This window comes from Gasterosteus aculeatus, chromosome 16, assembly GCF_964276395.1.
Source record: "Gasterosteus aculeatus chromosome 16, fGasAcu3.hap1.1, whole genome shotgun sequence".
In the NCBI taxonomy this organism is placed as follows: Eukaryota; Metazoa; Chordata; class Actinopteri; order Perciformes; family Gasterosteidae; genus Gasterosteus; species Gasterosteus aculeatus.
In genome coordinates this window covers 12,653,697-12,725,148 of record NC_135704.1, presented here as the reverse complement: position 1 = coordinate 12,725,148, position 71,452 = coordinate 12,653,697, and the positions used below count along the sequence as shown (strand labels likewise).

The 71,452-nt window shown below is 41.5% G+C and overlaps 3 protein-coding genes and 2 long non-coding RNA genes across 10 annotated transcripts; 4 read left to right on the top strand and 1 right to left on the bottom strand.

The window, feature by feature from the left end:
* Positions 1–5,425: 5,425 nt before the first annotated feature.
* Positions 5,426–7,461, bottom strand: LOC144388851 (uncharacterized). Its single transcript, XR_013453114.1, has 2 exons — positions 6,842–7,461; positions 5,426–6,653 (listed from the first exon to the last, which is right to left on the bottom strand). It is a non-coding gene; the product is annotated as an uncharacterized LOC144388851 (long non-coding RNA).
* A 7,975-nt stretch (positions 7,462–15,436) lies between these two features.
* LOC144388850 (uncharacterized) lies at positions 15,437–17,392 on the top strand. The gene is made up of 4 exons (XR_013453113.1): positions 15,437–15,578; positions 16,464–16,540; positions 16,623–16,781; positions 16,856–17,392. It is a non-coding gene; the product is annotated as an uncharacterized LOC144388850 (long non-coding RNA).
* Positions 17,393–18,263: 871 nt separating this feature from the next.
* Positions 18,264–26,315, top strand: LOC120833535 (sorting nexin-4). 2 transcript variants are annotated; one of them, XM_040200676.2, is made up of 14 exons: positions 18,264–18,428; positions 19,044–19,168; positions 20,851–20,992; positions 21,188–21,337; positions 21,565–21,612; positions 21,755–21,810; positions 22,071–22,143; positions 22,404–22,465; positions 22,815–22,880; positions 23,062–23,151; positions 23,792–23,891; positions 24,060–24,205; positions 24,660–24,774; positions 24,936–26,315. In XM_040200676.2, exons 1-14 carry the CDS (start codon positions 18,339–18,341, stop codon positions 24,981–24,983), a joined length of 1,311 nt encoding a protein of 436 aa, XP_040056610.1. In that variant the 5' UTR covers positions 18,264–18,338; the 3' UTR covers positions 24,984–26,315. The 2 variants fall into 2 exon arrangements, with proteins under 2 accessions (XP_040056610.1, XP_040056611.1); XM_040200677.2 differs by having other exon boundaries at positions 18,273–18,378.
* A 1,303-nt stretch (positions 26,316–27,618) lies between these two features.
* On the top strand, positions 27,619–43,010 carry LOC120833536 (uncharacterized). 3 transcript variants are annotated; one of them, XM_078091318.1, is made up of 15 exons: positions 27,619–28,004; positions 32,453–32,547; positions 33,129–33,273; positions 33,383–33,439; positions 33,585–33,641; positions 33,787–33,837; positions 33,999–34,039; positions 34,236–34,344; positions 34,656–34,682; positions 37,249–37,293; positions 38,307–38,333; positions 38,694–38,711; positions 39,727–39,843; positions 40,243–40,302; positions 40,403–43,010. In XM_078091318.1, the coding sequence occupies exons 1-15, from the start codon at positions 27,944–27,946 to the stop codon at positions 40,429–40,431; spliced, it is 939 nt and encodes a 312-aa protein (XP_077947444.1). In that variant the 5' UTR covers positions 27,619–27,943; the 3' UTR covers positions 40,432–43,010. The 3 variants fall into 3 exon arrangements, with proteins under 3 accessions (XP_077947444.1, XP_077947445.1, XP_077947446.1); XM_078091319.1 differs by lacking the exon at positions 33,383–33,439; XM_078091320.1 differs by lacking the exon at positions 33,585–33,641.
* On the top strand, positions 42,998–50,448 carry arsh (arylsulfatase H). Of its 3 annotated transcripts, XM_078091317.1 has the most exons (12): positions 43,165–43,294; positions 45,551–45,697; positions 45,995–46,254; positions 46,373–46,494; positions 46,611–46,733; positions 47,030–47,232; positions 48,019–48,239; positions 48,461–48,597; positions 48,878–49,015; positions 49,118–49,277; positions 49,441–49,562; positions 49,894–50,448. In XM_078091317.1, the coding sequence occupies exons 4-12, from the start codon at positions 46,467–46,469 to the stop codon at positions 50,295–50,297; spliced, it is 1,536 nt and encodes a 511-aa protein (XP_077947443.1). In that variant the 5' UTR covers positions 43,165–43,294; positions 45,551–45,697; positions 45,995–46,254; positions 46,373–46,466; the 3' UTR covers positions 50,298–50,448. The 3 variants fall into 3 exon arrangements, with proteins under 3 accessions (XP_040056608.2, XP_077947443.1, XP_040056609.2); XM_040200674.2 differs by lacking the exon at positions 45,995–46,254 and having other exon boundaries at positions 42,998–43,294; XM_040200675.2 differs by having other exon boundaries at positions 43,255–43,294; positions 45,551–46,254.
* Positions 50,449–71,452: the final 21,004 nt, after the last annotated feature.

Sequence of the window (71,452 nt, the reverse complement as noted above, 5' to 3'; positions counted from 1 at the left end):
CAAGCAGCGCAGTGTTACATCGTCAAAGAACAAAATATCTACTTTGGAATATATTGACACATTTATATCATATTGTGCTGCCGCCTGGAAATTATAGACTTACTTTTGTTTCAATGTCACTTTACATGGAAAACAAAACTGATATTATTAGAGGCATAACTATATTTATAGTTGTAAAGCTTTAGGAACTCTACTCATGGTTGAATTTTTCTCTGATCAGAGAAATACTGATGTGATCAAGTGAGAAAGAAATTAGCATAGCTGCTGCAGCCACATGAACTTTTAGCATTTCCCAGTTTTATTTCAACAGTAAACATCCTTCAAACAACAATTTAAATGTGTTCACTTCACTTACGGTTTGTGAATGCGTCGGCTCAGGTCGGCACACTGACCTGCATGAGAGAGCAGCCGTTTTTAAATGTGTGACAGAGAACAGAGTGAGACGATGTGAGAGTGAGGGAGGTTAAAACAGAGACAGAAACCGGGGAGACAGAGACGGACAGACCGAGAAATTAGGGGCTACTGACCAGAAACTGCTCTGACTCAGACAAAGTCAACATCTTTGCTGACATCACTGACCATCAGCTCCATCATTTCAACTTAAAATGCTTTGATGGCCCGAACAACCTTCATTTGTCTGAGCCCACAAGGGTTTCACCGCTGCCAGTGAGACAGGGGTAGCCCTGTAGCCCTGTAGCCCGGTAAAAAAAAACCAGCAGGGTTATGCTACATCCAGAGAAGATTGAGTTCTTTAGATGAAATCATTTCACTGAGTTTCACTGTGCAGGAGGAGGTCGGTATCTGTAAAGGACGAGAGGTAAATGAATCCACCGACTTGGAAAGTTGTGTTCTGAATAAGAGGGCTGTAGTGTGAGATGAGAGAGGTAGACAACTGACCACAGGCGTCTTGCAGGCACCAGTCAAATATACACTAAGTTAATTAACACTTGTGAAAACCCCTTAACTTCGCTAACAATGATTCATGATAGGCTTCGAAAATATTCTGTAACGCTACATGTGGACGAATGCACGGGTCCAGATACATCTCACCTCTGTAAGTTGGTAGAAAGGCTCCTATAGCACCTTTACTAGGTATCGATCTATCTGTACGTTTAATTCTGCATTTATTGGAATAGAATGATATCCCCTCTTCCATCACAACTCTTGTTACCAGGAGGATGAGGAAGGGTTTACGGCTGTGGTTGTGTGAGGAGCGGGGAAGAAGGGCGAGGGGGGAAAAGGGGGTCCAGGTCTCAAATCAGCAGCTTCTAATCCTGACACGCTGCCGCTGCCAATTATAAGGCCTTTAAACACAACCGGTGGGAGGAAAAAACATGACCAGGGAGACCAGACTAGCGCCGGGGCGTATTTAGCAACATACAGGCAGACTGTAATTACATATATGGCCAACAGAGAGATTTAATGACTTTTTCCTCCTTCTACTGATTGACAAGGCAGAAGGGTGGAGGGGTGCAGAGGGGGAGAAAGGTGGAGAGGGGGAGGGGGGGGGGGGGTGGATAAGGCAATAACAGAGAACAGGAATGAGCCTTAGTTTTTCATTTACATGTGGAAGGAAACATTTTGGGAGTTTTTCTGAACAAGGTTTATTGAATCTGACAAAAATGCATTTAGTGTATACGATAAATCCATCTGTCAGAGACGACTGAAAATAAGTAGTAGGCAATTGTTCAAATTTGTCAAATTTCAAAGTGTGGTAATACAAGTTTAGTGAGGTTTGCAGGTGTTCAGAGACACATCTTTGTATTTTTTTTTTGTTTTGGCTTTGTTTTTAAGTATTATACTATACTTAAAATTTGAAAAATGATAAATGATTTGATAGTTTGTGCATGACAGATGAGCTTTCCTCACTGCTTCCCCAAGTCTGAGCAAGGTACTCTGGTATTTGGACAAATTCATATTTTTACCAGATGATAAATTCTAGATGCTTGCTGTAATTCATCTTGAAGATAATATGAATATTTGTGGCACATCGCATGGAAATTCATCCTTTGTGCTTGAGACCTTTCCCTCAAAACTAAAAATGTCAAAACTCATACTACACCATACAGGAAAAGTCAAGATGTCCAAAGACATTGGGATACATCGTTTGTAAAAGCATAACAATGATTGTTAACTCTGTTTGTCAACCAGCTTCCATTTTTGCTTGGAAATCAGGAATCAGGAAAGCGAGTCGCAACTTGTAAACTGGTCAGAAATTGCATTTATTGTACAGCAAATTGTCCTAGAAGCGTTCAGTCAAACTGAACGGCCCGTCAACAGTGGGGTTTCTCAGACCAACACAAACAACTATCTCAATACCTAAAATCCTTATAGTAAATTGAGGATGAGCCTATTTCTTCTGGTATTACTGTAATGGGGTTTGAAGTCTTCATATTGTCATCATCTATTTGAGACCTGCAGGAACATGATATTTTCATATGTTGTTTGTAGATGGCGTGCTGCTCTTGTTTACGCCCTTGCGAGCATCTTACATCATTACAACCGCAGCAACATAATAATAGCGTGTACTGCAGGCACACACACACACAAACAGACACACACACACACACATCATCCCATCCTTTCATCACAAACCACATTCACACTTCCCGTAAAAACCTGGCTTCTTAAACGATGGGACGGAAACCAAGATGGATCACAGCTTTACTTCCGGTGGGTTGCCACATGATAAAGAGCCCTCATATTGTTTAATTGGACTGCATTCGAGGCTATATATTTCTCTTTTTGGTTTTTAAAGGATGTGAACGAAACATCTATAAACAGATTTCCCGGTGATAGATCTCTACAACCCTTCATCTTTCCTCCAAACATCTAAAAAAGTTCACGTCTCCTGCTTTAATTTCTAGCTTCAAATCTGTGTAAATGGCCTCTCACAAAATATGATCACATTGCATAACAATAGAGATGACTGCATCATTGTATGTAACATGTGGTGGGGTGTTATTCTACAATAAAAATAAGTATTACTGTACACGGCACACTACAACTTCTCAGTTTAGTTTGTTATAGTTCGTCAACATTTTTTGGTACCACCATTTTCCAGGACAGGTTTGTGCAATGTAGCTATTGCTAGCCAAATAAGCTAGCTCTAATATTTGTTTATGCCACATCCACAAAGTTAGCCTACGACATAAGCACATCTTTTAACATTTAATACAAATTTGAACGGCTTCCCTTTACTCCTAATTCTAATACTAATACTATAACAAGTCAGCTGTATACAGTTGGAATAGGAAATCTGAACAAAAGGCCCACTGACTTTAGCTTTTAACGCTAACTCAAACAAATGGGCTATCTCATCTAAATAGTGTATTAATTAGATATTAACCCCTGATATAGAATTTTATAATGTCGGGTAGATAATCTAACTGCTTTACGGCCATCCTGGATTTACAGGAAATGTAGATGAGAACACATTTTAGTTCACTCAAGAGATTTTTGTTTTAAGTCTGCAAGCGTTGCCGCTGTACATTACATTCCTACACCTTGATCTATACAGCTTTTAAACGATCCAAACTTTCACAATTGGGTTTCAAATATGTAAACAACGCTCGTAATGAAGATTTTTCACACCAACGCCTACTATTTTGCTTTGACTCAAACAGATCTTAGACATGGATGCCAGGACAGTGTCCCTCTATGCACACACTCACACAAACACACACACTTACATACATCTTGCTCCCAGCAGATGTTTTGTCCACCGCTGCCTTCCCAGAAACCCACAAGTGAGCGTATTTTCCGCCGCAGGGTCGGGGAGCAAAACCACTGAAGAAGACCGCTGCACCCCAACATAAAACAAAACACCAGAGGAAAAAAAAAATTGTGCAGAAAACCTTTCAAAAAGGAAAGGAAAGGAAAAAAGCGAAGGATTTTCTAATCCATCCTTTATTGAGGTGGATGGTTTTCGGCAACGCAACCTTTTTTATGTGTGAGAAGCCTTGCCTGTAATTTGGGTAGCCACGGCGACTAGAGGGACTTGTAATAAAACGAGTCTCTATTCTGGGATGCTCTGTAATAATGGACGCCACCATCCACTCCTCTTGTTAGAGGTGGATGGATGGATGGATGGACAGATGGACGCGTATCATACAGAAAGACAGATGGACAGTGGTTGGTCGAGAGCACTTTGTCAGGGTTGAAGTTGGACCAATTAGGAAGGGGTCAAACCAAGGCAAGAACCTAAATATGTAGTAGATTAAGTCTTCTTAGACAAACTATTGAATGGATAAACAGGTGACATCCGTCCGAAGCTCACACTAACGTTTGACTTTCCTCAAAAACTTGCCAACCATTTTGTGATTAATACTTTGCAGGACTTCTGAGTGACCATTCCACTCTTACAAGTTCTTGTGGTTGCATTTCTGGAATCAGACACCTCTCTATAATCTCCACGCCATGTTAACAGTTGCCCATTATGCCAAGGCCATGGTTAGGAAATCACATTGGCATTTACATCCTGTCATTAGAAGTGTCTATTGCTATTGCATTGTAATTACATTTTAGTAGGTTGTTATTACACCATTTAGAAGCTGTCCGTCTTACCTCAATCTCCTCCTTAATTGGTCATGTTGGTCTGTCCCTCCCCCCTCTCCCCCCCGGGCCCGCCCACCTCTTTGACGGGACATTCCAGCGGTGTAAGCGTTTAAAGCTGGAGAGTATTACAACTGAGTCTAATATGCCACAGAATGAAAGAAATGAAGGAGGAAAAAAAGGGAGTCGAGTCAGATAATCTGGTGAAAGACAGAACTTGGGAAGAGCGGTAAAGAGAAAAAGCCTGATGGAGAAGAAATGAGAGAGGTAAAAAAGGGTGAAAAACAGTTTTCTTGTTGCATGACAGATTCCCTCCCAGCCAACCAAGGCTTTTCCTTTAATACCCAGAAGCCTTCATGTGGCTTCTCAACGATTGCACATGGGGCAAAGCTGACCACATCTTCGCCACGCTGCTTATTATACAGCATTGCTCACACTCTGCATGTGTGTTTGCATGTGTGCGTGTGTGTGTGACTAACTGCCGATATACAATAAACGTGTACACTTTTAAGTGTGCACATGTAAGCTTGTTGGGAAGCAGCATCCGTCATGCAGGGAAGCATTCAGTGAGACTTTCACATCTTAATGTGTCAACAGTCTGGCGATGGATGGGAGAGAAAACAGGAGGTAATATTTTTTCATTTGTATGGAAAAGGGCAAAAGAGGAGACACAAGCGAGGAAGATGATTTTCAACGGCACATTTATTGGTGCAAGTATTATAATTCATAAAAAAAAGGTAAATCTTGGTGATTTGCCCTCTGATGTCTCAGTTTCAATGGGTAGCTATAAGCTGTTGGCTTTGCATATTCACAATTTACATATCACAAATGTGCCATTCTGCTATAAAAGTAGACACAAGACAAGTTGTAATAATTTAAAATGTATATATTTAATGTTGGAATGAGGCATGCTAGTGTGAGGATAAATTAAGATTGTTCAAGGTCACTTATAAAATAAGTCACAATAATTTGAAGGTAACCTTTTGTGCAGAAGGTCCACCACAAGCTTGAGCAAAAGATGATTAGTACAACATCTTACTGTACCAACCCTCCTTCACTATGCACGCGCAGACAGGCTCACCCACATAAACTAAGGCCCGCTAAACACGCTGCATGGGTTTTCCACCACGGTCAAAGGCAAGAATAGATGGATGAAGGAGAGGAAATTGAAGGATGCGGACTATGACATCAAGCAAAACATGCGCTCCTTCTTACTGACCGCAGGGACTTCCTCTTTATGACCTTCGTGACCAGCCTTGTATGGAGAACACGCACACATACACACGCAAGGAAAGTGCAACTAAAACGTCCTTCAAGCCACACAGAAATATACATGAATGTATTTAAGCAATGATGTGTGCATTTCGCATGCAACAAAACATTCAAATATTAAAAGAAACTCAAAATAAAAACAACACATATAACTTTCAGGAGGAGGATAAAAGTTAGAACACCCTAAAAACAGTATAGTTACTCGTAAATGGTAGTTAAACACTCACTGCAATACTGTCCACCACTCTGTAACAGCATATGAACACTTTATTCATGTTCTTACACAGTAATGTTATTGTACGCAGCAATTCAAATTAAACATGAATTTAAATGGTGTCATTCTTCGATAACCTATTACAAAGACTTGTTGTTGAATTAAGTCAAGCACATTACAATACATTGTAACAAATATTATGACATGTCACATTAGGAAAAGCACAGGTGTAGATAATAGGATTAATGTTGCCTGAAATGCATTGATCTGCTTCCTTTCAGGGGCCCCGGTGCTGTAAATGCTCTCTTAGCGTCTCACTGTCATGGCTTACTGGGACGACAGAGCGGATCCACTGCTGATTCTGTTCGTTAAACCTGTGTGTATTCTGTCGGGACAAATCAAAGTATCGGCTGTGAAAGAGACGTGTGGTATTTATTCAAACTCATACTACAGTATTCACAACTTCGTTGTGTAATACGGGGCCCACTGATTCGGATGGTCATTCTGATGCACTGTGGGTTTCATCAGCATTCTTGGGTTTTACTGCCCTCTGCTGTTCAACGGTAAGTCAAACTTTATGAGATGTGTGGATTCTTCTTTGTATCCTTTAAATCTGCAAAGCAAAGAAGTGATGCATCAGAGCAACAGAGAATGATCAAATAAACCCGTAAACTGAGAGAGTAATCTTTTCAACAAAAGCAAGGATAGCACAGTCATATGTTTGAAAATAATTTGTAGCACAAACTATTTGCTATCTTTAGAATTGACATTTGACATGTTGATCAATATTATCAACAATACCTTGTAGTTCTTTTTGTCTTCAGGCAGTTTGACATGAATATCATGACTCAGTATAGGACACACATACCCAATTGTAGTCAGTCAGCAGCTGTAGGACAGACCTACAAAATATAGACAAGACAGTAAGAAACTCTCTCACAGACACACACACACACACACACACACACACACACTTATTGTAGCTTAGTATTCCAAAACGTGGTCATAGGGATCTTAAAGTTGACAAATGGTCTATGATAGTCCGCCAGGAAGTTGGAGGTGTGTGTGCGTGTGTGTGTTTGTGCCTGTGTGTGCAGGCCCGTGTGTGCGGACAGGAAGTGGTGGTGGCTGGTTTGAGGTCAGTGGCAGGAAAGAATGGTAAGCATGCTGTTGCTGTGACTCCGGCTGGTCATAGAAAAGACCTCTGTGTTTCCTGACATGCAGCAGCCTGAAACCACATCCAACCATTCCTCCACCATCCGGCCACGCCTCCGCCATGCGTGTCATTCACGAGAATCATTATGTTATTAAATAATCTCACCTTCATAGCTTTTTTCTTCTTGTTGGCATTTGGTTGCTTGTCCCTCTATGTATCTAGTTTTCATCCACTTACGACAACACTCTGATCAATGGCCAGTGGCATTTTTATAAAATGCTTTCTTACAAATGCTGCTCCACCCTTCTTTTTAAACGTTACACGCTGCACAACAATGTGGCCACAAGAACTAAAAGGCCGTGTTTCTGTGCTGTTGCCTAGTGTTCACATCTGGGCCCCACAGCCACGTGTCAATAGGAGAGAGACACCCAAATTATATCACTTGAATTTCATCCCTTATGACACACTCCCAAAATTGTGTTTTCAGAGAGCTATCACAAAAAGTTTAATATAATAATAGTTTGATTTGTTGAATCTAAGGTTTGATATTCAACAGTTGTTGATCAAACAAAACATTCAGTCAGACAGCGTGTTAAAGAATCATTTCCGCACACAACATACTTGATAATGCTTCAGTAGGGAAAGCAGTGTTACACATATTCTGAAAATTGAATCAATGGATCAGACATGTAGTCATTACTTTTCCAGAGTTTACGTTACAAATCCCAAATCAAAGTCCTACCAGTAGATGGCAGCCTTGTCATAGAAATTAATTAAAGAATGAAAGGCCAAAGAAGGGTGTTGGGCAGCTCCTTCCTCAACACACTGATCGGGTGTTTCCCCAACAAACTAGGTTCATAGGTGCATCTCAATATATATATATTCATTCAAATACTGAATTCTGTATTATGTTAAACTGTTGGAATAGATGTTAAATATTTAACTGTAATGATGGGTGTTTGATACCCTTTTTTGCATTGAATCATACTGGGATGTTTACTGAAACTGACTGGCTGGCCCTACCGAAAAAAAGATCCACCAGCTGCCATTGATGTGATATATTACCAAAAGGAGCTTTTTACCACACTGGGATTTTCATGATTTGCTGTTTTGATTGGAAAGAGTCACAAACATCCCCAACATATAAAATCCAACACATCAAAATGTGCTTCTGTTTGAGGATGGAGTAAATTCGACACCACCCAAAAGATGGACTCAATTTATCTGCAGCTCAAGTAAAGTGTAAAACAGTTCAAATATTTGAAGTGCTGGTTAATTTTCTTTTACCACTGACCTGCAGATTCAATGTCAATGACAATGCAGTTTATGACCTTTTTTTAACATTACCTGTCGGATTTGAAGAAACAGGCAAAATTAAGAAACGTTTTTAGAATCAAAACCTTGTGCCAAGGTTGTTTCCAGATTTTCCAGATGGGCTTGGTGCTGCTAGCTGTTACGTGCACACCCCTGCTACGTGCACACACCCGCTATGAGCACACATCTGCTACGCGCACATATCTGCTACGTACACACAGCCGCTATAAGCACATATCTGCTACTAGCACACATCAGCTACGTGCACACATCTGCTACGAGCACACATCAGCTGCTTGCTTGTGCTCAGATCATGTCCCTTCTGCACAAACACAGGAGTCACAATGGGCTCTGTAAAAACAGTAGACACATGATACAATAAACATCACACACAATATATGATGAATCATTCATTGCTGAATGTTACTTCATCCATATACTTTATTTCTTACACATTGAACCACATCATGACCTCTCAATGGTTGCAAGAGGTCTCTTTAAATGTCTCACCCAGGACAGAGGACTCTGACTAAGGAGGTGGATGTCAATAATTTGTGTCAATACTCTATGTTGTATTGTACTAGTAGTATTAGTTGACAGGTTCCTTAACTTTAACACCCAAATGCATCTTTAACACAATGGACTTAGACAGACGCAAAGACGAACACTTTCTTTTTATTTTCCACTTCCTATTTTTCAAAAACGTTCCCACTGAAAATAGAGAATCAGTTGTTGTTTTGCCGAAAAATTGACGCAACTGCTGAGCGCTGCAGATTTGGCTGCAGCCTCAGATCAGCCAAGTGAGATCATGTTGCACAACATTTATTTCATCAGACTTCACCGCTCTAGGTCTTGGTCTTATTGGAAGACTTGAGAAGCATTTACAAAAAGATCTGCCAACAGTTTCCACTGATCAGCCTGGGATTTTTAGACCACGAGTCAGGTGAACCATCTTCAAATAGACGAAGAGGATGAAATTTGGATCATTTGCATTATAAGTTGTTGATTCAAATGTGCATGTAAGCATTTACTCATTACTCCATGTTATACACTTCTTTCATTAATGTCAGTCACTTTTTTGTATCTTTATATTGTAGATTAATATTTTATTTATGTTCAAATATGTTTCTGCCATTAGACACTGCTCATAAGAATCATTTACGTAATGTGCAGGATAATTTCTGAGAAAAGTTGCTTTTGTAGATTCCTCGTTCTTTGACACATTCTCTATTTTCAGTGGGAAGGTTTAAAAAAAGAGGAAGTGGTCGTCTGTGCAAGTGCAGTGATTTAAAGACGCATTTGTGTGTTACAGTTTTTTTCAAACAAGCACTTACCCATACTTCAGAATTTTTTTCTAAACTCTTAACACAGACTCACACCTACAAGACACAATTGGCCAAATTGATAATTTTCTTCTCAAAAACACATTTTGTTAAATATATACTAACTCTTAATTTCAAAACAGAACACATCTTTCTCTGCAAACACTAACTTTACCAAAACACTGGAAATCTGACTCAAAATTAAATTATTCTGTCAAAGAATAACATTTCTTTTCACTTCACAAGATACATGTAGTCAAACGAAGTACACCAGGTTTCAAAATTCTGGCTATTGTTGACATTATAAACATTGCATAGACTTTTATGTTTCAGGTAACATGCAATCCACCATTTACGCCAAATTTATTGGTTTGGAACTGTATGCGCACATGTACAGTAATGTTCACATTCAAACGCATTCCAGTAAAAAATCAGTTATTTTTTCTTAACTGTTTACCAAAGAAGGTACAGTAGAAACAGTATAATAGAACAGAAAAGGTTTATTTTATTTTAACAAAATATCCATGAAACACACGAGCATTCTGAAAAAAACAACAACAACCAAAAGCCCAGATGAAAAGGGGGGAACTAAAAATGGCAAACAATGTATGCATCTAATTCCTGCGATCTTCAGGGTTCGGCCACATGTTTTCGTCAACATCACATCTGACATCATCTAAGGCGATGCACCTGGAATCAAACCGCTTGGCATGTCGGATCCACCCTTGGCAATCTTGAACTGTGATGTCCCTGCAGCCAGCATCCATGGCTTCAAGGAGGGACATGGTCATGTGGCTGATGGTCATAAACCTTCCACCTCCATGCAGAAAAGAACTCCTCTTCCTGCACCTGCACCTCTCTGTTACATCCCCTGTTCTGTGTATAAGTATGTGTTCTGTTTTGTGTGTGTGTGTGTGTGTGTGTGCACCTCCTTCTACATCTGCACCTCTTACTCTTCCTCTCACTGCACCTCCTGCTGCACCTCTCACTGCTCCTCTTCCTGCACCTGCACCTCCTTCTGCACCTGCATCTCCTTCTTCACCTGCACCTCTCACTGGACCTGGTCTTCTCCCTGGGCCCCTTGCTCTTCCTCGTCCAGACATTACATTTTTCTGTTTCTGTTTCCAAAAACATCACTCCTCAAAGTCCTCCTTAAATAAGCCAGACTGGAATCAGCTGTTGCTGGCCCAATTTACCCAACATAAATCAGCTGTCAATTACAGTTTTTGCCCGTTGCTTGAACACTATAGACACAGGCTTAAACAAAAGTAACATAACTTGAAGTTGTTGTAACTATACCTTAAACAAAGTGTAACCATACCTTAAACAAAAGCGCTGCTTTGCACTTTAGTTGCAATTCTGTAACACACTTGCTCCTTTTTGTAACACACGTGCTCCTAGACACTACAAACTATTTCATATATAAGACACTTAGTTCAAAAATTAAATCTCAGGGTACCATTGGGAAAACACATCTATTCAAAATACAACACACATTGGTTAATTGAAAAGACTTCGACACACAACTGAAAACACTTACTTAGCACTAAACAGCCAGCTACAAAAAGGCCCCAGTTGCAGTAATACGTTTTGAGAACTTTGCAAGCATGGAGGCAGGGAGCTAGAGGCAGAGGACGAGGAAGACAGAGACAGAGGGGAGGACGTGGTCGAAGAGGCCACACAAGGACCATTATTTTGGATGACATAAGAGCAACTTTGGTGGACCATGTCATAAACCGTGGCCTGACTATGTGGGAAGCTGGGCAGAGAGTCCATCCTACAGTAATCTAAGCCGTTTCACAGTTGCATCCATAATAAGGACATTCCGACTGGAAAACAGGTATGTCTTCAACTCTATACTCTACTCAGACTGTGGATGGCTTTTGAGTAAAGCCATCCACAATATGTATGTTTTTGTTAGAGAATCCTGGACATGGATGGAGCTGTCCAGCCACATGAATGTATTTACATCGACGAGGCTGGATTCAACCGTAGCAAAAGCAGACGACGAGGACGTAATATAATTGGCCAAAGGGCAATTTTTCACGTCCCCGGGCAGCGCGGGGGAAATATAACATTGTGTGCTGCCATAAGTCTTCGAGGGCTACTGCACCATCATGCCAAACTGGGTCCCTATAATGCGCAACACATAATCACATTTCTAGATGCACTTCATAATGCAATTGTACAAGATGGACCAGATCAGCCCAGGTTTGTTGTCGTCTGGGAGAATGTTAGTTTCCATCAGGCTGCTCTGGTCCAGAACTGGTCCACCAACCATGATCAATTTGAAGTTGTGTACTTGCCCCCTTACTCGCCATTTCTAAATCCTATAGAGGAATTTTTTTCCGCTTGGAGATGGCGCGTATATGACCGCCAACCACATGGCCGTATGCCTCTTCTGCAGGCAATGGAACAGGCCTGCGGAGACATTGAGGGGAGGTCAATCCAGGGATGCTTAGCAAGAGAAGACATCGCTTGTGATGTTGATGAGATCCTGTGGCCAGACCCCAACAGACGGCAGGATCCATAAGCCCGCTTGCGCACAATTGTGTTTTTCTGTGTTTACAGTAGTGTATTGTTTTTATTTTTGATTGAACTGAATTTACTGTACTGTAAAATATACTAATGTAATGATTTTGAATTCAGTATTTCATTTTTTGGTTGTTGTGAAAACATGCCCTCTGTGGAATTGAATAAAAACATTGAAAACAAAAGACTGCAGTTTTTTATATAAAGTAGACTAGTGTGTTGCTGCTGATCTCCAAGTGTATTCAAATGATGCATGTATGTGTCATTTTGTCATCAGAGTTACATTTTGACAAAGGAATGTTAGGTGTTGATAGTAGAGTTTCAATTTGACACAGATGTGAACGGTATATTTCCCAGTGTTGTGTCATGTTTACTTGTGTGTAGAGTTTTGGCACAATGAGCGAAATTTTACAAAATGTGTTCAAGCAACGGGCAAAAACTGTATTCAATAGTTTGTTCATTATCAGCTGAGATATATTGTTTTTGAACTGATATCATTGCAGAAACAGAGGTTTTTATACTGTATCTACGGTTTGGAATATTGTTTTTGCTATTGTGGGATGGTGTGTGTTAACATTTGTGAATACTACTAAAACAATCCATCGTTTTGTTGGGAGGTATGGCTTGTCTGTTAAGATAAATGTAAGCATTGTGGACATGTGTTCACTGACTGCATATTGTGTGAAAACGACATGAAATGTGTGAATGGTATGGCCACAGAACACCGATGCTGTGCTAATTGTGTTTAGAGTTTTGAAAATGTGACAACTGTTTGGACAAACGCTTGTTAGAGATTGGAAAAAACTGTAAACTGAAGCAAAACGTCAACTTATACTCACAGTACAAACAACCTTTCATATTCATCTAGTGTATTGACACAAATTATTGACATAATAATGTTTGGTCCTTTTTATTCAAATAATGGTTTTGTCCCAGGGACCAAAGATGAAAAGCATCCTCTACAACATACTCTCAAAATGCGTGCTATTGACGCAACTGCTGAGCGCTGCAGATTTGGCTGCAGTCTCAGATCAGCCAAGTGAGACCATGTTGCACAACATTTATTTCATCAGACTTCACCGCTCTTCCTCTCCTTTGTCCTCCACACACGCTTCCTCATATCACTTCTCTTTCCCCACCAAGGTCTTCTGTGACCCTTATTTCCAAACAAAATCAGCTTTTTACTGAAACATGGTAACGAGAGTAAATCAGGCTCGGCTTTGAGCTGAAATTGCAATTAGCTTGGATTGATAATTTTTGGATTTTCTGCTAAGATTTTCTATATTTCAAAATAATCGCTACAGAAATGTGTCATCTTTTTTATTTGAATGTGCTTTTAGCTGCTTGGAAAGCAGTGTGTTAGCATATGAAAAATATCCTGCAAATATACCGTTTTTTTGCAGTTTGTGGAGTATGAATGATAAAAGTGTGTGTGGATTTGAAAAAATGTGGTGATTGAATGCATTTCTTCTGAAAGCAATGAAAGATTATTCACAATTAGGTGCGTATACACTTGTGTGCCGCTGAATGTTTGAAGAGTTTTGAGTATTAAACAATGTTTGTTAGCAATTGAAAAGAAATGTAAGCTTTTCTCATTTCTGTATTTTCAGCAAATCTATGGAAATTATTTTCAGCTTCTACCATTTCTGTATTTTCAGCAATTTTTGAAATTGATGTCAGCTTTTCTTATGTCTATATTTTCAGCAATGTTTAGATGTTATTTCATTTCTGTATGTTGAGCAATTTTTGGAAGTTCATTTCAGCTTTTAGCATTCCAACGCATTTTCAGAAAGAAAATGCATTTTCTAGTAACGAAATTATATCTGTATGTGAAAAAGTTCAGAATTGATGTATTGTTCCCTGTTGGTAGTGTTTTTTAGGTGCGTGTGTTTTGAGTGACATGCATGTATTCCGAATGAGAATCTGTTGCAAGTGATGGTGGAACAAGCTTATTTTGACACATGTATGAAGAGTTTTGTTGGTCTGAGTGAGTTTCATAGGTTAGAGAAACTATTTGGTCAAAATCAATCTTGGTAGTGCCGACTGTGTCAAGAGTTTTGAAAGTGTGGTTTAAGTATTGAGCAATGCTTGCAATTGAAAAAATCTGTAATCCATCTTCAAAAAGAGGAAGAGGATGAAACTTGGATTATACATTTGCTAAATGTACTCTTTACTTCCTGTTATCCACTTCTTTCCTTCATGTCAATTACTTATTTTCTATCTTTATATTGTAGTTTCATATTTTATTTATGTTCAAACATTTATCACCGTTAATTTAATATTTAATATACAGGATTATTTCTGAATAAAGTTGCTTTTGCAGGTTCCTCTTTCTTTGGACACATCCGCTATTTTCAGTGGGAATGTTTTAAAAAATGTGTGTTGTATGTTGACTGGAATGGCAATAAATCACTTAGTAAGATTTGGAACCTAGTGGAGAAGTGTCTGTTCTCTGTGATATTGAAGAATCTAAAAGAGGCCAACAGTGGAGTTTGCACTGGACTACTAGTGTAGCAACGCTTCAAGGACAAACCACTGTTTGAATACAAGGTCACAGTTCATGGTGAGTCTAATAATAATACAGTTTAGTCCTTTTTATTCGCCCAAATAATGGTTTTGTCCCAGGGACCAAAGATGAAAAGCATCCATTACAACATACTCACATGAATATAAATAAGTACTTTAAAGAGGTGCACGTCCTCTGGCTCACATCCACTTGTGGTGTCCAGAGTTTGTAGATCTCACGATACCGGCATGCGCAGCCACCAGGTTCTATTTAGCACCTGCAGGACCATTATGGAGCAACATGCAGTAGCTGAAGTAACTCATCTTAAAGGGATTAATCATTTAAAGAATATAGTGGTAATACCAATTAGACAGTCTTTTAAAGAAGCTTGCAGAATAAGTTTAAATGAATAATTGTACTTTGTTACTTAGATGAACTTTTATGTGTAAATGAGCCTCCTTGACAAAGGGCAGAACTCAATCTCTCTTTACAGGTTCAGATCTCAAGCAGTCAGACAGCTCAGAGAGGAAGTTCAAAAGGAGTCTGATGACGAGCAGCTGTGTGCAAACGCCTCCGAGCTTCTTTAAATAAGAGGCCAGCTGTTAGTTTATTGTGGAGCAGAACGCAGGTTGTTGCAGCGTCTGGTCGAAGACTCCGTCATGTCTCTCTTTGTGATTCTCGCCCTGCTCGTCTGCATTGAGGCTCAAGGTAAGAAACCCACACAGCAGAGAGGTCTTTATTCTATATATTATATAGTATTAGTAATAATAGATACATAATATTTATATATGCATGTATACATGTCACACATCCAAGGAGAAGGAGTGACTCTGAAAACCTTGAGGGGAACTTAATACAAAACCTAAACTTCTTTTATATCTTTTTTAAATGACCGACATGTTTTAGACTTTTTAAAGTTTAAAAGTAAAAAAATTCTGCTTATTAATAAAACTCAACAATTATTTTTGCAAAGAATATATTTTTTCTTTTCAACACTGAGAATTAAAGACAAATCAGTACAACAATTTAAGAGATTTAAAAAAAAATGTGCCAAAATCTTATTAGTATGCTAAAATAAATGTAGCTTTATGAAGCCTTTACAATACATACACAACATGTTTGTCCAAAACAACTCACATTTTCTTATATGAACACATAAAGAAGCAGAAGAGAAAAGGATCAAAGCTAGTGAACATTCACACAAGCTTTACTCGTGTTACTCCTTCAGTCTGCAGTCTGGGGAAACAAATACTTTTTGTCTGATTTTATAAATACATTCACGACACCGGAATGATAAATTGCGTGTGTACAAGATGAAAGAAAGTCCCCAGGTTTTCTTTTGAAATGGAAATTAAACAAATAAAAACGTAAAAACAATTGTTCCACCTCCTTAGTCAGAGTCCTCTGTCCTGGGTGAGACATTTAAAGAGACTTCTTGCACCCATTGAGAGGTCATGATGAGCTGAAGGTGTGTGAACCGGTGGTTCAATGTGTATGAAATAAAGTCTATGGATGGAGTAACATTCAGCAATGAATGATTCATCATATATTGTGTGTAATGTTTATTGTATCATGTGTCTACTGTTTTTACAGAGCCCATTGTGACGCCTTTGTTTGTGCAGAAGGGACATGATCTGCTCCTGAAGTTTGATGCTGATCTTCCTGAGCAGGTTTTATTTGTTGACTGGAAATTCAATAGAACAGTCACTTTAGTAAGACTTGCTGCTAGTGGAAAAGCATTTGTCTTAACAGGGTCTGTAGACGCTCCGCAGGGAAGGTTTGAGTTTCCTGAGAAAAGATTCTTTTTGATATTGATGAATCTACAAGAGGCCGACAGTGGGGTTTATTCTGCTGTAGCAGCAACGCTTCAAGGGGACAAAGCACTAGTTGAATACCAGGTCAAAGTCCAAGGTGAGTCTGTAAACATTTCACTGATAAAGACTTTCTGCCGCCATGTTTCATAAAAACTGCACCCCCCCTCCCAGGACCAGTATCTCCAGTTGAACTGACTGACGTGGACCGAGTGGACTCCAACAGCTCAGTCACCTTTTAAACCCTTGATGATGTTCCACTGACTCCCAGCTGGTGGCAGCAACACACCAGGAGAAGAAAAGAGGCAGACGACCACAACGCAGCAAAACATGGACGCAAACAATTTAGAATTTAAAGTATTAACAAATTCAGCTTTGCAGATATTTCCTGGTGAAGTTGATTATACACAATATATCATACACACAAGACCATTTAAATATATGTTTTAATTTTTCTCATTTTGGTGGATGTCATCTTGAAGAAAATGACAAATAAATCTGTTTATGTATAATCAAGACTAACTATATCTAAGTAATTAACCTTAAGTACAATCATAAAAAAATATACTTTGCATCCTTGTCTGCTTGCATGTATGGTATTTACTTGTACACAATTCTGTTCAGCAGGTTTTGTTTTGTGTGGAAACTTAGAACTTGTTAAAGCTTCATACTTATCTTGCGTTTCAGTGATTAAAAGGTCACGTGTTCCTCTCTGGTGTACTGTCAGTTTTTACCAAAGAATCAATATGTGCTGTTATTATAGTAAAGACACTTGATATAAAATACAAAATATATACTGGAAAATATATTTTTTAAATTCTCTATTACAGTTGAAAAATATTTTATTCATTTTTTTGTCTAAAAAATAAAATGATATAACAGAAGCAGCCTGCATCATGCAGCTTAAATCTCACCAATGAGGTGAGGCCTCATAAGTCTAAAGTGTAACTGATCAAAATGAAAAGTGACATAAAGGCTCAAACGAGGTACCACAGCTGAGGCTTCCGGCAGAGACAACAACATATTTCTCACTTTTTCTACATTGATCTTAAATGTAAAAGACACAGCGGACAATGACAGAGATGACAGGACAAGGCAGGAAGTGAAGCTAACCCAGGAACACAAGAGGTAGGAAACTACAAAATAAAACAGGAAATGAACCCAAACCGTGACAGAAAGCACGTCACACTGCAGCATGAGCCATGAATAAAGCCTCTATATATTTAACATCATGTAGATACAGATCTCCATGGATTAATATGAATATGGACATAATAGAGATTCATTTGAGGATGGTTAAGTGTATTTACAAAACAATGTTTTGTAATATCACAGTGGGTTCACGAATCCAGCATGGAAACTTCCAAAACCATCATTTGATTTATGCACATTTCTGAACAATAATCTTAATCCCAAGCATTTTAAAATAATGGTTGTTGTGCTGAATTGAAAATATACCATAAATGTACCATTGTTACATTTAACCGTATTGTTGCAATTTTACATTTAATCATACAGTCAAATATTATAAGACCACCATTCGTTTAGTGAACCTTAAGCACAACGTCTGAACTGCGCATGCGTGAAGTGAACGCTCGGCTCAGCTGACAACAGCAGCCCCCCCCCTCCCCTCCTCCCCCCCGGCAGCCAGACGGCGATGGCAGACTCCGGACGTATCGATGAAGTCGCAGTGATCGGTAACACCGACGTAACTTCAACCGAATCCGAGAACAACATTATAAACACGGTCGTACTTTTTAAAATGTTCTGGGTCAAACTTATTTTTTATTATTTTTTTTAGCTTAAAAGCCAGATGTGACGCTGAGCGACAGGCCGAGCGCGCTGTTAGCTCAGCTGACGTTACGTGGAGTGCAAGTTAAGCTGTTGGTGGTTCGCAGCTAGCTAACGTTACTCTCTTTGAAACGCTGCTGTTAACGGGGCCTCAAAGCCGAATTCAGCTCACTTTATAGCCCCACAAAGTGGCAAAGCGAGCTGCTAGCAGCAACGCTAGGTCATTTGAAGCTAACTTTATAAACTTCTTGCTCTTAGCTTATAAAGCTAAGCCTCAAATTAGCTCTTAAGTTAACCAGGGAACAATTTGTCATGCAAATCCATAATTAGTTATTGTGGTTTCTAGTGAGAAGCGATAATTCCCGGAAACATAAGCAACCTTTTTTAGTATTTAGTGGTGGTTGTATCGCCTTATGACACCGCGTCATATGTTTTTTAAAGAATGGTGATAACCGTAAATCATCCCGCATCAGTTCATCTGTTTCCATAGTTGTCAGCGTGTTTGGAACATAATATAAAATATTATTTCCATTCCAGCTTTGCTTACGCAGTATTTGTTTCTTCTGTGTAGATGGTGGAAAGAGGTACGAGTCTGTTGAAAAAAATGGAGATAAATGTGGCGGAGGCCGAGAAGAGAACCGGGAAGAACACGGTGAACATGCAGGAAACGTACACGGTTTACCTCATAGAAATACGGTGGGTCACGAACTGCTGTGTGTCTTGATGCGAACAAGCAGAGTAGCCGACACTTCAGTAATAACAGCACAAAAGAAAAAGGTGTTTTTATCTTGGACGGTGTTATTTTGTTGTGTAAAAGGGGACTTTGTGTATAGAGTGGGATTTATAAGTCAGCAGGAAAACTCTTTGCCATCTTGGGAACACATCTGTGCATCTTTGGATATCCTAATATTTGACTTGCTTTAAGAGACACACACCTATTATGCTTTTAATCTCGTTAAGGGAGTCCAGGGGGCTATTGCACGAAACTAGGATAAGGGATTAAGATTCATCTTTTATTAACCTGCATTACTTGCATCACTATTGCTGTCACCAGTTTGATTGCAGTTGTTTAGATCAGTGGTCCCCAACCTGTTTTGCCTCACGGACCGTTTTCATGTCAGACAATATTTCGCGGACCGGTCAAGAAGGTCCGGCAGATAACAAACACGTGAAACTAACTGGGGGGTGTTAGTAGTCGTTGCAGGCGGGCGGACCGACCGGCCGACGTTGGGGGGTGTCCTCTGGTCTGCACCATGATGCCCATTTCTAAACCACGTTTTGGATGAGAAAGCACTGATATTGAGACGTGCTTTAAGACGTGAGAGGATGTTTCGGGACAGATCAGACCAGGGCGAAGCCGTCTCACCATCACACAGTGTGTTTGATGTGCAGTACAGAATGTAGCATGTATGAAGAAGGCAGTTTCTGCAGGTGGAACACAGTCAGTCAGTAGCTGCCCCACCCTCAATCCTTTCCATCGCAAGCCTTCCTTGGTTTAAAACAAGGGCCAATTCCTCTGCTGGTCTGAAAACTGGTGCTGGTGGCCCCTTCTTCTTAGATAAAGCCTGCAAAATGTTGCAGGCTGGTTTTTATTTTATCTTGACCTGTTGCCAGGATCTTTTTTGTCCAGTCTGGTTTGTTCTGTATGAACATTAATTGTATATTTGACACGGCTTATTGAGAACTTTCCTAGTAGGTAGATTTTTTAAAATCCTTCCGCATTCAGTCAGTCTACGATTGTCTGCCAGGCTTTTCTCTGTTTAATTACAGCTGCTGTTTTCCCTTTATTTGCATAGTAAATGCTTCACTTCCTCATACGTTTCCATAATTTGTTGCTGCTCAGCGAGTTACAAATATGCCGCGCGCGTCTTCTCCATTTCTGCATCAGTAAATCTGTGATGGATACCGTGGTCTACTTAAGAAAGCCGTGAACGTGCACTTATCCCAGCTATGTACACCTGGGTTGACTTGTCCCCCTTCTCATCCCGACTCGGCAAACGTGCAACCGATTAAGCCGCGATGAGCCGATCACACTAAGTCAAGCTAGTTATCCTGGATTTCTTTATTGTGCTTTTGTGCAATACCCCCCTGATCAATGAGCAGAATTGCTTTCTTTCATTCACTACCTTGTCAAAATGTGACTTCATTATTATTACACCGACATTTAAAGGTCTTATAATTCGAGCTAAGTAGCTTTTGTCCTCTGGTTCATAGTCGTTTAAAAGGTATTCCCAATGCCTCTAACAAGATTTGTTTTCCAGTTCCCTACTGAGTAAAAGCCAGATGTAATTATGTTGCTCATTCTGTGTTTTGAAATGGCTTTGAAGAAGAACAGTAGCCCATTTCTACGGTATTTATTCCCATTCCTCTGCCTGCAGGCCAGCTGAAACCGTTCCAGAGGGGGAGACTCCCACCGCACCTGACACTTTGTGGAGACGCTACAGTGATTTTGAGTTGCTCAGGACATACCTCCTGGTCACCCACCCCTACATCATCGTCCCTCCGCTACCAGAGAAAAGGGTGAGTCGCATGTTCTGCGGGTGGAAGGACAGTTGATTTAATCAAAAAATAAAACCTAAGGAAGGACTTTTACTGATAAAACTTCATGTGTAGTTTATTAATGAGACGAATCCCTTTATTTGTTCTCCCTTTCCCCTGGTAGTGGATGTGCTCTTTTTCTTTTCAGTTGGAATTCACAGCTCTATTTTTTTGCAGGCAGAGTTTGTGTGGCACAAACTGGCAGCTGACAACCTCGACCCAGACTTTGTTGAGCGAAGGAGAGTCGGCCTGGAGAACTTCCTGCTACGGGTTGCATCGCATCCCGTCCTTTCCAACGACAAAATCTTCTTCCTCTTCCTGACCGAGGTAGACGCGAGCCTCACTCCGCATTATGTCCCATTCAGTCCTTCTGCCACACGTACGCAGACATGCTTACTCTGCCACGCTCAGTCAAAAAGGGGGCAGAGAACGGTTCTTCTAATTGAAATGACTACACCTGGTTGATTCTCCCAAGCTTTGGAATCCTTTTGTCTTTCTTGTCACACCTTTTTAACTGAACCTTTGCCGTCATCTTGTCAATCCCGGGTGCTCAGGAGAAAGGTTGGAGGGAGGCGGTTTTGGAGACCGGTTTCCAAGACAAGGTATGAAGTTAATTGTAGTTTGTCTGCTTCGGGTTGCTGTCGGTGTTGTTTTATGATGGGCTTCATTATATCAAAAAGCCACTCATGTGCGCCGTATGCAAAATAAAACCCTGTTAACGTGTTTAACTCTATTCCCCACCAGGTTGACTCCAGAATAAAGTCTCTGAGTGCCATGTACAGAGTCAAGAACCCTGACAAGTAGGTGAAAAACCGACTTCGCTGGTTTGCCTCTAAAAACACAAAGCATAGGGGATTCATACAAAGCGGGACATTTGGTCAAATTTCTGGATCATCTGGAAATAGATTTCTAAAGAAAGTAGGAATCCAAGTTCCCCTGGTGGCATAACAGGTAGGAAGGAGTAAGATAATTAGTTAGTTTCTTGTCACACAATAGAGAAACCGTGCTCAGATGGAGTTAAACACTGTTTGACTTGGGATCCTTGTGTTGTGTTCTGCAGGCGATTCACAGAACTGAAACTCTACAGCGATGAACTGAACTCGGTCATCTCTCAGTTACTGAGGGTGCGGGCGGTGAGTTTGACATGTGCAAAAGGCGCACACACAAACACAAAATATATATTCTGTCTTTTCTAGCTTTTTTCTTTTTGCATACTGTCATGTTATTCTGCTAACCCCTGAGAAAAATTTAAATTCTTCATTTTTACTTTTTCTTTTTTTCAATTCCAAGTAGCTCACTGTGTGAGTTCTATTCTATGAGCACTACACTACCAGTGTTATTTATTCTAACCACATAATAATAATTTCTTTTATTGTTTTGTTCTTTTTACTAGAAAGTAGCGGACAGGCTGTATGGCGTTTACAAGGTCCACGGTAACTACGGCAGAGTATTCAGGTAAAGATCACCTGTTATGTTCTTGCTGCCTTTCTACATTAAGTCGTAGTTTCGGCCTAAATGAGGGAACTGCGTTTATAAAAAGTAAAGAAAAGGAAACGGATGTCCACTTCCGCTACATGAAGCGTGCATACTGATGACTCGTGCGTTAAAGGGGGTCTCAAGGTGGTTCCTCCAGTCCCCGTTTCCTTTTTGTTTTCTGCATTTTAGCTGAAATTGTATGTTTTGAGATGGTTTAGTAAATAAAATAAAGCTGTAAACGTTCATGAGAAAAGCGTGCAAATCGCTCTCCAGGCTGTATGGGCTGGACGGAGAGTTGCAGAATTACACCCTAATGTTGTGTCTCCAGCGAGTGGAGCGCTATTGAAAAAGAGATGGGGGATGGACTACAGAGTGCGGGACACCACATGGACACGTAAGTGGAATAAAGTTTCACCTCAACTACTGCTCCCTCTCACACACTCAATCGCAGCTTACGCCTAAATGTGTTTACTAAAGCAGTTCTAGACAAGTTGTTGAACCACCAAATTGAACACATTCTGAAACGGTGCTTTATTTTTCGCTTTGGTTCACCTTTGGATGTGACGTGTGCACAGGTATGCCGCATCAATAGATGACATTCTAGAGGAAGAAGAGCACTACGCAGACCAACTGAAAGAATACCTGTTCTACACTGATGCTGTCAGGTAAGTGTGTGTGTTTAAAGAAGAGGGGGAGAGAGAGACCAGTCAAAAGGAGGTCAGTCAAGCTGCTCAATGGTAATATTAGGTCATTTAGCAAATGCTCTCACTGGTTTCAATAGACCATCAGAAGAGACTACAAAATCGGCACACTTTTCTACCATTTGGTTTGAAGACATATCGTATGTGCTCAAGATGTGTCATACATCAGCCACATGTAGCTAACTGCCCGTGGAACAGAATACCCCTCCTCCTGGTTCAGGGTCTGTAGCTGTAGACACACAATCTTGTCTTTTTTTTTTTTAAGCTTTTCTAGGGGACAGATTTTCTAAATGTCAACACTGACTTTTTGTGATGCCCCCTCAATGTTTTCATTGTTCTTTCTATTCCAAACACATTTACATGTAACTGCGCGAATGCAAATGTTTTATTATATTAAATTATAGTATACGTAAACCATCTTTCAGCAGAGCCCTGCAAAGTGCAGACCTGTAGTTATCAACAAGAGCTTCTTAATTCAAAAAACATCTCTTCTGTCTTAGTCATTTGTTGTGTTGAAGTATCTGTTTTGTGTAATCTTTGTATCAAAATGCATTAATCCAATTTTGAAAATATGTCAATTTCTGAGTGTGTTTTGTGAATTCAGGTCAGTGTGTAGGAAGCATGAGCTGATCCAGTATGAGTTGGAGATGGTGGCTCAGGACCTCATCCATAAGAAACAACAGAAAGAGGATCTGACCACTGGGGTGAGGTCCTCACACGCTCGTCTATCATCTCTCACTTTCTCCCACACCAGGAATGTTCTCTATAATGACTGCATCAAATAAACACTGCATGACAAGTGAGATCAATGAACAAATTGGTATTTTTGATGAAAACTCAACGTGTGTGTGTGTGTGTGTGTGTGTTTGCAGACGGTACGCGTCTTCTCTCTGAAGGGGATGACCAGTAAACTGTTCGGCCAAGAGAGCCAGGAGCAGAGGGAGAGCAGGTTGGCCGCCCTGGATCAGAGTATCCGTGAAGGAGAGGAAACGCTCAAGGAAAAGAACACAGAGTGCCAGTAAGCTCCTCCCTCTCTTTTGTCTACCATGAAATACACAATCTCATCTCTCTTTTATTAGACACACGATCTGCCCTTATTCTATATTGTTATTGTTTCACAGGGTGGTGTGCATGGTTACACAAAAATATGTTTGCAACCAATGAAAGTGAAATTGAAAACCGTTAACAACAAAGAATTGTAAGCGTAGGTCAGAAACCTGAACTAGTTCACTTGATTTTGTGTGAATTAAACTTTGAGCGAGCTCTTGTGGAGTGTGAACCTGCACACCACCTGTAACACAAAGTCATGGATGGAGTTGCTCCCTAAAGTCAGAGTGTCGAACTACGGTATTAAGTGTGATTTTAAAAGACATCAGCCGTATTACTCGGTAATCATAAAAGCACCACATTTTGTCCCTCTCCAATGACAAAGTGACTGAGATTGGCGCGTGTCTCTGTGATTGTGCCTTCAGAGAGTTTGTGCGAACGGCCTGCGAAGACATTGAACGTTTCAAGGAACAGAAGGACAGAGACTTGCGCGAAGCACTAATTAGCTATGCCATCATGCAGATCAGCATGTGTAAGAAGGTAAGGGGCTCTTCTCCACAATGTATTTGTCTTTTTTTAAGTAAGGGACTTCATCACACTGGCAGGACTGTTGTGGTGTTGGTTCTTTAGCAGTTTGCTCTAAATCCCCTTTCCTTGTCACCCTAAAGCACACTTGTCAACTTGTACTTTGTCTCTCTCAGGGAATCCAGGTGTGGTCCAACGCCAAGGAGTGTTTCAACAAAATGTGAGCCACCGTCCAGCTAATAACTCTTACACAATCGGCAAACCGTTAAACTACAGTATTACGGAAACTGTCCATGGGATCCAAGAATACTGAGCTCACTTGGTTTCCTGAGTTGTATGATTCTGTCTCGGAAAAAAACAAGAGTTATTTAGTGGACCCACGTCTTTTTTTAAGTCCAAGTGTCTTCAACAGCACCGTACCCATGGCCATTTCATCATGTAGCTCTCCTACTACAAATGACCCACACTTCTAATACCCTTCCCTCCTTCCTTGCACCGATCATGCATCCTTATGCACTTATGCATGATAGTTGCCTATTGGGAAAAGCATTGCTGTGCAGTATATTTCAGTTACACTCCCCTTCCCAAATGTAGCAGGCCTGGACAATGACATCAAAGGGCAGGTTTTTGGGGAATCTGTGCGAGAGCTGTTGCCAGCAATTATTTCCAGAAGAATCTTTCTACCACTACTTCTTCCCTGTCTCAAATAAGAGGTTTATGATCTTGAAAGACTATTAAATAAAAGTAGAGTGGAGGTTTATCGAAACTAAGAAATCCTATTTTAAGGAAAAGAAACACGGACCACTCCCTTTTCTTCTGAAGTCAGTCTTAATGCTGTCATTAATTAATAGCTGACCAAACCGCTTCTAACCAAGTACTAGTCTGTATAGTGGAGAGCACAGCAGCGAGCCATGAGTAATAATAAAGTCACGAAAGCCTCACAAGGTTTCGATTACAGCTGAGACTCTTTTTCTGAACCTACTAAATGGAGACTTTCTTTTTTTTTCTTTCTTCTTTTTCTTGGGACATAATCATTGCATCTGATGTACTAAGTGCAACCATAAGTGCCTGACAGACAAGTTCTTGTTGCTTTCAAGCGTTATAGCCTTAATATGAACATCAGTCTCGTGAAACACTTTGTGCCCACTGTCCATCCACCTCGCCTCTTTTTCTGATGTTAATGTATTGCACTAAATAAAAGACGTGAGTTTCAGACAAGCCTCAGATCGATATTGATGAAACAATACTGACCAAAGAGTGGACATCTCTTTTGTTGGATCTTCAAATTGTTGCTTAATACATGTAATTACCCAATGATGTCGAACTTTTGCTGCCTTAATATGATGTCCACCTGAGCAGGAAGGAAACGGGCCTGTAAAAGTCGTGCAGGGGTACTTTCCTAAGCCTGCCGTCTGATAATCAGTTTACTGAAATGATGCCAAATTAAAGCTTTATGTTTTTTGTTTTTTTTTAATAAACTTGTCAATTGAGATTGTTTTCAAGTTTATGTAATCATTGTGCTAAAACACTAATAAACATATTTTGCTTTTTTAAAACTATTTTCATTGCATTTTTGTAAAAAAGACATTTAAATTAAAGCTTGGACAACATGAAACACTGTTGGTTTCACAAATATACAGATGAGAGAAGCAATTCTTTCAAGGTCGGGAACTTGGTTAAGGAAGTTGAATTTTAATGAGAATATTCTAAAAAGCCAAACCACTGATTCATCAGTGTCATTCTCCACTTAGTGTGGGAGTCAGGTGGGTGTGTGTTGACTCATGGATGCCTGTCAAGTCCCATCACGCATAAATTATGATATCACACAGGCATTTTCTTCCGTTTAGCTCCCTGACACGGGAACTATGCCACGATGTCTTCAGTTGCGGGTACGTGCATTAACGCCTAATATGATCCAGTGGAGACAAATACATGTTTTCAGCAACAAAACACTATTAAGAGTGTTCTTCAGTAATGCTTTTGATCCAGGGTCTGCTCTGAGGTCTTTCCCTTCGAATGTCATGCAAATAAAAAAAGTAAGGTGCAATTTATTAATCATGTTATAAGACAAAGGAACATGGACTGCTCCCTTCTGCTTTTCCTGAAATCTGTTTTGTGCACAGTAGCTATTTGAACCTAATTGCTTTAACTTGTCAAAAAAGGCCCTTTCAAAATGAGACACCGCTCGGACGAGCGAGACAAAGCCTGGGAGGTTTTTCTTCAAATCTGAATTAGGGATGAATGCCTCATAGAAAAGAGGAGATATGAACACAGTGAAATCGTGAACGAGTGGCGTCCCCTGCCGATCAATATCAGACAAAAAACCACTCGGTTTGGCACAGAGGAGACAAAGTGCTCGTGAGAAAACGAGGAGCCAGAGGAAAGGAAAGCAACGTGCTCTTTTTGTTCGAATCCTCCTGCTGGTTGGTTTGCATGACATCACGTGTGGTTTCCTCAATGGAACCCTGACATTAATTTAACATTATAAACAGACCAAAACCTTTCATTTCCAAATCCCGTAATTCTCTGTACTCTCTGGATACAGGCTGCCTAAATCATAGCAAATACGTTAATGAAAAAGTCTCCGGTACCACATGAGACAAACAAAAGGCGTGTATCTTGTCGGCCGTTGACCCGCTATTAAAATATATGGGACATAATGACCTTCGGGACAATTTAAAACAAGTCTTTCTCCCGAAGGGAACATCTTCCTTTGTCCTCGTGTATTTATAAAAGGACGAAGACTCGGGGACTTTCCCGCACTAAACGGGTTTGATGAAGGGATCCCTTCATCCCCAAATCCCCAAATCCGCGCCGTGGTGACCCGCGGGGATGTGATGCCTCCACGCTCCCGCCCGCCGCACGTGTTCGACACGCGAGACCCGCCCACCTTAATAAAGACCGGACCTTCTCTCCTCCGATTGCAGACAAAAGGAGAGGACGACTAATCCGCGGAGACTCCACGGGTCTGATCTGACGCGCGAGAACGCACCGACATTACGCACGCACGCACGCGCAACCCCCCCCCCCCTCCCCACCACCAGTCGCCCGCCCGCACCTCCTCCCTCCTCCCACCTCCCGGGTCCACCTGAAACGTCCGAGCCGGCTTGTCGTGCACTTCGGAGGCAGAAGAAAGAGGGTCCGAGCGCCGCTTCGATCGCAGCCAGAACGCCGTGTGCCCGTGATGTCCTACCTGTGGATCCTGCTGTTAGGGAGCCTGCTGGCGGCCGGCGCCAAGGCACAAGGTACTGATTCCATCTCCTACTAACTCAGCCATTCCTTCAGCCGGACGCCTTTGTTTGAATTCACCCACGTCTATCCATCTGTCTGTGTGTGTGTCTATCCAGCTGTCCATCAATTGATCTCTCTAACTAAATATGTATCTAAACATATATATATATATATATATATATATATATATATTATATATATTTGTTTTCTTCTTCTGTCTGCTTGGTTATCTCCATCCACTACCCCCCCCCCCCCTCCCCCCACCCCCCTACCAGTCTGCCAGTGTCTTCTGCCAGTCTGCCTGCTGCCTGCATGTCAATTCAATTCGCCTTGAGCTGAAATATGTATTTTTCTTTAAATCCATTGACTGAGTGAATAAAGTGGCACCGTGCTGCTGTACGCCTCTGCAGCCGAGACATCAGCAGTGAAATAGGTGTGCCGTGCAATGTAGCCATCTTTTTTGGACTTGAGTTTGAGCCCACAGGGGTGTGGTGGGCCCATTGTCCTCGTGCACGCATTTCCCTCCTGTTTTCTTTCTTTTCTCTCTCTCTCTCTCTCTCTCTCTCTCTCTCTCTCTTTTTCCACTTTCTACGTCACAAGTTTTTATTTGATACGTTTTGGTTCTTCATCAATTACTGTTTTTGTCCTTCTCTTCAGCCGGCCCCATGGGCCCGGCCCTTCCCCAAGGCACACGTACTGATTTCAGATCGGTCAAACGACAATAAAATTCCCAAAGAGACAAAGGAAGCATTGAGGCAAGACACTAGGAAAGATAGAGGGAAAGTAGGGGAGATGTTAGAAGAAGATAAAAGATAAACACTATGACTGATAAGAGGGAACACATCCAAGGGAGAAAGGGTGAGCGAGATAGTCACAGGAACAGTGAGTCTCGTGCTCAGTATGCAAACAAAATGTCAGTTGAACGTTGGTTGTGATCTTTTTATTATCCTAACTACCAGATAAGAACCATCCCTACACACACACACACAACTCTCATTTTCCCACCGTCACTCATATTTCTCCAACCCAAGGGATCCTGTTCAAGAGTGACGCAGGAAATCCTCCCGGGAGGGTTTCGCTCGCTCGCATGCAAGTGGTTTCACATAAAAAAAGATTGTCCCGCGAGGTCGGCTAGATGTGTGCACGTCACGGACGTTGTGCAAGCTGTGGAAGTTAAGAATAGGGAGTGTCCCGGTAACTAGATCCAGCCCCAGCTGTGGACACCACCCAACCAAAGGACTAGTTTCAGCGCCTTCGTCTTCCCCGGGGATGTCAGCATCTGCGTGTGTGTGTGTGTGTGTGTGTGTGTGTGTGTGTGAGGGTGTGGGAAATGCTTGTAATACATATGGGAGCGCTTCATTAATGTGTGTACGAGTCCGTTGTCGAGCACGTGTACGCCTTATAAGGCAGATGAAAGAAAAAATTACTGATTCATGCCAGGTGTGTGAACAGTGTGTGTGCGTGTGTGTGTGTGTGTGTGTGTGTGTGTGTGTACTTTTATTCCCTCTGTGTTTACACCTCTAACTTCCAGCACATAAAACACTCGTGAGGGTAAGTGAAATGCAGACACATTTGCACAAACTCCCCCCTCCCTCGGCTCACATGGGGGCAGTTTTGAGGTGTGCATGATTGGGGTAAACACAGCACTTTCTGTCCTACAAACGCACAATGGAGCCATACGGGACAGAACAAAACACTGTGGAGGTGCTGTTGTATCAGCTAACACACATGCACACACAGGTTACAGTGTTCTGTTACAGGGAAAGGCTTGGAGCATGCACACCAAATATGACTTAATCAGGCTCGCACAGGTCGACCTCACTCAATCTCACCACGGAAACCAGGAAAGGTAGTTCCTCTCCCTTCGCCCGTTGTCAAAATACCCCACACTCCGATTGATGCAGACCGCCGCTTTCAAAAGGGCCGCCGTGTAAAAGGTCTTTTGTTTCATAAGAAAAAGACCAATATGTTGTAAATGTCATTTACAGGGAAGAACTGTTATCAGGTGTTTCAGCCCTTTTGGATATTGAAACGGTGGCGGCAGCAGCAAGGCATCGCTGCGGCAACACCGCTTCTGTGAAGTGTTTTTAACATGAGGTGTAACGCTTTTAAGTGCAATCTTCACACTAATGGCTGTTAGAAGAACCGGACGCAAACTTGCTGAAATGGCTTTCTTATCCACAATGCCCGTGTACTTCAGTTTAGACTCAAAGGGTGCTTCATCCCACTTGTTTTTACTTGTTGTCCGGACAAACTTTTTCCCCAAAGCCGACGGAGCTCGTGTTCGTTGAGCGTATTTGCCGTGCGAGCCGCACACATCGTCCTACGTGGCTCACAGCGGGAAAGCTCATGAGCCAAAATGTTCAAACCGATCATTTAATGACCTCACTTTTTCAACTGTCTCTTTTTAAGGGTCCAATCTCAAACTTATCCCTCTATCCGATGATTTACATCTATTTAACCCTTTTTGATTGACTCCGTCGGAGAGGTTTTAATTCAACTATATGCTTTTAATGAAGAACATGTAGCACAGCTACACAGTCCGTGGAGTCCATCTGTCAAGCCACTTTACTGGTTTCCTAACAGACCACAATGTAACTGACATTATGGTGTTGTCCCCACTTGAGTAAACCGGTTTGACATCGGGGGCCTCTGTGGGCCTTTTTTGCATTTTTAACACAGCACATGCTGCTTCCAGTCGTACAATAGCGTGCAGCCATCTCAGAGAGACACCGATGACTCATCAGCCTCTAGGGAAAGCAGTGGCAGGAAGACAAACAAAGTTAAGAGTTTGGGAAGGAGCAAGAGAGAGGAAAGGGGCGAAAGAAGGAAAGAAAGAAAGAAGGGAGTGAGGTTTTGGATGTGCAACAGTCAAAGCAGGACATCGCTCAGTTGAAGCGTCAGAGGGAATTTGAACTTTTCCCTGAGTGTGAACATGTGGTTGTTTTGGACTCAAATGGGTGGAGAAAGAGTTTTAATGACTTTGTAGGCCTGCGTGTGTGTGTGTGTGTGTGCGTGTGTGTGTGTGTGTGTGTGTGTGTGATAGCAGGTGGAGATTGGGGGAAGGGCCGGGGGGGCTAGGAGGGGGTTGTGAATGAGCGTACGTTTGCGGTGAGGGTGGTTAAAGGAGGAAGTGGCAAACTGATAGATGGGAACTGAATGTTCCACTACGGCAACTGAAAGCGGGATAGTTCGATTGTCCCCCTATTAGACGAAAAGCATCGCACAAACACACGTTCTCACCAAACGCAGAGGGTCTGTTCTGACACATTAACACAGAAAGTTAAACACTGTTATTTGCAGTATTGTCCAATGTTTTACCTTTTTTGTCACAAGCCTCCTGTACACTGGCGGGACTGCCCTCGTGACTTGATTTGACAAGTTGAATGGCGTAACGCGGATGATCTTTGATGGAGAGAGTGATTTCCAACGAAGTCACAAAGGTCGTGAAGCAGAAACTCACACCCTGCTGGAGCATTTGCTCCCGGCTGAAGTCCTTTCCATTGAGCTCGCAAGGGTGTTTTATTCTTAATGGACTGTTGAGGCCGCTGGTTATCGTATATCTTTGATGCGGGATGAGGAATTAGTTTTATTGCATGTCTCAAATGTTCTTTTCCTTGCATGCGGCATGTGTAGTCATGTTTTGTTTGGTCTTATGTGTGTATGTGTGTGTGTGTGTGTACGGGAGTCAGAGTGTGACTATCAATGGTCAATTCCAGAGAATTTATTGTGTGATGCAAATACTTGAGATGTGTTAGTGCCGCTCCGCCTCAAAGATCCGCCGACTCTGAGACAATCTCACTTGGCACACCGTGCGTATACCTTGGAAACCCAATTGTCAATGAGCAAATCTTATAAAAGATCAAGAATACATTTGTCTGAGCATGTTCTTTTAAGAGAGTTGTGATACAAAGCTCTTCTTTCTGATATGTTTTCAATTTCTAGTTTTTCTAAAACTGTCTCCTTTACTGTACATTTCTTTTGCACTTTTTCAATCCGTCATACCACCATGTCTTGATGGTTATATCTCGTATTTAATTGTCGGTACCCGTATTTGTGCCCCGATGAACCAGCGTCACGGTGTTGCTGAAGTCAGCAGTTAAAGAACACCTCAGTCCGGGCGCTGATCTGCTGTTTCAGCTTCTCACATGCGACCGTGGAATGTCACATCGCATGACTCCCAACACGCACGCGAACGCCGCGCTCCTCTCGGACGCACAGAGACGTGCGTGTCAGTCACGGTCGTCTGTGGTGGAGAGCAGGGTCGACTTCCAGTCGGAGGATTGGCGGTTCGATCCCGGGTCCTGTTCACCCGCCTGTCAAATGTGTCCGGCTACTGTCAGTTGTCTCTGAAATCAATGTGCTTCAGTGGTTGTGATTTTATTGAATGTGTGTGTGTGTTTTTCCCCTCATCATTATTATTATTATATTACTTTCTTTCTTCACACATCTCTCTACGTAGAGGACGCCGCCCCAGAAGAGGATGCAGAGGCTCCCGAAGGAGGCGATGCGCCAGACGAACCCGCCGCTGACGTCAACACTGACAATTCATCCCCGGTGAAGAATGACTACTTTTGCTTACTGTTTTTTACTTAGTTCTTCCTTTTTTCAAATGGGTCCAATCTTCTCAGTAGAATTCTGCTGGTAAATCATAAAGCAACCCCTTTGGTTCCAACTCCAAACATGTTTGGTTGAATCCAAAATAGATTAGATTATATATCTATGTATTTTTAAGTTTGGGTTACTGTGACATTGCAAACCTTCTTGTCTTTTAGTCGCTGTCCTCCAAACTTTTTTAATTGCGGTTCCTGGGAAACGTGTCTCTGCGCATTCTGCATTCAACCTTGTCAAGAACATCTAGTTCTAAATCTTCAGGCAGTTGTTTGATAAGCAGAGTTGTCTCAAATAGCTGAAAAACATAGCAAGTATCATGGAGCGTTATGTTATTGGCATGAGAAGGTAGTGTGAGCTCGGCGTCTTTGCCCTTTTCAGACTGACTGTTGTGTTTCGTATTTCAGCAAAGTTGGCCAATCACTTGTGCTTAGACTGCTAACAAATAGGTGTTCTTAAAACCCCAAAGCCCGTCATCATGTGAACATCATTTCTAGAGCTATATATATATCTTGTGCTGAATGTAGGAAATACCAACCTCAGCGAGTGATTCGGAGCCCGAAGAGACTTCCACCGCTGAGGAGGCAGAAGCAGTGCCTACGCCTGTAGCCGATCAAGAGGTGGAGGCAGAGGGAGAAGTGCCGACAGAGAATGCCGTTCCTGCACCACAAGGTGATCAACAGTTGTTGTACTATGCAAATGCAAATACAAAACATTTTGTGTACAAACTACTTTTCCACCTTGCAAAACATAACCTCCCCTCTGTTTCTCTCTCCCGAAGGGCCGGCAGCTGATCCTGATCCTGAGGCGGAGGCGGAGGCCACCACCACACCACAAGGTGATCAGCCGTAATATGCAAATACCAAAAACCGTTTGTGTACAAACTACTTTTCCACCTTGCAACATGCATTCAACATCTATTAAAACAAGCATTTACTTGGATGATTAAAACATAACCTCCCCTCTGTTTCTCTCTCCCGAAGGGCCGGCAGCTGATCCTGAACCTGAGGCGGAGGCGGAGGCCACCACCACACCACAAGGTGATCAGCCGTAATATGCAAATACCAAAAACTGTTTGTGTACAAGCTACCTTTCCACCTTGCAATGTGCATTCAACATCTATTAAAACAAGCCAACACTTGGATGATTAAAACATAACCACCCCTCTGTTTTTACCTACTGAAGGGCCGGCAGCTGATCCTGATCCTGAGGCGGAGGCCGCCACCACACCACAAGGTGATCAACAGTTGTTTTTAATATTCAAATACAAATAGCAAAAGCAGTTTTGTGTGCAAGCTACTTTTCCACCTTGTAACATGCGTTGATCTATTAAAACAAGCCATCACTTGGATGATTAAAACGTAACCTCCCCTCTGTTGCTGATGCTGATATCATAGATCCAACGACTGAGGAGAAAGGTGCAACCCCTGCCCCGGAGGTCAGTAGCAGAGTTAGAAACTCTTACACAACATCTTATTCCAATTTACCCTGACAAATGTACAGTTGTCTAACCTGTGATTCATAATTGTGGATATGCTGCATATTAGATGTATATTATTCAGAAACTGCAATGCTAATGAGAAGTGAATATGACCTTCCAACGCGTTAATATTTGATGTATTCATATATAATAGATTGGAGCAGAGGCAGATCCAACTGTGGAAGATGATGAAGAAAAACCCACTGTTCCACCAGCTGTTGTGAAAAAAGTCGACCCGGAGCTTGAGGTCATGGTCCCAGAAAGTAAGTGTGCATACGGTGCACTTCCGTCATTTAAGAAGGCTAAAAGGATCCATGAGCCTCTCATGTACTCGCGAAAGGAAGAACTTCAATGTTTGTGTCCTTGTTTGTATTTAATACATAATTGCTGCATAATAGCCCCCCGAGGCACTCGCTGAAACACGCCGAGGCTTTTGGACTGCGTGTAAAATCTATTTAGTACGTCATTCTGTGTCATGCCAGAAAAGGACTGTGTGTAATTCAAAGTGTATTTCTAGTGTTTCTGTGTGGACTTTAGATGTGGATTTGACTCTGTTCTTTGTCTTTGCCAACAGCTGAGGTTGTCGCTGAGAAAAAAGCAGGTAAAAAAGATGTTTTTCTCTTTCATTAACGTGCCATGTTTCTTCATTTGAATAGGGAAGTGCATTTGAAATGCACAAAGAATAATAACCATGTGTAAAACAAGAAGAGATATAATACTCAAAATCTTCCCTCCTTAGTCACTGGAGAGGTAGTTATAATAATTATGACCGTCCTTCATCTGGAACATTTTCAGAGCCACATTATATAAACCTCGACCTTTCTGCAGCCAAGCCTCACGACTAAACAAATTACAAAGCCACACCACAATTTATTTCAGTAACCGTGGCAACAATGAATCCACAAAGAAGCCAAACTGCCGAAATTGACACTTGGGACGGATTGAAACGCGGCAGGAAGAAGAGAAGTTGAAAATTCGGTGCGTTAGTAATCATGTTTGAAGCTGTGCTCTTGATGGAGCTTTGTGTTTGAACTGACTGGATACGCTCTTGACTCCAAACAATCCAGAGCAACTGATTTTTGGCATGAAATGAATTCTCTGCTTTGTGGGCTTTTTGTTGTTGTTGTTGGTGTTGTTGTTGTTGTTATGTGCGAGAAAGAAAAGACTGTGTCTCTGTGGTCCAGTAGAGCAGAAGAGCCCATTTTAAATGGAAAATAGACCCGCGGTCAGAAAGCTGAGACTTCCTTCAGTTTGTCACGGACAACATCCTCTCGGGCACCTGCAAGGTGTTCCACGCGTATTGATCCTACTGAATGGTGGACGGCCTTTTGACAACGTAGACGCTCCAGCCTCTGATCTCGAACCAGCAGCGCGTCATTGGCATCAGCGACCTCTGACTGCGTGTGGGGGGCGTGGGGGGTTGCAAAAGACATCACACGACCCTAGATTACAGTCTAACCGTGTGTGGGTGTGTTGGCGGCGCTGGCCAGTGTCCAAGAACAGCTCTCCTCTCTAATGAGCTCACCGCTCGTGAAGGTCACACCCGTGACGCCGCCCTAACTGGTGGTGAGAAAGTGACTGAATTTACACGTCTGCCAATGCTGCTTTGACGAAAGAGCTGTGCTTGGATTAATTGAGTCCATTTTTCTTAAGGTCTTCGGGTTAACTTTAATCATCTGACTTTGGTACCATGGGCGTTTGGCACATAAACACAGGCGACAGGAAGAGATGTCGTGTTTTTGTTGGATAGATCGGATCTGGATTCTCGGCTACGCAAGACTTTGTCCTCGGAGCGCCTCACTGTTGATGATAACAAAGGCCGGCGTCTCAGGGGTTCAGTACAGCTGTTCAGTTTACGGGACAAAAGTCGAGATCCTCGACATTGTTCAAGGGTTTAAGGCACAAAAGCGGAAGGGCGCTTCACGGCTTCTTCAGTTTCACAGGCCCTGATTTTGCCATGTGGTCTTGTGACGGCATTGCTGCAGCAGCCTCTGCTCTCAAACAGCTCGCCGTCTCCACCGTAGCAATTGGAACGAAGGGGTCTGATAGCAGAGAACTGCGGGAGATACTGTGTCCCACCATGACTCTTCTGCTGTGTCTGTGCCTGATTTCAATGACCTTCAATTCCGTCAAGAGCAACTTCCGGCCTCCTCGGAGGCTTTGGTTGTTGACGTCACCCCAAAATCAACAACCGCCGTGGGTACGTGACCCCGCATGGCCTCTTGTTGCCGTGAGGCGCTGCTTGACTTGTTTTATGTTAAGGGATGCAGATGAATCCAGTGAAGCGACAGACAAAGAAGGATGAGCTCGATGTTGTTTTGTCATGAGAGGCTTCATTACTGTGAAGATTAGAGAGCGCTTGTGCTTTTCAAAACAAAGTTAATCACTATGTGATTAGTGTACGAGCAGATTATATATATTTTTCTTCCTTTTCTTTTCTCAGTTCAAACTTCCTAAAGGGATGTTGGCTTTCCTTTTGAATGGTGACCAGATGAGTCCAGTTTAAATATTGTGTATCATTTTCTATGAATGGGAAACAGATGTGCTTCTCTATTAGACGGTATAAATCCCTTAGGAAGATTATGAGGTGAGATTTTGACCCAAACAATTATCCCCCCTAAATTAGGGTTGGTATGTTTTGAGTAAGGAAACTTAAAATATCCATTTGTTATTTGTCTTCCCACATGATGGTAATCTCTCTCTCGCTCTACATCACTGTGATTTAATGGCGAGACTTCTTTTAGGTCTAAAATAATTCACCAATCCTGCCCTGCTCCGCCCAAAACTGAGTACACGGAGTCCCACGTGGCGTATAAATCACCTGGGCTTTTCCCAGAACAATATGGACTCGCGGCATGATAATATTCGTTAATCTGCGTTAACGAGTTCACAAGATCACCGTCAAAGCCTTCGGAGCAGGTAGTGTTACACGGTCCTTATCGAGCAGGGTAATCACTGCAGGACACACGATGGACTGGGGTGGACGTTGTGGCTGATATTATCATTAAATATGCAGCGGTGTGGTGTTGAGATGCTTGAGCTGAACATCTGGAAGATATCCCTCATGGGCGGGCCGGCAAAAAGGGAATTTCCCTACAGGGATTGGTATTGCATTTCTGTCACCAATGATGTCTTAATTGTTTTTTCTGATGCTTTTAACTTTGCAGAAAATGATGGGCGCAGCAAAGGACGGATGGGCGTTTTTTCTGAGCGTAAGTAATCATTATAACAATACTTTTTATATTATTGTAACAAATAACCCTGTATGTGGCGACAAAAACAGTTGGCAATACAAAACCAGGACCGCGAAAGAGGAGAACATTCCGTTTGGATGAGATTGTACTGTCTTTCATAGTTTCCATTGCCTCTGGCAATGCCTCGGTTATCAATGGGTTGGAGACAGTGAGACGAACCCGCTGTGACGGGATGTTTCACCTTGAAACAAATGAAATGTTTTCATGCTGGAGCTTGTTAGCCTAAACAACCCGATAACGAGAACATTTGAGCAGGAAGTGGACGGGACACTGCATGTGTAATCTATGCGTAAATGCTGAAATGATCATGACTTTTGTCAATATTGAGATTTCAACATGACTGTTCATGTAGTCATGTTCCTGGTTGCAGCGAAGCAGCTTATTGAACCCCGAGTTATTTGTGTCTAAAATGGGGTCTATGCACTGCGAGAGTGCCGTTCCCCGTTTCCCATGAAAAGAAAACAAATTTATTTTTACCTCCTCAGTCAAGAAAGTGTCACCGGCCAAGCGCAATTACACAGCAAAACCTGAATGCTGATTGTCTCTCTGCATTCCCCATCTGAAAGTGGGTTTGTCCATGTCGGTCTAATCATTATAATCTTGTGAAATGCGCTCCTCTTTAGTACTCTGCTATTAGCTGCTTTATCAAGTTGAAGCAGGTAGGGAGCAGCCCGGAACAAGATAACAGGATGGGTTTTGCATTGAAGGGATCGTAGATTAAAGTGAAAGATATCAAGGGTGTGCATCTCCTTCAGAGATTTGATCTCTCTAATGTGTGTGTTTACAGACCGGTTAGGACAGAAATTCTCTTAATCGCTACGCAGTATAAACTACCACGAAGATAATAACAGTACTGCTTATTCCTTCTTCTTCACTGCCTTCTATGCTGTGTATACATAATTAACTAATTTAATCTTGAATTGATAATGAGTTGTTGTTTTTTTTGTCTCTTCTCATGTCTCCTTTTTTAGCACCTGTGTCTGGCGCCAGTGGAGAAGGTGAGACATTTTTTGTTTATGGTCAAAAATACCTATAAAATAAAAATAAATAAAAATCTTCGGTCCAATTCACAAACAGAAAGTTAGCTTTGCAGTCGCAGTAGCAGCAGTAGGTCTCGCGTATATGGGTAGTTCTGGAAAGTTGCTTAACGCACAACATATGACTGGCCTGCCTTTGAATAAACGGGAAGCAAGAAATATATCTTCCCGATTGCTTTAGTTCAAACTCACCGATCGAGCATCTTACCATGCGCTTCTGCAGAGGTTAACTTCTGTGGTTCAGAAACAGATACTGTATGACTTAAATATGTCATGTCATGTCGCTAACTGTATTTGTGTGTTCCATGTTCTACACAACAGACAAACCGGAACACAAAGGTGAGATATCTTTCTTCACTTGTTGTCTCTGCAAAAAGCCCCAAAAGGCTGTGTTGCTTTGCACGACAAGAGGGAAACATTTATTGAACTTTTCCGTGAACTTCAGCAAGTGTCTTTGTACGTTACTGTAAATGAATGACAGGAATAGACAAAGGAAGTTGTGGTTTGCAAAATTTTAACAGGGACTTTAATGTGTGACGGCGCAGCTTGGCTAACAGGCTAGTAAGATGTGCATGAATGAGTTTCATGATCAGTCTAAACAAATCCCTCTGAATCTAATTATTATAGCTGCATTTGCGATTTACAGTTATATGATGGGGGTTGCTGCTGACCACGTGTTGTTCCCATAAAGATATGTTTCCATACTGCATATTGCCTGCACACCTTGTTGTTGATTTATCGAGTCATGCAACCACTGTGACTCATTCCACCCCCTTTATGTACTTCTTGATTCCTCCGAGCTCAAGTTGCTGACTCACCCGTCACAACGGAACATCCGTTCTCACGTGCTGCTTTCTCCCCATTGCCGCTTCAGCACATCAGCACTTTTATTAGATCAGATAGATTAATTGTTAGCTATGCTTTTACACGTAGTGGCGTGTTTTGGATTGACTTAGTACTTCTGAGTGGAAAAGGATCTGGGTCATCATGGCGTTGCCGGTTTGAGGTGTGCACATGTTCGTGTGCCTTTTTTAACAGACTGTGACACAGCAGGAAAACTATTCAGATCGGTGTTGTCATAGTAACTGGGTTACAGGCGCAGACAGATCCCGTCACAGTGAATGCTTTTAGGGGCCTGAATTGTTGGGTGGGCGACTGAGATGGATTGCAGAAAACGCAGCAACAAGATGATTCATCTCACCCATTTATACTAAGCATTAGTAGCATTTACTCTCACAAGTATTCAACCCCGTGTATTCACCTTTGTCTCACTACTCATGCTCAAATGATATCGACTAAGTTGACACATGGCGCTCTGACACACGTCCATTATATCTTTTGTTTGTTTGCACAGAGGCCAGCTCCGGCTCCTTAGCAGCCATCCTGAGTGCAGTTGGGGTATCTGTAGTGGGAGCAATTGTTGGATACTTCACCTACCAGCAGAAGAAACTGTGCTTCAAAAATAGACAAGGTAATTATCCCACCGACCGATTAACCAAACCTACCTGTTGTAGGAAGGCTCGACGTTTGCTGGATCACAGCACCTTTTTTGACCGTAGTTTCTTAAACATGAAGCTGCAGCTCAATATTTTTTGTTTTACTGCTGCTGTGTGATGTGAGAGTGCTGTAATCAGGCAGACTTGACTACATGTTTTATTTTTTTTACACCCAACATCCATAATTGGCACAGCGGTGATAATGACAATTAGAGGCGAGAAACATTACCATCCTCAGAAAATCCCCCCGCCGTTGCACTTCGATTCACTAAATGCTTGCGTGAAATCCAAATGGCCACATGAGGATTTTGTCTGCTGCTTTTTTGTCCGTCTGTGCGCATCAGTCTGACTTTGATCGATCTTTGTCACTTTAGAAGCGGATCCAGAAGCTGCACGCAAAGCTGACACAACAGAGGCTCAGTCGGATCCCCAGGGTAGGACACAAAAAGGCACACATGAACGAATAAGACACAAACACAGATCAAACCCATCTGTTATTTTGTAATATTTTGACCGTCCTCTTCCTGTTTGCAGTCCTTAGTAACCTGCTGAACTCCTCCTAGACCGGCAATGAGCACAAGACTGCCTGGACTCACTACTGGCAAGCATGATGGCAAATCTCACTGTTAAGCTCTATCTTCTCATGAGGAGCTAAATTACTGTGAGGCCCTGGAGTAGGGCTGTTTGTGTGTGTGTGTGTGTGTGTGTGTGTGTGTGTGTGTGTGTGTGTGTGTGTGTGTTTGTGTGTGTCTCGGTATGTTTGGTTTTGTATGCGTGTGTGTGTGTGTGTGAGTCAAAACATCTGTATACGTGAGTGGGGGACTAAATATATGTGAACATTTTAGGGTTTAATGATTGTTAAAACAGAACAATTTATCATCATTGGACAAACTTTCTACGTGTGTGGTCAAGATTTAATCCCAATCTAACCATAAAAAGGCTAAATTAAAGAACTACCTTTTTTTCTATTCCATTTGTACCGCTACTATCCAGTTCTAGTAATTCAGTGTGAATGTAAACCAGTGACGGCTATTGGTGTTGTTGATAATCATGTCAATGTTCAAGCCACACATAACGGCCACTTAATTAAAAAATAATACTAATCTGTTTGCAGTACAAATGCAAGATGGATGGAAAACGGGGGGGGGGGGGGGGGGCTTCAACAACTACCGCTGTCTATTCTGCCGATGGGGGAAATAGCACAGGATAGATTACAGTGATGTCACTGTGTGCGTGTGTGATTGTGTGTCTATTCTATGGGTGGCGAAGGACATTCAAATCCTGTTGAGTGACTACACCTTCTCCTGAGTCAGTTCAATAAATCACAGGAAAGAGTGACATTTCCAACTAAACAAAAGTGAAATCCTTTCTAAAAAACAACAACCAGTTTATTCATTGCAAATTGATCAAACAAACGTTCATGTATTTCATAATTCTACATGAACACATAAAAGTGAAGTAGACTAGTCGTCGAACCCTGTTTCTGTCAACGGATGAATGTTCTCTTGATATTGACCTAATCAACTGCAATCGTGTTGTATTGTATTAGACAACGTTCTGATGTATTATGTGGCAGTCTAGTTGTGATGCAGTAATTTATCCTCTATAGTGCCTTTCACTGAGCCTGGCTTGACCAATCTACTGACACACAGAGAAGAGAGATCGGACAACAGTTAGAACAGGCAAAACAGTGGTGGAATGTATTCAAATATAAAGAGACCATTGAGGAAGATCTTGATTAATTCTTAATAATTTAGGTGGTTGCAAAGGCTCTCCGCGGACCGTTCATGTATGTGAAACTTGCATTATTCTTATAGCTTGCAGTTAGTGGGCTACTTACTGTTTTACTTCAAGTGCATTTTTTTGTAACCAATATTGCATACAAACTCTTTAAACAGCCTCACGTTTCCGCCATGAAAATATCCTCTCTGTGTGTCTGCTTTGAGCAAGCCAGAGGCCGTCAGTGCTTTTTTTTTTTTAATCGCCCATACGCCAACCTCCATTCACTTGTGATTTTATATGCATTTTATTCTGGCAGTGGTTGATTATTGTGAAACGCCTCAGAAGCAGCGCTAGTGCTTTAAAAAAAAGAAAAAATCCCAACAGTTACCGTTTTTTTCTGCAGCTGTAGCACAAAAAAAAAATCTTAACTTCTGAATGTCTTTTTGTTGCCTTGCAGTTTTCTACTTGCTCTGCTCCCTTTAAATTTTGAAATAGGGTTGCATAGTGCCGCAGCTCATGTAAAGTCTTAAGCACTATATAACTGCAATACAGGACAGAGACTGTTTCTAACAGCCTAGCCTCCAAACGAAAATGATTAATTGTCTGTGTCACTATTGATTAATCTTACTGTGGGCTGGACTCTGGGTCAAAGCTCTGAATGAAATGCCTTCTCCTTCTTTAACCTTTGATAGAACTACTCTTGACACTTTTTTTTTAACTAAGAGGAAAGTGTGTCTTAAATCATGCTCACTGCATCTGCTACAACGGCATGGAGCGATGATGCACAAAATACCCACTAAATAACCGTGAACGCTTTCAGATGTTGCCTTCAAAAACATAACATCCTCCTCTCCGTTTGCACTCCAATAAGTGTATATGGAATCAACACAGTAGTGCGCTGCGGGTCACAATCAGAGACCTTAAAGGAAAGTGAAGCAACAATACAGCCCTTAAAATCGCACAAGGAATGCTTGTGTTTTGAGCATCACGGTCCGGTCTAAAAGTCCCAAGATGTCACATTCCTTGTAGACACAAAACCAGAATGTAAAACCAAGGATATTGTAAACTTATTGGGTCCCAAAGTGCACTGACCGGTCCTGCCTTACAACATCCCAGAGAGGAAAGCAGAGAAGATACGTCGTCATGACAACGTAAACAATGAAACAAGCAGAGATGTTTTACAGGTGATTTTAATAACAACCTCTATGGGAGAAGCACTTTCCTTCTCTATCCTGTATACGTCTTGATTTATTAAACATGTTAGACAATTCATATTTGATTTAGCCAAGTGACTCTTGCTTTTTATTTAAATTTCTTTATGAACGGTTTTTTTTCTTTTCGTTTTCATCTGGCACTTGTGTTGTTCATCTGGAATTGTGTAACTAATGTTTTAGGAGTCAATAAACCGTTTTCGTGGGAACTTGTGTTTTGTTTGATTATTTATCGCATTCCATAGTAGTTATATAGTTGGATTTGTATAACCTAAGTGCTGAAGACTGCATCGTCGTGATTATGAAGCTAAAGCAAAAGGCGGGGATCTTGGCGTTTCAAAATGACTTTTCTTGTGCGCATTTACTCCACACGTGAACGCCAATGTGGTCGTGCGCTCAGAGGCTCGTCATTACGGTAGAGTCCGGCTGGCGGGCAAGGAAACGTGCCACGTCCTTTTTAACTGTATGAGTCTCTTAACTGTGCAGGTATGAGGTAAGTTCACTTATGGTAAACCGCCTTTGTGCATTTTAAACCACCGCACGTGCGATGTCTTCTTAAGCCACGAATGAGCCACGAACAGTGAAACGACGTCAAACCAGCGTGGAACTGTTTAGATTTAAACGTGCGGGTCTGACCGCAAGCGGCACCCTTTGCCACAGTTTATAAAACACTAGTTGCAAATGTGTATTATTTGTTGGGGTAACAGTGCAACGCAGCACAGGGGTTTTCAATCCTGCTCTCTGACAGTTCATTTCAGGACACTTTGGCTTTGAGTAGATAGTTATTATTGTGCCGCAGTGAAGGAGATCCGTCTCGACTTTAACCTCATTAGAGGTTTTCAGGCGGACCTTCTGTAGGAGGAGGAAAAAGTACTTGGGCAAAATAACACTCAAATAGTTAAAGAAAAAGGCTTATATTTACATAAGAGCCTGGCAGTCGGCTGCAATGATTTTGCTTGTGGGAGGAGTCTGAAGCGACGTTCACGCACAGCTGTAGAGGACAGAAACTGGGCCGCCGTTTGTAAAATGTCGCACGTTCTAAAATCCTGCGCAGTTTTGCTACATTTAGCATTATCATATGAACAAAAAAAACACAACAATATTCATATGTCACTTTTTCAAACATTTAGAGAAATTCATGCAATAACTAATAAGGATAATGTTTGGCAGTAACACAAAGTTGTTAAATAATGTAAATGTAAACATTTACCATTTATATTTAACATTTACATTTCACATTAAGGTATAACATTTACATTTATATTTGTATTTAACATTTATATTATTTAACAACTTTGTCTTACTGCCAAACATTATCCTTGGAAAAGTTATTGCATGAATTTACATGAATTTCTCTCTAAATGTTGTGACTAATGAATATTGTCGTGCTTTTTTGTTCATATGATAAGGCTAAATGTAGCAAAACTGCAGTTTTTTTCAGAACATGCGACATTTTACAAACCCATAATCCCATAATAAACTGACTTGAGTATATGTAAATAAATGCTTGAATAAATACAGGAATAAATAAGTAAATGCTTAAATTAATGTATAGATAAATAAATACATGTATAAATGTGGAAATAAATACAGAAATATTTAAATGCTGAAATACATGATGGATTAAATAATAACATGAATAAATAAATGCCGAAATTAAATGAAGAAATACAGAAATGTAGAAATAGATTTGTTTAATTATGTCCCGTTTAGGTATCACTTATATTTATGAACGTATGTATGTATATATTTGTTTATTTATTCATGCATTTATTTAGCCATGTATTTATTTGTACATTCATTCATGCATTTAGTTATACTTCTTATTACATTGTGTCCTCCATACGCAGCTGTTAATAACTTGTATCATAATAACAGCAGAAAAGTAAATAGGTTACATCTTCCTAAAAACACACCGCTGCCGACTATACCTGGAATACGTAACATGGCACTTTAGTGCATCTTAAGTTGCACTTATTTATAGCACTGTTTTGCTTTCTTGAAGAAATTGTATTTTATTAATTATTGTTGTTTTGGTTGTGTACCCTGATGGTTGAATGCCATTTGGATAAAAGTGTCAGCTATTACAAATATTATAATATAATTAAACATTTTCTCAATAAATCCTTTGTATGTAAAATGTCAATACACACTGAAATTTCTATCCACAAATCAATGTGAAATGTTTTATCTAAGCTTCAGAATCGTGTCCACCTCGAGTCAATCCTTTATGTTTCTACAGAAGCGCAAAACAGACAAACCAGACATTGTTCCAATATACCCATACTTACATACTATCTGATATGCCAGAAAGAGATTTTGTTTGTCCCGATACAAAGTGTAGTCCTGGTTTATCCTGCTGTATTTTGCAGTATGCATGTCAGTAGGCTTCTCTAGATGGTTTGAACACCAATACTGTGGCAGCAGATACTTCAGCGAGCTGGTACAAAGGTCACTGTATAGTGTTAGCAAGAGTTAATATGTCTCAACTGAATAAATACGACAGAACATGCTTTGTAATGACAGCTGCAGTATGTACTCGAAGAAAAAAGTATGCTATTTGGAACATAACTCCTTTCCCTAGAGAGGTGCTTTCATGTTCTTACAACACCTAAATGTCACTGTAGAGTTAGTTCTCAATTTGCCAAAGCCAACTGATAGATGCATCTGATTCCTGCACACTGCTCAGGCCTCTCGGAATTGTTTGTCAAATAAATCTGACATTTCATTTGAAATCTTTCACTCGAAGGTCCCTCCTATTGGCACATCTTCTCCTCCTGGTAGGATGTGGAGATGTCACAGGAGAGAAGGTCGACAGGAAGCCCAACTTCGTCCTGATGATGGTGGACGACCTGGGAATCGGGGATGTCGGATGCTACGGTAACGACACCGTCAGGTCAGTTCTATTCGTGATGCTTACGTTTCTGTGTGCCTCTTCCCCTTTGGCGCACCCATTGTCTGCTCCATTGATTCCATTTTCTGACACCTCCTATTCATTGTTATCTCTCTCAGGCGTAAGTAAGCCTGTAACTCGCCTGCACTCAGCCTCAGCCGAGCGAAAAGACAGCTCGCTGAGTTTATACCTTTTGCGTTCGGGCACGACAGTAAAGTGAATAACACGATTCAGAGCCCATTGCTTGTGTAACCTTGGAGGTGTAATTGATCAAATGAATTATGCTCTCACTCTATTTAGTGTGTCACAGTCCCTCCTGTGAGCCAGCATGTCCAATGCCAAGACTCTGGCCCCCCTAACTAGATCAGGGCCATAATGAATGTTATTATTTACACCGGAGTTCACCCTGCAATGACATGTGAAATGGCTGCTGGGAAAAGGACCCACACAGCAGCGGGCGTTGCAGACGCACCTGCCGGAGATCCGCGCTCACCGAGGACACCTTTCTAGTTAACATGGTCTTTTATCACCATCACAGCCGGCGTATTGCATCATGTCAGGTATTTCATTACGTCTGCGGCTGGTCTTAATCTGATGTGCTGCCCGGGAAATAAATATTTGTATCCCTCTGTCCAATCCATTCAGCTACACCCATTTACACCTGCTCTGTCCCCGTAGGACTCCGAACATAGACAGACTTGCTTCTGAGGGGGTCAAGTTGACTCAGCACATTGCGGCCGCTCCCCTGTGCACCCCGAGCCGGGCCGCTTTCATGACGGGGCGCTATGCGCTGCGCTCAGGTAACAAAGTTAGTCCAGAAAGAAGCAGCTGGGTCACATTTGCACGGCGGTGTTCGACAGCGCTTTCCGTAGTCTTTATTCATTTAGTGTTCTGCATCTGTGTGTCTGTCGGCTAGGACTGGCAAGCGCAAGCGGCGTGCCGGTGCTGCTGTTCCTTGGTGGTTCAGGGGGGCTGCCAGCATCTGAGACCACCTTTGCTAAAAGGCTGCAGCTAAACGGATACACCACCGGCCTAGTGGGTAATGTGACTTAATGTTATGATTGGTTCTGGGGTACGTAACACAACGACAGAAGTGGGAAATTTGAGAGGCATTCAGGCGCATCAACGGTCGACACATATGTGGTTAAGTGTGTGATATTTTCTCTGTTGAGACCCAAGTCACAGAAGGAGTCCCACGTGTTTTTGTAGGATGTTGAAATGAAACCATTTAGCAAAATGAAAGGCTGCCGTGTATCCCCATTACCATCCTATTGTTTCTCCTCTGTGTTTTTTGAGTCCAGTCCTCCATCTATCTATCTCTGTTTGTCTCTACAGGTAAGTGGCACTTGGGTGTGAACTGTGAAACGAGGGGGGACCATTGCCACCATCCAAACCAGCACGGCTTCAGCTATTTCTACGGCCTGCCGTTCACTCTGTTCAATGACTGTGTGCCCGGAGAAGGGAGCGACGTCATGGCAGGTATCCAGCATGCACTGGCAAATCTGACCGCGATGCTTGGAGTTGGACTCTTGTCACTGGTACGTGTGATTTATTATTTGAATGTTTTCAGTTCAGCTGTTTCTCCCTGCAAATGATCACAGTATGAGCACAGCAGATATCATGACAAAGAGATGGAAACCAAAAGGAGATACTGTGCAATACAACAGGGGGAAAAACAGAGTGGCTGTGCCATTTGGCCAAGAGCAAAATAACTAATGTGTCATCAAGAAGACCAGAGCTACAGGTTTGAAAAACAAAAGCTGCAATTGTGAAATGTATCGTCACGGCAGCCAGTAAACGTGTTTGATGGGAAAGCAAATTCATAAGGAAACTGAAACTCCACTCAGTAACTCCCTGAAGGATGATTAGTAAACAGCAACAGGAAAAACCTGACAAGTCTGACAAGAGGAAAACGATGGGATGGTACAAAATCCACAATTAAATAACAATTAAGAGTGACTAGTAGGAGGAACTATATCTAAATACTCTACTTTATAAACAAAGTACACAATGTACTATCAATTTCAACTCCTGAAAACGAGTGACCTCTCTGGTAAGGGTCTGTTGCGCCATCTAGTGGCGACGTCGCAGACAGTAACACAAAGTGTCCTGGTACCACAATATTACACATGCAGCACAATACAGTGCAGCAGTCCCGCTTCTGCAGTTATGGAGATATTAACGTCAAATATGTTTTAGACATAATCTATTTGATATATTTATGTTTTAAATACATTATCTAACTTCACTGGATTTATGAATCGCATACAGCATCTGTGAACAGAATGGCAGTGGTTTAATCTGGAGCGTGCACGCGTTTTCAGGTGTGTGTGCGTGTGTGTGGCCTCCTTGAAGTCCGCCTGGGGCTGTTGGTAGCGCTTGGCCTTCTCAGTATCCTAGCAGCCGCTGTGTGGTACGTACCCTTCAAACAGCTGCGCACATGGAACTGCATCATCATGAGGAACCAAGAAGTGATCGAACAGCCGATGACAGTGGAGACGCTGCCCCACAGGCTGCTGGAAGAAGCACAGAACTTTATAAAGAGGTACATATTTTTTGTGTCAAACAGAGAATGGCATCAAAAGCATAAACCCGAGAGTATTTGCTGCACCAGGACAGTGCAGGTGGGATCGACTCGACACAAGTCTATATGTGGCGCATTGATGGGTTTGGTATTTCATGTGGCTGTTTGTTCTCGGACATCACTGGAGGTGTTTGGCCCCCAGCGGATGAGCTATATCAGAGATAAAAACTTCTCCCCCTCAGGAATGTCGATCGTCCATTCCTCCTCTTCTTCTCATTGGCCCATATCCACACGCCGCTCTTCAAAACGCCCGCCTTTGCTGGCAAAAGTCGCCATGGTCGCTACGGTGATAACATAGAAGAAGTGGACCGGATGATCGGTGAGTACATGTTGGCTCGCGTTGCTAAACGTGACCTCCTGGGTTCTGGTTTGAGAGCGGTGGACCGGCCCGATTGTCCATCCACTACCCAGTGCAACATTTAACAAAGGTGCAAAAATACCACCATTAGTGGGTTCTACCTGTACACTGTATATATGATAAGTACTCTCAAACCACAAGAATAAAACCAAACCGTTAACCGTAAGGAGAGTTGCTATTTGTGTGTGGAGGTTGAACCCTCTTCCCTACCATCTCTGATGCTTTGTCGATATGTTGTTAGGTAAGATTACAGAGACGGTGGAGTCCCTCGGCCTCGCCAACAACACTCTGATGTACTTTACATCGGACCATGGTGGACACATAGAGGACGCTGATTCCACGATCGGCCAGAAAGGAGGCTGGAACGGCATTTATAAAGGTAGGCGTCAACGTACGCTGTTCTGGTTACACACAGCTACACAATGCGCACATGTCTCTTACTGCATTCACTGCTGTGTATCTTAATCCCCTTCCCCTGTAGGTGGGAAAGCTATGGGAGGCTGGGAAGGGGGGATCAGGGTGCCTGGTATTTTCCGCTGGCCTGGCAGACTGGCAGCTGGAAGAGTGGTGGACGAGCCCACTAGCCTCATGGACCTGTATCCAACACTGAAATATTTGGCCGAAGACACACAACCAGACAGGTAAAGATTACGAGAGCTTTCTTTGTATTGTGTGCAAATCTCATTCGATGAGTCCTGTTTGACGGGACAAATTTGCGATACTCCCGCCTCTCGGGTACCGTACCTACGTTCACTGTTGTGGTAACGCTCCCACCCCCTTCTTTCCATCGCACTCCTCTCCCAGACAATCAGATGGCTTTAACCTAATGCCGCTGTTGGAGGGAAAGGTCGAGCGATCTGAGCATGAATTCATGTTCCACTACTGTGGAATGTACCTGAATGCGGTACGCTGGCACCCGGCTGGAAGTAAGTTCACACATGTAGACTCATAGCAGTTTATCATTTAGCAGACAAATATGTGCTGCTATTATAAGGTCTGTTGTTGTTTATGAGCAGCAGAGTGCAGCATTGTAGTGAAACATCATGAAAACCCACAGGCTGTGAAGTAACACATTTACACATTCAGATTCACATGTCACATGCAGGCTCATTATAATACATTACAAATTAGAGTCACAAAAAACAGACAGAAACAAATTAGGTATAAAATCTATAGCAACTTAGAAATGTTGCTCCTGTGGCAGTATATTCTGTTAACACGTGAACTCTCACATCTGGTTGGTCTGTTTCCATCCAGCTGACTCGGTCTTCAAGGCGCATCTTTTCACCCCTAACTTCTCTCCCCCGGGAGCCGGCGGCTGCTACGACACCAAGATCTGTTTGTGTCACGGGGAGCACGTGACCCACCACAACCCGCCGCTGCTGTACGACCTTTTCCACGACCCCTCCGAGTCCCGCCCGCTGACCCCTGACGCTGAGCCGCGATATGCCGAAGTCCTCGAGCAGACCACCAGGGCTGTGGAGAGACACAGAGATTCCCTCACAAAGCAGCAGCTGTCTGAGGGTCCTGGTCCGCACGCAGGGGCCCAAAGCGCCCAGAGCCAGATGACATTGGACAGGATTCTGTGGAGGCCCTGGCTCCAGCCCTGCTGTGGGACTTTTCCCTTCTGCGGCTGCAAAGAAGACACTGCACACGTTTAAGTGGCAGTACTTTTGTCCGTCCTGGTGTAAGTGAAAGCGATGGCATTTCTTACAGCCTATTAAGTCTTTTCGTTGATGAGCTTGAACCTTTTAGATTTATGTGTATATTTGCATTTTGTTTGTACACAATAAAGTAAAACTGTAACACGTGGATGTTTTTCAGATGCTAATTTTAAAAGTATTACAATAATTGAATCAGTAAGCTATTGGCTCAATCACCAGTTTGTCATCTCTTTTAAAAATAGAGGTTTGTTGCCACTTTAAAACAGCTCTGACATATTTAGCTGGCCTTTGTCACATCTACTGAAAACATTGTGATATATATATATATATATATATATATATATATAACAGTTAAAAGTTAGCTGTTTTACTATTGTGTCCACTAAAGATTATGAAGTGATGATGTAAACTGACACTCGACTAGTGAGGGACATTTCAGGGCAGGAAGACTAAAGATGTGGTTCAGGAGTTTATTTTGACTGTTTGCCTTTAGAGGGCAGTGTCTGACTGATGGGAGGAAAGTCAGCTGTGCTTTGTGTTTGAATTTTGTGATAAGAATATTACCTCCAAATAATTTTTACTTTTTTAGTAATAGTAGCAGCAATTCTGTCCTTTTTTCCTATTTCCACTCTAAAGTGTACTATGGGGCTTTTCTTCCGTCATTTCTTATGTATCCAAATGATTTGGCTGACAGTAAGATATCTTTTTGAGCTCATAAAAAAAGAATAATAATTCATTGTCTTCTCCGTCGGGATTGTCAAAGCGCAGGGTGACCAAAAGGACACCCTGCGGCCCCTAAAATCTTCATTTATAAAAGACTGCCTGAACTTTTCCATAATCAGTATCATCAGCGCTTGTCTCCCTCCAGCAGTGTCTGTCTGTCAAATCATCAAAGGTCTTCAATAGTTCCCCTTCCTTCCATCCTCAGGAGGGTAATTTCATCATTATCGTTGTCAATGTAATCATTGCCATCGCAGACATAGTATTTACTTCTTTCCCTCCAGCAGAGACCCTTATATCAAACTCTCGCCAAGTTCATTACATAATAGTCACTCCATTATCTCTCCAACGGTAAATCATGCAGTCGTCCGTGCATAATGACATTTGGCTGTACGTCAAAGTTAATGATGGCTGGTGAGATGTACTGTTGCTAGCTGTACATAACATCACACACACACACACACACACACACACACACACACACACACACACACACACACACACACACACACACACACACACACACACACACACACATTATTGTGCACACGTAACCACGCGGAAGCATTGCATGTGTGCACAGACCTTAAGAGACACATTTAGGTGCACACACATGCACACAGTATATCATGTTTGGAACAGATCAGTGACTTTCTGTTAAGGTCAGTGTTTCGGGAGACGGCATAAAGTATTTTTATGACCATCTTACACACATACAGCATTAAAATGTGTGAATGTTTAATGCATCTACATATCTATATATGCACTGTTCTTATTTAGTTCTGGGTTTGGACCTTCAGTTTGACTTATACTGGGAATCGTGTTCATTACCAAGCAGAAAATGGTTTTTTTTTCTGATTCAGTCAACTGTAACAGAATATCTTTATTGTGTCCATCTCAGCTAGTTTAGTTTAAATTGAATAGCAATGTGAACCTACTGTTTATTTACATTAAGTTTGGATAATAAAAAGCACACATGATACTTATCCTCACACTGACCATTACAGGTGAAATACACACACGCCACAATCATTCTATTGGTCAAATTGTGTAGGGTTTTGTTTTTGAAAGCAACCTCTTTCCATATCTTTCCATCTTTTGATCTGCTGCTTCACTTTTGTGTATTTTGTACCTCAAGTAGTTCCCGTCTAATAATACACCAGTAACAGGATGGCTCTGAGAAGATTGATACCACCCTCTTGTCGGTGCTTTAGAGGGGACATGTAATGATGAACTAAATTAATGTTGTGCTTGTGCATGTACATTTGGGCTCCTGGAGTGTCTGCAAACCCACAAACGAAAACAAGACAACCCAGCCATCAATGGTTTATTACAATACTTTGAGTACAGCCTCTAATTGGAGGAACACTTGATTAGTCATGGAAAATGGGAACCGGGTGAGTTTTGTTTTTTAATCAAGTAGCAAAAATAAAAAAAGAGGAAGAAAGTGAATTTGGAAAAACCTGCACATCCAACAAAGTTACTATTGCAAAACAGAGAATGTAAACATGTTCTATTGCAAAAAGTATGGACCTTAAAAGATGATGTCTTCTTTTAGTGTTAAACTGTAGCTGGGAGGCAAAAAGGATGGTAGCAGCTAAACAGTCAGTCGCAATTTACAGCACAATCACTCTTCTTAAGCTCTGAACTTCTCAGATATTATTTGAGTCATTCCAACATCCACATGAAAGTAACAAAAAATAATTTGTTTTTTTCTTGACAGTACAGTTGGGTGCAGTGACGTCCTGGACTTTATTGAGCGTCAACAAGCTCTTTTGCTGTGTCAGTTTAAATTCAGACTAGCAGTCTTTTGGGTCATGCACTGATCTCATCCAACTGTGCAAAAGAAAACGCTAAATCCTTTTAATTCAACTAACAACATGTCCATTTTGAGAGTACATCATATGCCTGTTCATGCAGTGTCATAATAAGAAGATTCAAAAGATAATTGGAGACCAACAAGACATAGTTGCTTCACAGAGTGTTGGCTGTGGAAGGAAAACAAAAATCTATTTTTATACATAAAATGAGGGCAGAGTTACTCTGTTTGGCAGAGGTTCTCTTACAAACACAACTGACCTCTGTGGAGAAGCCATCCAACAGCATTACAATCTATACCGTCCGTGCCCAACAAGGAGCACCCTCTTTGGCCCCTTTTATGCCTTGTATCATTCCCTCAAAATTAAAGCTAACATTAACTGCAATGGTTTGAAAAGCCCAGGGCCCTGGATGAAATATACAAAGCACAACATTAAAAGTTTTGTGAATCAAGGGGGAAAAGATTTGGCCAACACTGGACATAAAATATTCAACATATCCGCTATTCTCTAACTGAACCTGAGAAACCAGCACAAGGACAATATTGTCCATCAAAATCTGTTTCTCGTTTTGGTGAATATAATTGGAGAAATTGTGAGGAAAGTCTGCAGCTGAAACTCCTCCGTTCCGTTCTGCTTCTGTGCATTATTAAAAGTGTTACTCACAATTATGAGAGTGCTGCCTTTAAAAGAGGCGGGTGTTGCATTTCCCTCTGAAGAACAGCTGAGTTGAGCACACCTGTTCTTCTGTTTGAATAATATGCTTGGTCTTACCTACCACAATAGATTGTCTTGGCAAAGCACCATTACGGCCCCATGAGATGTGTGTGATGGAGACACACAAAGAGAGAATTAGGTTATTAAATGAATGAATGAACCATAAAGAGGCTCTATGCTACTGCTGCTAGTGTCAATTTGATTTGTGTGTGTATCTGTGCATGTAAATATATGTTCAAGGACACCGTACAGAGAGGATAATATGTCTGCATGTGTAGCCCTATGCTAATATATATCTATAAATATATAGATATATATCATGAATAGCAGTGCTGCAGAGGCACATTGTTGTGAATGTATGTATTAGTTTTTGAGATTAGAGGTGTTCTGTTTCCAGCAGCACCGGGCAAATTGTGACGGTGTCAGATAGACTGCAGGAGATGAAATGCTGTCTCTGCTGGGGAACATTTTCACAAAACGCACACACACACACACACACACACACACACACACACACACCAGCTCTAAGCCTTCTCAATCTCTGCACGTTTTCTTTTGTATGATGAAGGTAGCTCTTACTCTGATGATTCCCGAGACTCCGGGGGCTGGGGGGGGGGGTGCGGGGGGGTCGTTGCGCTGTGCCAGACCATGTTGTGTTCTCATGCCGCTGTGTGTTGCGTGTGATAAGTATGTTTCCTGTTGTGTACCATATGGTCCAAATCTCCCCTCACCAGGCATGGAGTTTCAGGTGGGGAACAGATCACTTGCACCGGCATGTCGGCACTCATTTCCACATGTACACTCCTGTGATCCAACCGCAAAAACGTAAAAAACACGCACAGAAACACTAATTATCTTATTAGTGTAGAAGTACCTGATGGTGACAAACACAAGACGTTCAGCCGTCGCTACACGGAGACACAAATGCACAAGTGCACATTCACAGTCACAGACTGACACACTGCGACCCTGTAACCTTTAATGTTCAGCCCCTTTTCGTGGACAGGAAGTGTTTAGTGAGGCGGGGTTTGATGAGAAACAGATAAATAACTGGGCTAATGGGACAATTGAAGCGTATTATATACACACACACACACACACACACACACACAAACAGGGACTCTGCTTCATCTCTCTTCCTGTCCTTGATGACAGAATTTGGCTACAACACTCATCGGTTTTTCAGTTTCGCCCTCGGGAGCAACAGCTTTCAGGTGTTTCTATGCCCAGGCACACTTTGATTCAGGGCCAAAAAAAACAAACAACTGCTGCAAAGCGCTGAACTACTCCCAGTTAGAAGAACATGTCAGAGCGCTGTGTGTAATTTAGGAGAATTATAGGCTTTCAAAGCGAGGCCTGCTCGCACTTCTAACACCTCAAGCTACAAACTCAAACGCGCACACTCACACATGTGTCTCAGGCATGTTAGTCCCTGTGTATGACACGCTTCCAGCAGACTACACGGCAGCCGTCGTCCATTTGTCTGTGGTTACAAGACTTCTCAGCAGGACGTTTTCAGGGTCAGACTTTCTCTGTTTATTTTAAAGCACGAACGCTTGAACATTAAATGCTAAATAAAACAGGAAAATCCAAATCAGAAAAAAGAAACGCTGATCTTTGTTGTTAAAATTGGATAAAAACATATTCCATGTCTTTCCGGATTTGTATTAGAAAAAATAAGTGAATGCCCTGTTACACCACCGGAGGAATTCTCTCACCAAGTAATATGGGGAGAGGCTGTAATTACTATTAAGGAAACTACTCAGTGGGCCCCAGCTCATTAAGGATCATAAAATAAATATAAAATGTCAAAAGACAACGAGGTGGAAATGAAAATAGCTGAGGGGAGAGAAAGCAATTTCAGAGTAATCTAATCTAAGAGTATATTAGAGGTTGTATTTAGCAGTTTAATTTGTTCCTGCAAAATAACATATTATAACTTCCAGAAAAGGAAGTCGCATCCCCGACAGATTCAAACAAACGTATATGAACACAAAACGAAATTGATAACAACAACAAAAAGAATCTTGTCCCAGTTCCTGACAAAATGTTTGATATTAAATGTGTGGCCGCAATATGAAAGTACAGCATGAAGCCATTTTGAAGCATTCACAACTAGACCAGATACCCCCCCCTTATAACGCATCGTGACAGGGTCCAGGCTGGTGATGAGGAGCAGAGGGATACGACGCGGAGGAGGAATGAATAATGGAAACGTGCCGTGATGGTCAGAGTGGGAAAGAGGAGCGACGGTACGGAGAGGGGAGGCACAGCGATGGGAGGAGGGCTCCAGGTGTGACCAACATGATGCCGACAAATTGAAGTAGAAGTGAGTCAGAAGGGGGAGGGGGGGGGGGGGGGTTGTCATACTGTTTTATACTTTACGAGAAAGATAATGACAGAGATGAACAGGTGGTGGAACTAAGAGAAGACATGTAATGATTTGGAAAGAACAAAAGAAGAAGACGGAAGTGATGCTGAGTGACTGAAAATAATTGCGAGACGTTGATCAAAAGCCGCGTTGAAGACGATGCTTTTGGAGAGATATGCTGAGAAGATGTAGTCCTCAAAAAGCAAAGAGAAACCTGAGTTGTTCTGTCCCGCAACAAAAGGAAAATTGACAAGAGAAGAGGATAAAGGGAGGAGTAATGGACATTTGAGCAGGAAGCATGTGTAGAAAATGAACCCCACATTACCATCTGTAGCATTAAAGTGACTCAATACGTACAATTTAACTAACTAAGTTAAAGCAATATCTTATTCTGAAAATGGGAATTTATAATCTGTGCTATTGTTTCTTTTAAGAAAATCTAAATAATTCCGTACCACCGTTTTGGTCTATGCCCTTCACCTCCAACACAGTAAATATTGAGGTTGCTGCACACAGAGGTGCTTTTTAAACAATTTTGCTGTGGGAAAACTTTTGGGGTCTCCACAAATCTCTCCATGTTACGGTAGCACATTTATGCCCAATGTTGTGTATTGAGGTGTTAAAAAAGACACAAACTGTATGCGCTTAATATTCGATCCAGTCTCACGGCCAAACGTGTAATAGCTACGTTGTGGAACGTGGTATTCTCACGCTTTCGTGAATCGTGACAATACTACGTTTTATTTTGGCCCATTCATTTACAACTACGCCACTAGAAACTAATAAACGGAAGGTCTTCTACATTCTCTGATAGAACATTATGAAAATATAACGCATACTTCTCGCTAGAAATGCCATCGAAATGCATACAAATGCTGATGCTTTCTTAAAATATTGTGATTTTCACAGATAATAGACCGACAGTCCGCCATTTTCTTTTTTTAGCTGAAGTTGATAGTCACGTGACCTAGTTGCAACTAAAACGTTCTACCCTCACGCTTTCTCCCCAAAAGCGGGAGAATACCACGTTCCACAACGTAGCTACGACACGTTTTGCTGTGAGACTGGGTTGTAATATTTGGCTGTCCGTTTTTTGTATGTGTAACATTAAAGGAGAGAAGGCTGTTTGCAAAGGACATCGGAGAAGTGAGATGACATGAAAGATTGAAGGAGTGAGAAGGGGAGGCCACGCTCGCGAGAGATGGCTGAAGAATGATAGAAGTATTTGTCATCACTGGAGAAGATTAGAAGAAGAGAGTAAGAGGAACTGAGGGATGAGAGAAAGAGAGAGAGAGAGAGAGAAAGAGGGGGGAGGGAGGGACACGAGGAAAGACGGGGAAGGGTTCAGGGGCGTAATGACAAGAGGATGATCAAAGAATGGGTCATGCTTACCCACGGGAGAGGGAGAGAAGGGGGAGAGAAGGGGGAGAGAAGGCGAGGAGTCTGCAGGCGGAGAGGCGACAGCGGGCTGAAGGGTCACTTTGTTTACGGGAAGAAGGAGAGATTGAGGAATATTGATGTGAGGAGGGAGGAGGGAGATGAAGAGAGACAGCCCGGGATGGAGAGATGGCCACTGGCTGTGAAAAGAGAAAACGGATGATGAAGCGAAGAAGGGACAGAAGCGACGAGAGCCTGCGACGGGGGGGAAACAGTCGGATAGAAGAGACGTTGAGGGGAAAACAGGGACATAGAAGCTGAAATCCGGAAAAGAAGTCCACCACTGCAGTTCTTTGATGTGAGAACATGAGAGATCCAATCTGCATCAAAATTGCAGTTTTTTATCCAGATCGGAAGGTCTGCAGGGATTAAAATAAGAGGGCTTCATCCGTGTGTTGGTAGAGAGAGGTACAGGCGGAGGGAGGAGAAGCGCTTATAGAAAAAAATGAAATTAAGACATCATCTGCAAATATTCTAAGACCAAGATACGGGCTCTCCAGAAAGAAAAAGAAAATCCTAAATGTCAGGTACTGGATGTAGAGACAAAATAACAGTGCCAGCTGCAATGACGCTTGTGTGCAGACGTAGGAACCAAGTGTGTTAATACAAAATACCAGAGTCAAAAGCAAACACAGAACTCACAAACAGAGACGCAGTAAAATAGGTTAAAAAGTTCTGGCGCTTTGGGAATTGTATAAAGGTCTAATTTCATCATTAATAAGATGGATTCTTACATTCTAAGCCAATATATCTACGCTGGGCATTTTGCAGAACAGGCTTTAGCAATTTTGTACTTGATCATGGTTCATTATGAGACAACGTTTCCTGAGTCGGGTGCTCATGGGTGAGGGAGACGAAAATGTTGAGTCACTCCGTTGGAAGGAAAATGGTGGTAATGAGCAAAAAAAAAGGACTAAAGGAGAAAAGAGAGATGAAGGGAGTGGCGGGAGGGAGGTCGAGCTTTTTTTCATCATCAAACATATGTAGGTCATCCCTTTTTTCCCCCTCTCCTCATATGATTAAGAGCTAAAGTACAAGTCTCTTAATGAAAACGACATGCTGGAATGTGTGTGTGTGTGTGTGTGTGTGTGTGTGTGTGTGTGCATGTGTGTGTTTGGATCCTCCAAACTAAACTAAATCTAAGTGTATGTTTATATATATGAATATGAACATGAATGTGTATTAATCCCATGGATTAAATCCCATATATATATATATATATCAATGGAAAGAAATGTTTTTTAAATAGAAGGCATTTGCCGAACACTTTTTTCATTTGCGGATTAATGCGCGGTTGGTGAGCTATGAGCATCAATTGCTGAATAGTGTGTGTAACTGAATAAAGAGGGAAGAATCTACTATGGCTTCATGTAGAAGTGGTAAAAGTCATCAGGCAACTTCAAAACGCGAAAAGCACGAGAAAAAACAGGCATCTGCCGTGCGTGAAACAACACTCAACCCAGAACGTAGGATTCGGGCAAAAGAAATGCGAAGGTCTCCCAGATAAATTTAAGTATCACTTTATCCTTGAAAGACCTCCACCTCTGTATTGTCCTTTGCTCTGGGAAAAAGACAGGAAACACACATGGAAACCATTTAGATATTTTATTTTTCCCCAATTGTAAAATACTTCTCTCCCTCCCTTCGTATAATCAGTTCCTAAACTAATCTGTGAGCACAAATAAATAGTTCCCATAACTTTGACAACACACATACTGTATATACTCCAGTTGTTTTTCCATTTATTTCAAACTCCTCCATCCGTGTGCTCAGACAGTAACGCATGGCATTTCAGTGATGTCAACACAGGTGCCTTTGTCATTTCCAGCTGATCAAAAACACCTGCCTCATTGCATCACTGGGGTGTGGCCTTGTGCGTTTGACATCTAGAGAGTAAACGATGCAGTGTGTCATTTTGGATTCCTTTTCTTGTCAACGCTTTCTGCAATAAGTATGATTGGACTTGTTCGTTCCAAAGCCAGAGAGATACAGTAGCTATAAGTACATATAAACACAAATATATGTACAGTATATTTATATATATCAAATTCCCAGCACACAATAGTTTGTAATGTTAACTGAGCACACAAGCACAAAGGCCTCCCAATATTAGGCATAAAGAAGGGGCACGATTTGATATCTTCTTATTCCACTTTCTTGTCTGAACTGAAAAGAATGGCCTGCAACGAGCCACGTGACTGGAGGAGAGGCAAGGCCTTTTCTGCCATTACTCAAATGTCACAACAACAGATTGTAGAAAAAAGCCCGAGGAACATTCTGCACAACAGAGCCTGTTGCAGCTAAGAGGGCTGACATCTATAAAGTCTTTTACTATTACTCAGGCATAACAGTGTCTCATTAAAACAATTCGATTCGTCACAATACGCGTCACAATAATTTGTCCCATAAAAGCCACGCTGTTGGGATACTGGTGGTTTATTCTGCCGTCTTTCAAGACCTAGATTTCTTTTAAAGAATTAACACGGAGGGAGAGTCGTCGTGGGAACCACAGTCTGAGGTCGGAAGGGTGAATCGTGTGTCACTGTAGATCCCAAGGCGAGTTTGGAATTTTCCCAACTTCCAATGATTAAGGATGCTTGATCTGCGCACCACACTGAAGTATAAATCCGAATCGGCCCGGTAAGTAGGGTTGTCAGGCTGACTGTTTTGTTTGTCTGTCTGCCTCAATATGAGCCAAGCCCTTTGGGGGATATTTCTTCTCCTCGTCTGCCTTTGTCTTTCTGGCTCTCATTGTCTTTACCCCCCTCTCTCATCCATCTCGCTCGCTTTGACTCTGTGGCTTTGTTGCTTTCTCTGCGCTGTCCATTTATTCCTTTGTTGTTTTTTTTAGTGATCCTTTCACAAGTGGCTCCTTCCTTTTGGTTCCACGGCTTTCCTCTGTCTTCTATCCTATCTCCTCTTTCTTCAACCACTCTGGTCTATACGCTTTTCAGGCTCCAAGCAAGGCGTTTGTATTCTGAAGTTTTGTTTTCATATTTACAGTTCGGCAGCGAATTGTATTCATAAGCTTAACCTCTGTGAGTACATATGGTAGTATTACATTTGTATAATAAATAATTATATAACTAATGTAAGGGTTAGGGGTTCCACATGGTGTCACTGTAGTGAGAAAGATTAGACGTTCTAAAGTAACTTAACACATCCACTTACACACCGTAATCATCCTTATCATCTGGTGCCCTTTCACGTGTTCACATATTGCACACAAACACGTGTCTGCATGAACATACACCACCCACCAGTCGTGAGCTGAGTCACAACCCCTCTGGCCTCCTGACTCAAAAAGCTCTCCTGTTAAAGCTCTCATGGCATTGCCTGCAACACACACACACACACACACACGCACACGCACACGCACACACACACACAGGGTCAATGGAAAATGTAGATGAGTCAAGATTAATCTCCCATTGTACACAATCATGAAGTGACATTCACACATATAATAAATCACACATATGTACTAAGTATACACACTGCCACACACGCACACTTGTGGTTAATTGTCTTAAAAACAGCGGAGTACACTGCCATGACATTTCAGCCATGTACTGTACATTCATTTTACTTTACTTTAATTTGACTTTACACCGCCATCATGGTAACATTTTTACGGTGGTGGAACTTTGCTTGATGTCAGACTACTTACAAAATACGAATGTCAGCTGTACTCTGCGCTAAAGGTTAATTAGCATATGCTACCAGGCTAATCCAGGACGGTGACCAATATACCTTCTAAAAAAAGCATAAAGCAACACGTTTGCAGCACAGTCTCGCGTCGCAGTGCGATAATGAGTTTGGCAACACACAATCACAGTAGTTGCACACATAAAACAGATCAGTCAGATCGGTCAGCACAAAGTCAGGGCTTCCTAAAAGTGTTTACAGGCTATAAAGTGAGCTTTAATGTGTCCGGTTTACATGGACTTAGTGTTTTTGTGTTGGGATTAAACAGATTCCTCTGCACACAATCGGTAAATGATCTCATACGTATGGCAGACAGTATGTTGTTTGAGTTTGACTTCATGTCACATAACAATATACACACCAACCACTTGTGAAAATATCTAATAAATAAAATAAAGACAACCGAAACTAGGTTCACAGACTCAATTGAGTACGGTACATAAGATCATAAAAAAACTAGTAAAATCTTCTTAAGCAGTACACACAACATCATCAACAACACACTTTATTGATTTCATTTTACAGACAAAGGGGTGAGAGGGGATACTTTGTATATCTGATGCTCCCTAAATCATCGTGCATACAGGGGGAGAATTGCTTCACTGACTGTAATATAAATGTGGGCTGCCACAGAAGCTCGGGAAGAAGACATCAGCATGACTGTGCATTGATATTATCCCTTCTCTATTGAGAGTCTAAAATTGCAGTCCCTGTCTTTCCATTTCCTCAAGTCGATGCTCTTTCTCTTCTTTTTTTATATTTCCTCCCTTTTATTGCCTCCCGTGTCGCCCCCAAAGACGATAAAATTGAGATTACATTAGCGAGAGCTCCTTTCTTTCTTCTCAGAGGAGAACAGAATAATTACTGTGTCTGGGCCGAAGCCAGAGTCCCTCGACCCTTATTTAAGAAGCCTCATCTTAGCACCGAGCCTTCGTAACAAAATGTAAATACTTCTAAAAAAGTCTTGCACAGCTAATATATGGGAAGGATTACGAGTAATTGTTTGACGTATCATAGCATCAGGGGTGTAAATTAAGGCACGACCATCAGAAGATAAAGCTTTCTGAAGAACCGTCCTTAGGTAGAACTGGAAAAATGACAAAATAACGACGCCTCTTTAGAAAAAAGCTTTACCCTTTAAAAATCCTGTCGAGGTAAAATTCCGTCAAATTTTCTTTGACTTTTCGATTCCCGAGTGTTTCTTATTTTTTCGACAGTCTGGACTTTCACCTCGTGTGGAGAAGAAAGGAAGTTCTGCAGTGAAATGGGGCAGTGAAACTGCAAACACGGTCTCTGGTTCAGGCCTCCCGCCTCCCTGATGTTCTGATCATTATGGCTTCCTGATACTAACCAGCTCTTTGAGTGTTTCATGGAGACTTTTATTGCTCCCACACTGAGCTTTCTCTTTCATCTTTTATTATGTTTTTTTTTTTCTCCCCATAGATATTCTTTTCTTAGTCATACTCTTATCTGTCTGGTCTTATCTCTGGCTCTTTCCATCTTTTTCTCTCGCTCTCTCTGTCTCACACAAGCTCACATAGACAGACAGACACACACTAGCACACACATGCTTGCAGGAGCACACACACACACACACACACACATTGCACCTAACACAAATTGGGTGCAGAAATAGCCTCTCTAATGAGATACAACACCATCTAAAACCAGCCCTCACACAAAAAAAACACACTCATCCACAAACACCTACACTTTTAGCACAGACACACACCCCCCCACACACACAGACAGAGACACTGAGACACAGAGAGAGAGAGTATGAGACGTGCCCTCGGAGTCCTGCAGCTTATGATAATGTCTGTCTCTTCCAATCAGCCGCTTGTTTCCCTGCGATGCCTGTCACACTCCGTGCACTGTTTTTCCTCTTTAGTCTGTCCCCTTATCCCTGTTGTCTCTCGCTACTCAGTCTCATTCATTCTCTCTCAGAGCCCCGCTATCAATCTGTAACCGGTCTCTGACACAAAACAGATGCGTCTCCATCCCCTCCTTCCTCCTTCTATCTCCTTCCTGCTCCTGCGCCTTTCTATCCTTCACTTCGTCTTCACCTACCATCAGTTCTCAGCACTACGGTTTCCGCCTCTGCACCTTTTCTTGTGGCGTTCTTTTCCTGCGCTCGATGTCACGTAGCCCTCATTTGTGCATTTCTCTTCCTTTGTTTCGATGGGACATCAGAGCTGTAATGATTTCCAATGGACCAAGTGCTCAGAGGAGCATTGTTTTACTGTCCTTGTCAACAACGCCGTTCATGAACAAACAAACGGGGTTGTTTTCCACTTGTAACTATGTAACTAAAGACTTTTCTATTCATTTAACACTGAGTTTCTTTTTCAATAATTTAAGCATTAATTGAGCCACTTACTTTGTGCAATATGTTTCCCTTCCTGTAGGTTTCTTTGCTTTTGAGAGACAAGCAAATAATCTCATATCAATTTCTTTTCATTTCTCCAACAACCATCTGTCCGTATCCACGAGCCCCCTTGCTAAGAACTTTATAAATAAGGTATGTTCTCTTGAATATAGAACACCTGCACCTGCCGGTTTATTGCTTTTTAAATCCTCCTCTTGTTTTTTATTCATGCGTTCCCTCCTTTTCGATCCTGTTAGCCTCCGCTAATCTTTTCCATCCCAGATAGCCTAAGGCAAGCTCACCTGCTACGTGGAAGTGGAAGTACTCATTATCTATGCCACATGATGAGTGTGTGCCAGCGAGCGAGACCATGTGCGTCTCTATTTGTTGTTGTAGGAAATTGGAGTCAATAGGGGGTATTATGTGAATGGTAAATTGTGTGTGTGTGTGTGTGTGTGTGTGTTTTGCTTATCGTCCAGATAAAATATATGTCTATAATTACTGGGAACATGTGGAGGAACCAAAGCAGTGTTATCCACGAGTGTTCGTACGTGTGTGAGTGCTTATGAATGTTCCTCTGTCTCGTGGGTGCTAGAAACATTTAGAAAACATGACAATTATATTACCAAATCGGCAGTTGTGTTGCAATGAATCAAACCCAAATTGGGCTTCCTCCACAACAGAATGCATTCATTTGTTTTAATGGGCCCGAGTCCCAATGTGACACAGAATTTATTACAGCTGATAAAAGTTTAAAGGTTTCCCTTCGAAACCATTAAGTTATATAATGACAATGGAAATACTCCCTGCTGCAATATCTGCGCCCATCGCTCTATCAATCCCAGAGCTCCTCTCTACTTTTCTTGTTTATTAGGGTGGAACAATGTTGGGGTCTTTCACCGGGCTAGGATTTTCCAAATCCTCCTTGATAGGACTCACAAAGCCAAATACGAACACTAACTGCATTTCCTGATTCACTCCCGATTACCAGATTGTCTTCAGAAGCATCTGATATATAAAAGGATGATGAATGTAACTTGAGCAGTATATAATCACTTGTACCGGAGATTTTCCAAAGTCTTCATTCAGATTTTTTAATTAATTAACTATGTACAGTTTAATGCAATGGGTTCTATCTGGAGCAGGGATTTATTATGAAGCCATTTAATAAAGCCATTGTCTCCCCTCCCAGTTACTGTGCACACTACAATGATAATGTGGACCAAATGGAGGGAGGTGTTTTTGTATTTCATGTTGCATAGTGGGAAATCATTTAAGGGTGTGTTATAACACATAAAAAAACAAAGAAACTGGAATGGTGCAGCTTCTGGACTTCCCTGTGAATGCCTAATGAAATTATGCATGCAGACATTTTAGCACGTGTTCAAATTTGACAGAAATACGTGCAAATCCCAGTTCACGTCCCTCTGTTGAGCAGATGCTCCATTTTCCAGCCAGCTCTCTGAGCTCTTTTCGTCATGTCTTTATTTTTCCATTGGCCTTTAGGGCAGTCTGGAATGGGGTTCATAAGCAAAGTAATAAAGCAATAATTAATTAAAAGAATACATTTAAGCAACCCTTTTCAAGTTTGTTGATTGAGGGAAGCTAAGCTGCTGCTGCCTTGGGACGTCTCCGTCAAAAACACGAGATCAAAGATGTTCAAACAGCTCATAAGACTCTTTTGCAGCTGTGAATATAAGCTCACTCTGTCTCCGTCCCTGTCTGGTTGCGTGTCTGTCCTGCAGTTTTCCCGACAACCGCCGCGGCTATGTTGCTAAATGCTGGAAGTGCAGTGCTGTGTGCAAGCAACGCGGTCTCACTCCCAACGCAACCTAAACACTCTTGCATCATTATTAGATGGTCAGAAAGGCCGATACAGTGTAATAAGTCGCCGACGAACCTTGCAGTTAGGCTTTGTTTAAAACCAGACCCTCCCCAAAGACTTTTCATCTGTCACCATTCATCTGAGCAAGGTTTGCGCTTGCAGTAACAGGGACCCTGCAGGTGTGTGTGTGTGTGTGTGTGTGTGTGTCCAGCGGTGATCCAGTTTCCAATCCCAGTGAATGGAGGCCAGCCAGTTAGCCCATGAGTCAGTTTTTTCTCCTGAGAAGGGAGACTCCCTGACATGACAGCAGCAGACACACCCGACACGCGGACACACACACACACACACACACACACACCCAGCGTGAAAGCACCTTTAAACCCACACAGCTGATCTGCTGCATGTGCCACAAAACGCCCATAATCTGCTCTCGGCATAATTTTGTGATGGATTCTGTAACCGTTATTTCTCCCCTGGTGTAAAAAACGTTGCGCTGAGGTCACTGACTTTCACTCGAATTCCGATTGATGCTGACAGGAACTATGTTGAACTCAATGACTGATATGAGTTTGGCTCTGGTTTACATTTGTCTATTTGCAGTAGTGTGAGAAGATGTTTTACTTAAATTAAGCAACACATGGATTTAAATACAACCGTTGCCAGTCATTCATTTAAAAAATAAAGTAAAACCATTATAATCAAAATGCACTTAATACATCGAATCTAAAAGTAATGTATTTTGCATTATTAAATTATTAATTCTCATGAAGCAATGTTTAAATACTAGTTTTTACTCTATCTTGAGGTTTATACTATGAAGTCAGGTAGTCCAATTTAGTTATGAGAGTTATGAGATATTTAATGGAAAATATTTTATTAATACTTTGTATTTTTTCTTTTCTTTCTCTTTCTTTCAATTTGAGGGAAATATTGGACAATTTATCTGTTTGGGCGTCAGAGTGATTTGAATAAAACCATGTGAGACATTCACAGACAATCGACAACGCAAAGTCATCTGAGGAATGAATGGAACCAAACTACAGAAGAGGAGTCGCATATTAATCATTTGGTCAAAGTTAAAAACCCCGATTGTATGTAATGTGTATGTCAGCTTTAATTGGTAAACTAATTAAAAATGACAAATAGTTCACTAAATAGTATCACTAATGTAAATTAGTAAAGTAAGTAAAGCGCCTCAAAATCGTACATAAGTACTGATTACCACTGATAATCTCTCCATGTTTGTTACACAAGCGCTTGCTGGTTTAAACTATTAACCATTACAATAACCTATTTTGGCAGAATGAAATTCAAAAGTGTTTCATTTAAGTTTCTGTTTTTTTTCAGGGGACAATCCCTCAGTATGAACATTTGCCAAATAGCACAATCAAGATAGCGCCCAGAGGAAGCAGAGACAAGATCATTTGGCATTCTTTAGGGAGCATTCCAAGAGTTTACAAAAGCTATTTTCCCTGTGGAGGAACAAACTTTGGAAAAGGGGCCTGTGTTTTTGCTTATAGGAGACATTTAAGTCACCAGAATCCTTTTAACTCAACGTTAAAAACCTTTAACTGTTAAAATGTGCAATGAAGACTCAGCCCATCTTTCCTCAGCATAATATGTCAGATCAGTCTTTTTCCGGGATTTTGTTTTAACAATAAATCCGCTCGTGAATGAAGTCTTTTTAACGCTGACGTGAGCCGCTGACGGGTTAAAGCATCACTGTAAATGCAACTCACAGCTCTCAGTGGTGAAATCACTGCATGAGGTATGTGCCATGAGACATGTTGCTTTGCCATAAACCTGCCTATTAAAACTTACAAACTGTTTGCTATTTCTGTTTTCTTTTCAGTATACGTCGCTGTCTTATTTTGGTGGTGTTGGTTCTTTCTTTGGTTTTTCTTACTTAAAATCCCTTTTGAACAGCTGCTGAAATACTATAAGATCTGTTCCGCCACAGATAAATTATGTTTATCTTTATATTACTTGTCTTGGGTGGGCATACTTTTAATAGCCTGTGTACTTAATATGAGCGTGCACATGTGGCTCATGTTGCATCTTGTCCCTTGTCACCATCTGTGTTCCCATTATGTCATGTCTATGAAATCTGTATGACAACAGCTGACTGAGGCTCTGGTTACAACATAGAAGTTGAGATACAAATAATTGCGACAGCATACATCCTCCCTCCCAGCTTCGTTTCTTTTTTTTTGTGCTCATTACTTTGCTGGTTGATCTTTAGCATTATGCAACAAAGGAAAATAATCACCCTGTCTTGATGATGGCAAGGGGAAATGAGTCATATCTATAAAGGCAAACCCATATGTGAATGTGTTATTAGGTAGACGGCGACTAACTTACACCAGGGAAATAACAGATATACTGTAGGTCTCCATAGAGTGAAATATGCTAGAACCATCCGCCCTTGTAACATTGCATTAGTTAGATCTGGTGTATTAGAGCTGATGTAATGTAAAAAAATAAACCCTTCAGAAAGCATAGGGTGAAGTTGTTATGTGCAAAGCGGTTCCTCCCAAGGAATAATTTTTCAATTATTTCCAGTTGTATAATGGTCATTACTGTGAAATGAAAGAATTTACGTATCTATATGTCATTCATATTTTCATTAAAGAATTGTTGGAATGCATTGAGATGCATTCCAAGTATTGTTCTTCGAATCTTTATTCCGACTTATTATTTTTCTTCTATTTCTTCCGCGCCGCCTTTCAACTCCTTCACACTTTCAGCTATTAAAACCATTCAAATATTAAATTATTCAGCTCCTTCAGGAGAGGGGTGCTATGACTTTTCAGCTTTTTAGCTCTTAAGCTTGAATTTATATAAATCTATAATCATTAATATTTTAACATGGTTTTCCAATGGAGATCGTTTTTCAAATCCTCTTAAACTTCTTCAACTTTCAGATTCTTCAGCTTCGCCAATCTTTCAGCTACAGACATCATTTCAACTTTCAAATGTTGACACAAGTCTCAACTATTTTATGAAAAAAACTGCTTCTTGATATCTATTGTACTTTTTTCATAATCACTGATTATGTTTCACTAGTTCTTCGCTCCGTTTCTGACTTTTACATGAGTGTGTATTGCGTCTGCTAGAGTGGAGAGCTCGAGGCTAGAGTGTGGGGCATCGCAGGAATCTGGTTAAAAAAATATGGAACTTCTGTCCTTGCAGCCAAAGTATACACTCTAGAGGCTTCATTTCTTCAGATTAATGAGGGTATGGTTGTGCTGATTGGATTAATGTGTTCATGGAATCCCAGAGTTTTTTAGTTTTGGCGCAAGGAGTGTTTGAGTGACACAACCTCTGCCAAAAGCCCCATAGGCTCCAATACAAATCTGCCGACATATTTCTCACAAAAATCCACAAGGTACACGTTCTGTCAACGGCCATAGGAGCCGTATTTATTACCGGACAGACAAAAAAAGCACATCCACGCGTTCGGTAGAGTCTTGGGTCTCATACAAACGCCGTATTTTTTAGATAGCTGTTATAGTTTTGCGCTGGTTCTCATTTGTTTGAGGTGTGGATTCTGTGTAACTTGCTGTTCTGTGTCTGCCTTTTGCAGCCGCTCGTTAATGAGCACAGGTGCGGCGTTGTCGTGGTTACGAGCACTCACATGCTGCAGGATCTGTCTGTGGCTCACAGCTGCTCCTTGTGACCTGATTAGTGGAGTCACATGACGCAGCTATGCTTTCTGTCAACAGACCAATATAATAAAGACACTGGCCCCCCCTCCCCCCTCCACCCTGACCTCTGCTCACTGTTAATCACTCTCAGTCAGTATGTCTGTCTATTTCTCCTCTCTCTCTCTCTCCCTCTATCTCTTCCTCACCACCCCTCCCTTCCTCACCCTCTCACCCTCCCTCCCTCTATCTACACCCCCCCACCCCACCCAATCCAATAATTTCAAAATAAAAGCCCCATGGAGGGAATTTTTACTGTAATGTTAGTGATGAGGCCTATTAATTAAAAACTTCTTAGTTTGAATAACAAACATTCTGTCTCCCAACCCCCCCTCACCCAATTCCATCATTACAAACTAAAAGCCTCAATGATTATCTGTACCTTAACCATGAAGTGGTTTCGTTGAAATACGCATTGCTCTTTCAAATACTACTATAACCACTACGAATATTACTAGTACTTCTAGTAGAACTACAACTGATACTTCTACTACCATACTACTAGTATTTCTACTGCTATTAATACAACTACTACTAATGTTATTAAAAATACTACTATGGCTAATAGTATCAGTATTCCAGCTGTTTCTACTGCTATTGATACTAAACCGACTTCTACTGCTAGTACTAATACCCAAATTACAACTAACATTACTACAAACAATTTTAAACCTCTTTTTATTCATCTCAGCTTTGGTTATTTCTGTACTTTTTAAAATTCATTTAAGCTCCTGCAACTTCTGTTTTGCAATATTTCACATTTATTTCAGCTGTTTTCATTTCTGCTTTTTCAGCAAATCTATTGAAATTCCTTTCAGCTTCTCCCATTTCTGTATTTTCAACTATTTCAAATTAATTTCAGCTTTTCTAATATCTTTTATTTCAGCAAATGTATTCAAATTCCTTTCAACTTTCTGTATTTTCAGCTATTTTCAAATATTCAGCAAATGTACTCAAATTCCCTTCAACTTTCTGTATTTTCAGCTATTTTTAAATATTCAGCAAATGTATTCAAATTCCCTTCAACTTTCTGTATTTTCAGCTATTTTTAAATATTCAGTGCAGCTTTCAGCTTTTTGCATTCCAACGCATTTTCAGCAGGAAATGCATTTTCTAGTTATTATTATTATTTTTTTTCAAATTCATTGGAAGAGCACGTTCATGTGGGCGAACCTAATGAGGCGTCAAAGCAGAATGTCTTTTTCACCACAAAGTGTATTGTTGTACCGGAACAACATTAAAGATGTGAACAAAAAGAATCCGTCTGAGGCCTCTCAGTGGGTGGTGGAATAGTTCACTGTATAAATGGCGTCACTCAACTCGAATAATACAATAGTTGCATTTCTTATAATAACTCAGTACATTTTGAAATAAGTCTTCCACCTGCCGCATGTGGTTCAATGTAAAGTATAATCCAGTCACTTTCCTACAAGAAAAGGCCTCCAGTAAAACAGTTTTATCCCATTAAAATAAAAGGCCTTGCATCATCTGTTTTCGATTGAAACAAATAGAAAAATCAGTATACAGTAAACCAGATGACTATTGTCTGTCCTTTGACTCTGATATGAAAGGTGAAGGCTGGGGGGGCCGTGACATGTGTCTCGTTGATGTGCCAGAGTCAGCTGGCATGACTAAACTGTGATGACACCATTGATTGTGAATATTTTTTTTAAGTGAGCAGATGTTGGAGCAATGAATGTTTGTTTCCAGGTGAAGGGACAGTGATGTATGAATACATTAAGCGTGTGGCTGGAGTCCTTTCATGTATTACTGTTGACTGGGCTGATGCGCTGTTGATGGATTGTAGATCATTGGTGGAAATGAAAAGATTTCATCATTTAATTATCAGTAATTATATTTAATTTACTTAATGACAAACCCGATTTGTGTTGCACACAAATCCCCATTTATTTCTTCCAGCAGTGTTTGCTGGTTATTGCTCCATTGTTGCATCAAATACAATCCAGAAATCTCTGTCAGTCTAAAATCTCTTCAAGTCAAGAGAAGGGAAAGTGAAATAGATGGCAAATAAAAAGCCCACGTGATGCATTTTATTAGTTATATGCTTCTAAGTTTGAGTAAGAAAATCATGTATTTTCTCACCACTGTGCCACAGTGGAAACGGTCCAACGCTACAAAAGGTAATTCAAAACATTTAAAGCCTGAACAGCGAACAACTGGCCCCATTGACCACAAAACAGAACTCAAATGTTCCTGCAGACATTTTCCCAGACCAAAATAACCGCCTACATTAATGGGTGATCCACTGCAATTATTTTAATTAACACTGCCTTTGATCTGTGAGCCACTTTGCATCAATAAACTCTGCATTTTCTTGGTTGTTTCTTTGTTTTTAATGTTTCAGTAACTCAATAACTCTCCGAGGTTTCGACTGATTACACCAGCAGGTTCAGATTAATGGTAATCATTTGTGGAGTACTTGATTGCCTCAACAGCCGATAATAGTCTTGAGCTGCGTCATGTG

Coding starts and splice junctions, on each gene's coding strand:
- arsh (XM_040200674.2), top strand. Junction 47,233..48,018: donor GAGTTGGACTCTTGTCACTG/GTACGTGTGATT, acceptor ACGCGTTTTCAG/GTGTGTGTGCGTGTGTGTGG. Junction 48,598..48,877: donor AGAAGTGGACCGGATGATCG/GTGAGTACATGT, acceptor ATATGTTGTTAG/GTAAGATTACAGAGACGGTG.
- LOC120833536 (XM_078091318.1), top strand. CDS start 27,944: ATGTCCTACCTGTGGATCCTGCTGTTAGGGAGCCTGCTGGCGGCCGGC. Junction 32,548..33,128: donor ACACTGACAATTCATCCCCG/GTGAAGAATGAC, acceptor TGCTGAATGTAG/GAAATACCAACCTCAGCGAG. Junction 34,683..37,248: donor TGTCGCTGAGAAAAAAGCAG/GTAAAAAAGATG, acceptor TTAACTTTGCAG/AAAATGATGGGCGCAGCAAA.
- LOC120833535 (XM_040200676.2), top strand. CDS start 18,339: ATGGCAGACTCCGGACGTATCGATGAAGTCGCAGTGATCGGTAACACC. Junction 23,892..24,059: donor AAGAGGATCTGACCACTGGG/GTGAGGTCCTCA, acceptor GTGTGTTTGCAG/ACGGTACGCGTCTTCTCTCT. Junction 24,775..24,935: donor AGATCAGCATGTGTAAGAAG/GTAAGGGGCTCT, acceptor TGTCTCTCTCAG/GGAATCCAGGTGTGGTCCAA.